The sequence below is a fragment of the Buteo buteo genome, chromosome 27, assembly GCF_964188355.1.
Source record: "Buteo buteo chromosome 27, bButBut1.hap1.1, whole genome shotgun sequence".
In the NCBI taxonomy this organism is placed as follows: domain Eukaryota; kingdom Metazoa; phylum Chordata; class Aves; order Accipitriformes; family Accipitridae; genus Buteo; species Buteo buteo.
In genome coordinates, this window is record NC_134197.1 from 798,928 (window position 1) to 867,423 (window position 68,496).

Here is a 68,496-nt window from a genome sequence, read left to right on the forward strand (position 1 = left end):
AAGCACACTTAGGCTAGATGAGTTGTTTTACAAAGATCTATATACCAGGCTTTAATAAATTTTACAAGAAAGCAACACTTTCATTAAATTTCTTATAAACTCCATAGTTTTCAGTAGAATACATTAATCACACAAGGAACAACCTACAAAACTGGTTTTATTCTCAGGGTTGAGCTTGATCATGCCTCATCTACTAATTGATGAGACTGTCTTCCTCACTTTGTGAATAATGACAGAGTTGAGCAATGATGATTGCCCCCAGGTAGAAAAGCTTCCAATCAGTCGATCTTTGTTGCACCTACCCCATAATTTTAGATTCAGAATTGATTAAATTTTCTGAAAAAGCCAGTCATCTCACCGCCATGAAGCATGAACTCTCCAGCAACCGGCAGAACATTTCTAGTCAGAAGCCAGCGCTGCTCAGTCTACTCAAGGTCATCCAGACAGTTCTTGGTAAATTAGGCTGTAGGACATCTTTCCTTATTTCTAAGGATGGAAAAATGGAGCAAGCTTTTCCTAGACAAAGACATTTATTAAAAGATATTCAGAAATAAATTGCCCTAATCCCCACAGATATTTTCACTGTTCTTGCAAAGTTTATAGGGAAATAAAATCAACCCAAACAGTTCAGCCCTTGAACAGTGTCCAGCAGCAGGGACATTACAGCTAACACTCCAGGCCTCTCATTGCACCAATGCTGCTGGCCATTCTGCGGGGCACACTTTTTGCAGCTTGCCGGTAGTCCTCTGGTTTTGCCTTCAACAGAGTTACAATATTTTGCAGTGTTCTTGATGGCTGAAGGCCGAGGGCATCCATCACATTTATGAGATAATCTGTAAGATTATGGATAAACATGTATTTGAATGGGTACCAGACAGTGTGCTAATGAAAGTTATCCTTTGTTCTTCACGACAGCTAGAATCCTGTCACTGATAGGTCCAAACCACAGAAAACGGCAGTGTGTTTGGAATCTAACTGTACTGACTGGTGTGTATTTTTGGCTTCCTGTACACTAGTTTAGACAACCATCTGTTTTGTTCAGAGGACTGAGACACATTCCACCATGTTTCAGTATCTGCTCACAACACCCTCGGGGTGGTCAGTCACCAGGGTCACAGATAAAGGATCACAAGCACACTTTAAGAGCTTGCAACAAAGCTGGGAAGTTCTGCAGAAGTGAATGGCTGTCAAGGCAGGAGAGAGTTCCAGCTCACTGATTCAAAGTCATCTGGGGAATTAAGGATGGCAGGGAGAATGCCAAGCAACCAGCCTCTAACCCACTGGTTTGTTTTTAAGCAATGCCAAAAAAAAAAAAAAAAAGTATTCAGGCTGAGTTCACTAGCATTGAAGCCTACTTTCAGGTGAGCTGAGGAGATATTGTCTGCATCCTTATTTTTGAGCTTGGCCATGGGGAAGTCAGCATCCATGATTTACAGCAAAGACAAGACAAACTGGCATTTACAATAGCTGTAGTGGTCTCGAGGTAACACTTTCATCAGCTTTGGATAAGAAAAACCCATCTCCTCCATATGCTGCAGAAACGCTTTCCCCAACACCTTCCATCAGTCCTCCCTCAGTCACCCTGCCTGGCATAGTAGAAGGAAGAAATGAACAACATGTGCCAACTATCTCCCACTTTGATGCTGAAAATTTCTTCATGTTGAAAGTAATTTAGTCATCTAGCACCTTCAGAGCAGCAGGGCAATAAGGTAATCATGGCAGGGGAGCTGATCCTATAGGTTCTGTAAAAAAGAGGATGCTGGTCAAGTGCTCCACAACAACTTTTAGAAGGCCTTTAGCTGACCTTCCCTACTTCAGCTATCAAGCGAATGGAAGAAATCAACCAGCTGTCCCCTTCATAATCCACTGGAGCACTTCCCAAAAGGCTTGACAAATGCTGCGTACTCCCTATATGGCATATACTGGCAGTACACAGCACTCCCATGAGAGGGGAAAGAGCAGTGCCACGCTTGAATAGATTATATACACATTTTTCTTGCTAAGACTGGCTTGTAAGGGACTTCTCACAGTTCAGAAGGACTTTGACTTCCACAGTCAGAAACACAAAGCAGTGAAGAAGCAGGAGTATCTACTGGAACATCATCCTTTCCTCAAAGAGGGATGTGACAGACCACTTTGCAAAAGAGAAGCTGTGAACCACTCCACCATGCCAGGTATCAGATCAACATGCTCATGATTAAAGGAGAAACCCGCACTGCAGTTTCTTCAAATCTAATGTAATGACAGAGCAGCCCATGTGTTATGGCAACAGTTATCAGGACAACGTATGCACTGAGCTTACCAATGTCGGTGGCGAGCTGCTTTGTCGAATGTACTGTGAGCTCTGGTATTTGCAGGATAACTTCGCAGTAAGTTTGCATTGTAGCTCTGGCAATGGAGCCCAGCCAGTAGTCAGCCATGTTGTCCAGCTCAGGTAATTCATCTCCTGGACAGAAAATTCTCGTTAGCTGTCAGCAGTCTCACTCACCTGCATTTGCTGGTTTTGTAAACCAAATGTAATTCATAAATGGTTAACTGTTTCTTCAACAGGACATTAAGATATTCAGAGTTTATCAGCTGTTTTTGGAGTAATCAAAGCAGTTACATATCCTCCCTGATACTATACAACATTGAAAGTTACCTCAAGACCCAAAACACTTTACTTCCCTCTATTACTTCTCCAGGTAAGTCATTTCCGAAGGGCTGACAGGTGATCAGGCTGGGATCAGGGGCACTGCCTGGCATGTTATAGAGGATCATCTTCCAGGAGTAGTTTACAAACTACTGCAATGACAGGGGCTTTTTTCAAGTCCTAAAGGCATCCCGTGTTGATCAGTGTTTTGAAAATTAACAAGCTATTAAATATGTAAATGCTTTAAGATGACAAAAGTAATGCAAAAACCTGAACTAAAGAGCATATTCTCAGAAGGCTACAGGAAGACTATAAATACCAAGCTCTATGCTTCCTTGATTATCAGTGGAAATAAATACTGAGAAGATATTAACCACAGCACACCATGGCGCGCTGCCAATCTGCTGTGAAGCATTACGTAGTTAGTGTTGTTAACTGCAGCAGGATTAATGACACAACAGGTAAGGACAGCCATGTGAAGAACGAATGCGAGCCAAAACTCAGCTTCCTGCAAGAAATTAAGGAATGACAGGCAGAAAGAACTCCTTGGTGCATTCTGGGTATAAAGTTTTGAAGAGGCGCCTGGGCCATAGCTGTCTCAAACAGCAGCCACCCACAGCACCCACTGAACCTCGTTCAGCACGGGGAGTTTAATCATTGTGGCTGGCAACTAATCACTAAAGACTCAGGTGGCACTGGAAGTAGCAGTGGAGCTCCAATGATTTTTCAGCTGGAGTTAATATAGGATGAAAAAGGAATTTAAATGAAGTGGTCAGCATTCCAGAATTGTGTCCTTACTGAGCAAGAACCTGACTATGGGGACTAGAACACATGGTTGGACCCTTAAGAAAAGAAATTCCCAAAGATGCAGAACCTGTCCAAAACAAGACAGACAGCAGACCAGTTTCTGACCATGGGCTCCTAACATTTGTAACAGATGAGCACAGGTTAGCTTGTCACACAGGGTGTAACAGTATTTTTTCCTGGATTTACAGAGAAAAGAGGCAGAGAAAAAAGTTGTTTACAAGTAAACAGCATTACTATCCTGCTTGAGAACAAATATCTATTCCTGAAGAAAGGAGGTCAGGGGCTCCTCTTTTTCTAGCAACAACTTCAGGGGCTGTGGTTCTCAGCAAGGCTATAGAGAACTGCATATTTTATACTACAAGTGACTAGTGTAAAATTAAGCTTACGGGACATTCTCTCCAGATTTCACTAGAGTCTGAAGATGGAAAGCTTCATACCAGGTTAGTTCCTGGCAGCAGTTGTTGCAAGAATCCCAGCTTAGATGCTGTCTGGGGATAAGAATACACTGTATGATCACCAGCGCAGGGTTGTTTTCTTCAGTAGATGGGGACATTTCATGAGAGGGTCAGCCAACCTAACTCACCACTTCTAAACATGGTCACAAGCTTCCTCTTTGCTTATTCCTTGCTGTGCACTCCTGCCAGCTCTGTTGCATAGCAGACCTCTTAGGAAGTTGATTTAAATCACTTTATTGACACATTTTTGAGAGAATCTAGGCCAGAAAAAAGTGAATACCTTTCTGTGGGCTTAATGAATGGAAATGGTGCTATGGTGGAACCAGCACAAAGGAGAGGGCAGGAGTGCAAAGCTGGAGCAAGACTCCCCCCTTCAGCAAGCTGTTATGCAGTCCTAGTGGACAGGCTGATAAGGAGCAGAAGCTACAAAAGCTAACTTGAGAAGTCTTTCAGGCTAGATGGTTCAATGGTTCCCCTCAGAGTTTGGGAACTGACCCCAAGTACCTCCTGTTCACTCCCTGCACCTAGGATATTAAGTACTGCTCCAACTCTGAAACAGTAATACTTCAGACCCTGCACCCAAACCACAGTTTTAATGAACACTAAACTTAAATCGACCAAGCTAAAGCTTCTGGTTTGAACAGAACGGAAAAAGTTTTACTCATTATTTAGAGGCTCCTCCTGCATATTACTAAGAGACTCTTGGAAGAAACAGCATGACTAGACAATAGGAAATGGGTCTCAAATAGCTGTGTTACCATAACACATCACACCCATGTAACATCAAAAAGTGAAAACTTTCCTGCAGACACTTCAAGTCTTTGGTTTCATCCTACCTTGTTCTGGGGGGTAAGGCAGTTTTCCAGCATGTAATGCCAGTTCCAAAGCAGAATCCTCTTGAGTGACAAATGGCTCAAGGTGGAGAGGAAGTGACATAATATATTGCCCAATCTAGAATAAAAGCACAAAGAGCTGAGTCACTGAACAAATGTGAAGCAAGTACTTTGCTAGAGAAAAAAAGTCAACTGCAGTAATCCACACCTGAAAGCAGAAAGCTGAGCATGACAGCAACTCACTAAACTACATTTGCTCAGAAACAAATTGGGTCTTGCTCATCATTACACTTTGTACAAGAAATAATTTTTCACAAGGTCAGAGAACCAGCCATTGAAACGATGTTAAGAAAAACCTGTACAGAGAACTGTTACTCCAAGCAAATCTTTGATCTCTGGAGTGTTCCTGGCAATTTGTTTTCTAGAGCAGAATCCAAGAGACTGAACCAAACAAAACCACTGAAGAAGAAACACATATTCAAGTGACAACATAATAATGAATTACAGAAATGTATCGCTCCCAAAAAGGGACCATGCTCACAAATTCGCACACATGAGCTACATAACTTCAGGCATACAACAAATACTGCACTGTTTATAAATTATTATCTGCTGCTTCAGAGAATTTTCCTAGGTGCAGATGCAATTCAGAGTACTCTGCCTCCCCATTATGGAGCATGCTCATTAATAGCTTTTTCCTGAGCTCACAACACCTGCCTTTTCTTATCTCTTCACATCTCTTCTTATCTCTTATCTTCACATCTTCTTATCTCTTCACAGCACATATGCCACATCAATTTGTTTCTAAACTCTACGCTAGTTTTTCCAGTTGTCAATTTTACTGCACAGTGCAGTAGTGTTATTTCAAGACTACCCAAGAGAGAGAATCTGGCTCGGTCTTGGCCCACCTATTACTATTACTCAGCAGCAGGATAAAGGGTAGATCTGAATAGATGTCAGAAAACGAATGCTTTGTATCTGAAATTTTCTGAAGTTCCTCTGTGCCTTGGACAGGCAGAAATGTCTTTTGATTCCTCACAGAATTGAGTAACGATCATACACATCTCAGTTTAACTTTCAGTTACTGTGGCAGGTGAGCAGATTCAGCCTCTTACCACCCATGCACGTCTCTCTCTGTGACCTGTTAATTAGAAAGCTACTTAGAATTCAGTAGCAACCTTCCCTTGAAGTTTCACCTTATACACTGCCCATGAGCTTTCTAAACCACATAAAAGTCTCTCAGATAGCTAAATTCAAACTACCCATGATAAAATTCTGCCACAAATTGACTGACTACCCATTTCTATACATTCCTCTCTTTTTTTTTTTTTTGTTAAAGCTTTAAAAGCAGAATGTAAGTTTGTAGGCCATAAGCCAGAGGAAACCAAAATATTAAAAGCTTTTGGCTGCAGCCTGTCCTTGAAAAATCCATTCCCTGTGTGATGCACAGAATGGTAGTAACATAAAAAAACTTGTTTATCAAATTATACTTTGTATTGAAATAGTAATAGCAGCTAATATTAATATCTGAACTGCAAATGTGGCAGCAACTTGAAACACCAACCAAGAGAATGGGAGAGCAATCTGAATGCTATTCCAAACTGAGGAGTGCCTAGTCAGAAAGAATGAACAGCTCACTCTCCTTTTCCACTCAGACACCTCACTGCCAGAAAGGTTTCATTGTTATTCCATCAGAAAGAGAAACCAGGGAGTCACATGGGGATTAGAAGGGTAAGAGCTCAAGACTTGTTTTAACTTCACAGTGTGATTAAATCACTCCAATACACATTGCAGGAACTTCTCTGCTACATGAGCTGCATTATGAAGATACACTCAGTATTCACCACTAGAAACAAAAGTTGGCATTTTCCATCCCATTACAAGAGTTAACACTGTAAACAGCCCAGTTCACTAGGGAGGAACCTCTCCTTGTGCTCCTGACATTCTTTTGCTATTCCAGAACTTGACAGGGATTTCATAAAAGCTACAACGAATGGCACAACCCAACTGATGAGGGCTGGACCACTGAGAGAATCTATCACCATCATATAACAATTTTAACAAATACTAAGATTTTACAAAGAATTGGGGAAACAGAAGAGCACTGGGCTTCCAGTAACTACCCTTGCATGCTCTTACATTGCTGATATATTCCAGAGGAGTCAGGCTGAAGTTTGGCAGGTCATCTGTCAGGGTCTCACCAATGCCACCAGAATTCCAACCCTGTAGGGCAAAAAGTACAGAATGAATCTATGACTTCCTGGAGCATGAAGTCTATCAGTGTTCTAGGAAGCGGTTGCCCAGTGACATGAACTGTGACTACCCAAGGACTTCTAGAGAGCAGAACATAGATGGCGAGAAAACTGTTTCCCTTGTCCTCCCTCAGGCCCAAAACATACACAACCTTTCCACACAGCTCCCTGTGGGAAATACATGCTCACACAGGTTAGAAAAGCATCTCAAACAAACATCAGAGCTTGCAAACATAGCTGTCTGTCACAAATGCTGTGGATGCAAGGAGATAAACTTTTCCACTGACTGTAGCTCATGGAAGAAATGTGATACCAGAGGGAAACATTCTGAAAAGGAGGAAGGTAAGCAACAATCAGCTGTACTCCACTATAAGGTATCCCACGGGTAAACCTTGCCAGTTCAGATCAGATCAATGTACCCATTACTCACCTCCATCTTTGAAATGAGTAAGAGTTGTTGTTTGATGCGAAGAAAAACAGAATCAAAAGCCAAGTGGTGTGCCAGCTGGTTGAGGCGGCTTAGGGCAGATCGCGATGAAGACAACAGGTTGTGGTTACTCGTACCTTTTTCCTAACACACACACACACAGGCACAGAAAAATGTTTACTTATGGAAGTCATTACGCTGACCACAGAGGAGCTATGTTAACATTCTTAAAGCAGTATTTATTGGGCCATCCTAATACAAAAGAGCCTTCCTCTGCAATGGCACAGTTTATTTTCTTTGGGATGCCCTATGCCAACCAGTTATTAAAGACAGAAACTGTGCACTGTTCCCTGAAATGTAAAACAAATAATCAGCATCACATTCCAGCCATGTCAGGCACCAGTATAGGCTAGATACTGGGAAACTTGCAGAGAAGATGGCAAAACTGCCTTTTGCTCAGAGGGCACAACTAACTGATTCCCTGCACGGAATTAAGCAAAAATTTTACGTGAAGGGTACCTATGGAATTTGACTATTTAGCAAAGGTTTAAAGTCAAACATTTAACACTGAAGGCAGAGCTGTGCAAGTTGCAGGTAAATTAAGTGCAAAAGAAATCAAAACATTCCAAGGAAATAAGAGACAGAACTCATAACCTTGACTTCACTACTACATGTGACTGACTATGGCAAACATAACTTAGATCCACAAGAAGATAACTAGAGTCGTTCTACCCTGTTCACAGATGCATGCATGAATGATCTTGCATAATTATATTTCAGAATGGATATGGCAGCAGAGCATAAGTGGCAAAGAAAGTCTTGCGAAGCCAGTATGTAGGCTCCAGAATTTGAGATAGCTCCAACACAATCTTCCCAATGCATTCTGTGACAAAATCTCCCTCACCTGAACTGATAAGAGCATGTTCACAAAACACAGCCAGGATCTGGGGAGAGATGGAATGAGCCCAGACTTCCTGGGTTTGAACATTTCAATCTCTCCACGGATCGGTGTGTCTGTGGAAGACTTGGAACATAGCCCATCAAAAGGCTGCAGCTCAGGATGAAACGTAATCAGGCTGTAGGGGGAATCCAGGTCTCATCTATCAAATGTGGGCCCAACAGCATCCTGTGATAGAGGCAGGCTCTCCCAGGCACCAAAGCTACCTTTAGAGTGTAAAGTGTTTCCATAAGGTTGGCATACTCGGATGGATTCTCCTTCAAAAGATAATTGTACTCCTGCCAGGGATTCTTTACGGAGCTCTTCTTTTCTGCAGAACTGGTATCCTGAAAGCCAGAAAAACTACAAGGGCTGTAGGAGTCCGAGAGATACTTCCCAGCAGTTGATAAAATCCTGAAAACAAATACACAAAAGTCACCAGCAAAATCCTCAAAAATCAGCACTGTTGCTCTCATGTTGGTCCAAGGACCAACACTACCTTTATGTTACTTCAAGGGAGCAAGTATTCACTGGTGGCAGACGTTAATTACAGCCAACTCTCACATCTACTGTGCAACTCAAAAACTGCAAAAATACTGAGATGAAAAAGAGAGGATTGTGCTCTCAGAACACCTAGCAAATATGAAACAAACCCAGCCTCCTGTGCACTGCAGGCCACTGTGTCCTATACAAAGCACAGGCACTCAAGTCAGACTAAAGCATTTCAATGTACAAGAGGCTGAACAGTGCACTGCTGACAAGCAACAAAAGATCTACGTGTTGCCTGTGCTTGACACTCCTCAAGTTACAAGGAATTGATCAGTTAAGGCACACCTAGATTCATTTCAGCAAATGATTCATGCCCCATGTCACAAGGGGAGTGAGAATCTTGCCAATTTGATCTGGTGGAAAATTCCTTCCTGACCCCACTCTGGCAGTCCATTTGATGGCTAACCAGGTATCCAAGAAAAAGGATTCTTGTGACTGTCTCAGGGTACACAACTAAGTGGAACAGTCTGCAACCCATCTCTGACATTTCAAAAGATGGAGAGGGGCAGCGGGGGGAAATCACAGTGGCTGCTTTCCCTCCGTGGTCTATGCAACAGAAGCACCTTGGGGTTTGTTTTCTTTCAACTTGGTACCTATGTTGACAGCTCATGAATTAAGTTCAGCAACGCTTACCTGTTGGCCAGTTGCTGCTCAAAGTCTCCACACTGACGAAGGAGCTCACCACAAGTAGTAATTATCCTAGGAAAGAACAAGACAAAAACACATGTGAGATTTGAGGCAGATAATGCCAGACCCCTCCCCAGACAACCCATCTCAGACACGTGTCAATCAGTAATATAATGCAACAACCAAACTACAGCCCACAGGGGACATGTGTCAAGAATTAATTTGGCTAATAACTCTGCATCCATTTGATAACATACTGAGGTTGTTTGCCCAACAGCCTCATCCACATGCTACTTCTTGTCATCATGGCTAAGGCCAGCTCAGTGTCACCAGGAAAATGCTAAGAGCTGCTGACATTTCAAGTGATATGACATGCAGCCTTGCTCCAGACAGGGTGGGGAGCCTCATAGCACTTACTGTGCCAGCAGCAACCTGAAACCCAGTCACTAACACTAATGTTCCCAGCAGCACTGCAGCTAAGTGGGCATAGTCCTGCATTCTGCACTAAGAACTTGTGTAAACTGACCCCGAGTAATTCCATTTCATCTTTGATACAAAAATCAGTTCTGAGCTGGGCAAACAAAATCCCCTTTACCGGACAGAGTTTTGGAATGCAGTCCAGTCCTCCTGGAAAAGGGAATCTGATAGGACATCATCCAGCTTACATTTCTTTCGTATAGACTGCAATGTATTCGTAAAGTCAGATGTATACCTGTAATGAGAAATGGAGAAGAGATAAGCACCAGCATAAGAGAATAGGCTGGAGAGCAGCATAACTGCATGTCCTGCAATTTGCTCATTCAGTCCTCTACAAGGGTCAAATAAGGACAAGAAATATTAAAGGAAGAGGAGTTCAGAAGAGACACTGTTGTTCCAGTCCAAACACATGGATGTGAAGAACTGACCAGCCACAGCCCACTCAAGCCTCCACTGGAAGACAGGGAGAAACTCAAGAGTAACAGATACTGTGTGGCTACTTCAATTTGCTGCACATGGGTTACTAGGATCTCTCCACTCCCAAGAGAACGTATGACTAAGATCAGAAAAAGTTTATAAGGCTACTGCTACTGCAACATCATTTGGCCCTTAGCCCAGGACAACAATCTCTTTTTTTTTTTTTCTCAGCTACTCCCCAGATAAGAACATGGATAAAAAGGAGAACATTTTGTTTTCCACACTGCCCCCCCCCTTTTGTTTTAAATAAGGCCCACAAGCTGGAGGCATGCACGCTGCTATGTAAATTGCCTATAAAGAAAGTGAGATCAGAGAAGTGTGTTTTCCTCTTCCTTCTTCTCCACAGGGCAGCAAGATAACAGTTTGATTTATACCTTGTGAACAGCTCTTTTGGTATCAGGAAAGAATAAGGAGGTAATCAGCACCGGAATACTATCTAAGTGGGCTGTCAGTGACCCTTTAAAACAAGAACTTAGAGTGAACCTTACTCACTAGGGCTTCTTGCACTTACAGGTAGATTCTGAATGTGAGGTCACTTGTCCCAGTAAGTACGTATTTCCCCACTGAGACCCACTTTCATCAGCCTAATTTGTCTTTGTTCATTTTGGGAAACACTTTCCCCTCCAAAAGTATTTATTAAAAATGAAAATTCAGCCCAACCAAAACAGAAAACAGCCAAGAAAAGTCTTTGATTTAGCCATAAAAAGCTTCCGTTTTTCCCCTAAGAAATAGTCACTGCCTGACCAAAATGGTAGGAAGGGATATCAGATGATTCATATTACAGTTCCAGATACTTTCCGCTCTCAGTCGTTTTTGATAAACTACAAAGTCCTTGGCCACAAACTGAATACTTGCTACTCCCCTAGGATAAATGCAGCAGTGTAACTAAAAGCACCTTACTTTGTGAACAGAGCTTTCAGGGCCTTAAGGAGCCCACACACTCCCAGTCCATCAGTGAGTTTAATGCAGTTGTCGATGGCTCCAGAGGCCAGAATGAAGAGTTTGCTGACTGAATGGTTCAGTTCCTGGACACAGTCAATTACTTCCCAATGCTCCTAAATAACAACAACAACAAAGTTGAGCCTGACTCTTCTTTCAGTGAGTGTCCAGGCATTAAAGACAGACACCTTGTGTAACACATCATTCTCTCAGTATCCTCCAATCTTGTGAAACACTTAAGGGAGAACAATGCTGGTTGCTTCCAACCTCCTGCACAGTGACAGTTAATAAAAGTCAGGCTGCCAAATCCTGTGTTTACCACGTCTTCAAGGAAAAACAGTTCTGCCAACAACAGAATCTTCTACTAAAAGGACTTTCCTACCCCAGATCCTGTCCTTCATAAATTCTATCGAACCTGAAGCAGGCTCTTGGTTGATAGTAATATTTTTGTAAAGTCTTTCTCCAGCAGATCCACACAGTGCTGGTTACTGGGTGAAGGAGAAGAAGAAAAGAGTTACCTCTGACCTGACAGGGCTGCTGAAATTAACTTCATTTCCTAAACAAAATTTACTTAACAGTAAAAAATATACTGCAAACAGAAAAAAAAGAGAGGAGGAAAGAGAGCAATAACTATGACAAAGACCCCTGTAGACCCTTAGTAGAAGCTTCAAGCCTCTCCCTGTGCAGTTGAACAAAGACTGCTACATTACCAACGGCACTGCACTGATCTGAATAAGGAGATTTTCTTCTTCCAGGTCTCCATACTCAAGTTGATAGGGCTTGTACGGACCATACACCGCTTCCACCAGTTCCATCACTTTTACCAGGTTCTGCTCCTCTACAAAGAATCAGATGTTTAGTCTACAAATAGATGAACATGCTACTAAAAACCTTGTTTCAAGCAATATGCAGTAGTTCTTCAATTAGAGCATGCTGCCTACACAGGCTTGGACTGTTGCCCAACAGCTTTAAGTCTCAACTACACAGATTTTTTTAAAATTTTTTTTTAAACACAAGGTTATTATCTCTACCTGTTTCCTAAAACCAAGATGTTCTACCTCAACAAGTGCCTCAAGAAAATTATCACTCACTACTCCAAAACAGCCTGGGTGACAAAAAACTATTAAACATTCCAACCTACAGTAGAAGGAAAGTACTGAAACCATTTGAGAAGTGAAACATATTACTCCCACAACTTAAAACAGGGGCAATCCTCATTTGTCAGAAAGCCTGGTTCATACTTAAAATAATTGATACTAACTCAATTCACTTAGTACTACTACTTTACGGTGTTCATCAACCAAAGCTGAACGTGAACCATGAACTTAGCATTTCAGTGCCACTCTGTTCAGCAGGGAGCTGCAAACCCAAACAAAAACCAGGTCTGAATGATTATTTCTCAAATCAGAACTGGACACCAGCTGTTACTGTGAAGCTTTGCCAAACTCAAACTAGCAGCAAACCATAATTGCTTTGAATCCTGGGTATAAGAAAAAACTTCTACACCCTAAGGACAGACAAGCAATGGAGCAGGTTGTCCAAAGCCTGTGCTATCTCCATGCTTGGACGTTTTCAAGATCAGACTGGACAATACCCTGAGTAACATGGTCTGACCTCATAGCGGACCTTGGACTACATCAAGTCCCAAGGTCCCTTCCAACCTGAATTATCCTGTGAATCATAACTGAACCTTGTACTCCCAGACATGTAGGTACAGGTTTGATCCCGTTCTACTGAGTCACCTGGCCTTTCCATTCTCGAGATATTTCTCTTCCCAAACATCTTACCGCACAGCAAAAGAGATGGAAATAAAGTTTTGGGGTTTTTTGGTTGTTTTTTTTGTTTGTTTGTTTTTTTAAACACACCCAGATAACAGTTCAGCAGCTGTCTTCCTATTCTATCATCTTCTAGAGCTTGACATAATTCTTCCAAGTTCTTTTTAATAATTTCTATCACAAACCACAAATTAAGCTAAGCCAAGGATAGAAAATGACTGACAAGAATATGCAATCACAAAGACAACAAAAACAGACACAACCACAGTCATAGTACCTGAAATTGCCCAGTAATCATAATTTACTTGATCAAGTAAGAATCTGGGTTTAAATAGCTCAAGACAATGTTATGAGGAACCAAACACAGGAAACACAGCATTAGGAATGTTCCATTAGCTTTAATTTAGGAATTTCCCATACCCAATCTTTGAAGGGGCCCTACCAGATTAATAAAGGACTATAAATAGCCAACAGCTCAAGTCAGACATAAACCTATGTAAGCACAGCACCTCACTACTTTGTGGTTTGTGGGAATTATTCATCGAGTCATGAACAAAATGAAACGACAAACATAATAGGGTAAGGTAAGGAAAGAACAGGTCAGATTTTGAATCAAACACCAAGTATGCTGCTAGAGAACAAACTACCAATGGTTCAGAAATAGTATTTGGCCCTGCATTTTTACTTGATTAAAACTTAAGCCAATAGCAACAGAAAAACTACAAAATAAAATTTAAGCATCCAATGGATGCAGCTTTCAAGCAGGTTTTCTCTTGTTTAGTAAGGTGTGACTTAATTCCAGGAAACTCTTCAACTTCTATGCTTTGTGATCTTTCACAATGGGTTTCACAGATAGCTTCCCTAGAGACATTTCCTCATCCATTAGACAGAAGAAATAGCAATGCTTGTAAAAGGAAAAATGCTAAATATTATTTACCCTAGACACCAAGCATGCTCAGAACAGGTCTGTTTCAGTAAACTCATTCAGTATTGTGTCAGTATCTTTAGTGCAAGATAAACACATACACACACACACACAAAAGCGCAAATGCCACGTAACTGGTCAATACTGTAGAAGAGAGAATCCCTCTCTCCATGTAAAACTAAACAAAATCCCACAATGGAACTTGACAAAGGAGTTGACAGAATGGAATGACAAAATTCAGTGCAAGAGCCTTACTCAAGTTTGGCAGCATTGCTACTTCCAGCCCTTTTGCGAAGTGGATGGTGGCATCATAGAGCTCCAGCAGCTTATTCAGCTTGGTGTCTTGGCCCGTTCTTTCCACGGCAGTGCTGAGGCAGACAGGGATGGAAGGCACCAACGCTCCCAGAGTTTGAATCAACAATACAGTCACAATTTCATGGGGGTTCTTGAAAACCTGTGGTAGCAGAAAAGCTACTAGCAAAAGCACATTATCTCAGAGGAACACGACAGGCAGCAGAGAGCAGCAGATAGCTTCCAGAGAGAGCCCCACAATGTACAAACCACATGTCACTGCCTCAGCAAAGACAATGACAGATTGTCCCACTCCAAACTGACCAGGTCCTGTCTGACCAGGGGCTGATATCTTCTTCAGCCCTCCTGAGCACGTGCTGCTGCCCTGCTGGCAGAAGCAGCCTTCACACAAGCAGCTCCACTTCCCAGGGGCAATCATGCCCAATGTAGTCTCCCTTACGCCCTCGCCACAGAGGCCTGGGCTCCTGAAACAGAGGGATGGAAGAGGCAGAACAGATGGGTTTGCAAATGCTGTCAGTGGAGAGGCAGGCTGCCATAACCAGGGAGCAAAGAGTTGGGAAAGAAAGCAGCAGCAGCCCAATCTGGACTTTTTCACGCCCAGCACAGAAAACTGTGCTGGGTGTGTGCTTCTTTCTATTAAAGAATTAATACAAAATTACCTACTAGTGAGAGACAGTGATATACAGATCAAGAAGATGACATTTTGTGCACTAACAGATCGCAGAGTCCTCAGATGAAAGGTGCTCCCAACCAAAAGGGAACAAAAACACATTTGAAAAACCTCACAAGGGGTAACAAAACCAAAAGAGGTCTGCTAAGACTGCAAGAACTTCGCTGACCTAGCATGCAGGACAGCCTGATTACGTAAGTCTAGATCAATACATATTTACTGCTGAAACTGTGCTTTGAATACAGCAACCAAGAAACTAGAGAATAGGTATAGGTCAAAAATTGAATTCAGCGGAACACAGGCACTATAGTAATTCGAAAAACCACCTGGCAGAAAAGAGCATTTGAAAACAGAGCACTCAGTTTCCACAGGTGTGTTGAGAATAAACACATATATCAGTAAAATATGAAGAAATAGTACTATATCACAAGGCAAATTACTGGTCAGATAGGCAGAAGTCACTACTGGAAAGGCTAGAAAGACCATAATCAGCTGAGAACTTCTATTGACATGCACCACCTTCAATTCTACTAGCATAAAATGTGTTACAGCCTGTCATTGTGACTTTCTTGTCAGCTATTCTCACTCATTTGCTTTGAAAGCTTGGATCACCACGAAAAAGGTCCAAGAATTCTTCAGAAAGCAGAAGCAACACAGGACATTGAGTGACACGAGCTTTGCCCCATGTGCCATTTCTCTCTCACAATCCCCAGTTCAAAGAATATCTGCTAAAATGTAATCTGACATCTGACCTGTAATTCACATCAAATCATTAGGCAGAAAAAATACATTTCAAGGAAGCACAGAGCTTCTCTGCAGTACAGGCCTAGCATTTGCACCAGGCTTTGTAACATGAAGATAAGAATCTCTTACCCTTCATGGATGAAAAACCTCTTACAGGCTCAACAATATGAACTTATTTCTTCATTTCACTAAAGGACAATAACTTTTTTGGATCCTACATTATTATTGGCAGGAAAAACAAGTACACACACTCCAAGGGGTGATAGCAGAAGCCCTTAGATATCTTACACAGAGTGACATGAATCAGTCCAACATGACCTTGAGGGCTTCCTCCAAGCCAAGTGATAAAGCAATTCAGGCATTTCAAATGTCTTGCAACAGAACACATTTGCAACACCAACAAATTAGATTTAACTTAAGATACAGATGAAAGTGATAGAGCAGCTTTAATGTCAGTAACACAGCAACCTTGCTGTTGGTAGAACACCAGAAATCAAATCTTGTCTGCAAGAGCTGGACAAGAAACAGAAAGTAGGTTGCAAGCCCTGTTTTGCATAGATAAGGCACAGAATATAACTCAAAGAGTGAGCACCAATGAACTATTCTGAGCTTTATGAGAATTAAGAGAGTGTGCTCAATCTCATCCTCTCCCATACACCGCACCAAAATTAAACAGTCACTGCACCTGTGTTGCCCACTGAAGCTGTGAGTGCCAGGTCCCAAGGAGCGTGTCATACAGTTCAGTCAACTGGCGATTTAAGCTTAAGTCACTTTGGCAAAGATCCTGCCACACGGCCACCAGCTGCACCTGCAGGGGTAATAAGATTCTAAGAGAACTGACAGTCCACAGATCTGGCTTTTGTTATTTCAAACCAAGAACTTACCAGGCAAAGCACTTTTGCTAAAGCACAATGCCTACCCTTGGTCCTCTCTCCCAATTTCAGAATAACATTTTGCTATAATTCAGCACCACAGAAGGAAAAGACTTTCAGCATGAAGCTAGAGGCTTCTTAGTTGATTCAAAGATTTAATTAACATTGGTATTTTACTCATAAAATGAGACTGTAACTGATATCCCCACATAATAGTTCAAATACTTGGCAAGCCCTAGCCTTGAACTTAATCCTCAAAAGTCAGAGTCATGAGAGAAATTTGAGGATCAGGTTATGGCTACAGAACTGTCTGGAATTCCAACTTTTAATCTTACCTGAAAAGAGTTTACAGAAGTCAGCAGCTGCCAAGTTGCAGCAATAAAGTTATTGCTGACATAGTCACATCCAAGAAAAGCAAAGCAAAACTATAAGGCACAGAGAAATCAAGTAGAACGCACATATCCTGTGTCTGTTGCAGGAATGAACACAAAGTCCTGAATGGAGAATTACTCTTGAAACATGGGGAGTAACCAGAGCTGTTAAGAGCCAGAAAGTGAAGTCAGAGAATGAAATATGGAAAAGAACAGGATCCATCCTCCTCCGAACAGGAAAGGTGAAATACATGATGTAGCAGCTCCCCCTACAGTCCAAGCCAAGCAAGAATTCAAATTTTTATTCCTCCATATTAAAATATTATCAAAATACTTACCTTGTGGCATTTATAATAATAAGCAAGAAGCTGGGGCATCCGATCAATTTCAGTGAAGACTTTAACAAATGTTTTTGCCTGATCTAAACAAAACAAAATAATAGGTAGTTAGCAGTCAGTCTCAAAGCCTAGGGTGAGACATTAGTCTAACAGTAAGAGAATTCTTCTTTTAAGAGAGTGTGCACAATGACCTATATAGAAAGACACACTCTTTCACCTTTTGTTTGCTTATCTTCTCAAATAGGAGCAGAACTGCCTAAAACCCACATTCAAACAAGAACAGGTAGCAGACATGAGGAATTAATGCAACTTCTTAAATTTAACTTCTTAACCAGCAAATGTATCTAGTATTAAAGACAGATAAAACCAGAGCATTTCCTAGAAGGGAACCATTATTTTCCAGAAGCAAGCCACTATCTACAAAACTAGAACATACCTCACAAAGCCTCCAGCTTTGCTTTCAGAACTCCTCAAACTGATACCTAAGCTAGCTGCCTCGAGACTGTGTAAGAGCTAACAGTGCCATTAGTCAAAGCTTTGAAATCCAAGTTCATCAAAAGCTCGTTTTGTACTGTAAGGGGGATGACTATAGTTCTGTCCACAAAATACATCTGGGGTTAGAGAAATTAGTAATGAGACCTTGTTTTTTAAAAAGGACCCAGAAGGCAGATAAACTAGAACACTAAGTAACTTGAAGTGCTCTTCAGCTGTGGAAGTCACCGAATACAGACTCTCTGGGGATATGGTTACGGACTTGTATTACAGTTATAGGAGCTGGACTTCAGGAAAGAACATGACTTCACAGTAAACGGAGAAACTCTCTTCAATGGGAAAAAAGCCCATGTCTCCACATGGCCAGAACAGATTTTGAAAGAGAATGCAAACAATGCTTAAAGTGAATTATTCTGAACTGTATGCCCAAGCAAAGGACCTTGTACCAGCAGACCTGCTGCCAGCAGCTTCCTTGCACCTATATGTTTTCTTTAGTGGAGAACTCACAGAGCAGATGAATATTCAATTTACTTTCATCCTAAGCAGAGAAAATATTCCAAAATGTCATCCTTTTCTTGATTTTGTCTGTAAAGGTCAATGCACTGTAAAAGCAGAAAAAAGGCATGGGACCTACTGTGAAGGTGATGAGCACAGTCCAAGAAAAAAGGAAGCTGTGCAAAGAAGAAAAGCCAGAAGAGGAATGGGAGGGAGAAGAGAGAGATCTATGCAAAAGATTAAGCACACTTGTTAGAAGCACAGCACATAGAGCTTCTTCCCTCCTCCGCTCCCTCCAGCCGTCTGTAGTCACACACTGCTGCGCCTTGCCTTTACATAGACAAGAACTCCAGAGCGCTGTGCAGCAAAAGCACAGCAGCCCCAGATTCTCACTGGGACCTCACGGTGCACACAGATGAGAGGCAACAACCAGAACAAGTATTTTCCAGAAGTGCTGTGACAGTAGGAGAGGAAAGGAGGAACACAAAGAGCAGTACAAGAAGTCAAATTTTCTAAAGGAGAATTTATAAAATAGCTTTTACATGGTAGTAAGGAGTCGGAATGTTTCCAAGCAAATTTCCTTCTTGATTACAACACCAAGGTGTAACAGAAATGCCCAGTGGCACTACAATAACACAAAACCAGAGGCCTTCTGCTTACTTGAGCAGCACTTCCAACGTGGAGAGCATTCATGGCATAACTAAACTCTGACAGCAGAGCAGCCCTGCCTCAGCACCTCCATTTCATACATCTACATGGCCTATAAAACTAGCTCATATTTTCCTTATTTCCCATAGTGGCCACAGGTACACCAAACTGTAGGAAAATCAAAGATGCACTGGAGAACACATCTGCAGCTGCAGAGCACATAACATTTCACAGCACCTGGCTCCACCAGAAAAAGCACACAACCCAGCGCCAGGAGCCTTCAGCACATCAACTCCCCACCAAGAAAACATCTTACTTTTAAAGACAATAAACTCTGCACCAAGTGACACCAAGACTTACTGACCTACAGACTGGGAATTAAAAGCAGCAACAATCTGAGGGCTGGCCATAGCTTCTAGTCGGTTCTTCAGAGCCTCAAGATGCACACACTTCTCAGAGTAATCTGGCGTATCCACAAGCATAGCCAGGCTGCTCTGCATACTTGTTAGTTTGGCCGAAATCACAGACACATCCTGCCACCAGGGAAAGGCAACTCAGTTACCAAACATGACTTCAGAAAGCATTAATGCCAGCTTCATGTGACATTTTACAAAAAGGTACGTGTTTTAGAGTCACTTCAAAAACCTACTATTACACTCAGTTTCCCTGGAAAGCTGAAGGCACAAAGGCCAAAAAGAATAATGGGGCCTCTACCTGTGTTTTAAGAGTCTCTTCAATGTCTGCACTTAACGTGCTCCATTTATCTGCTTCCTGAAGTGACTCGGCAGCCAACTGCATTCTAGATTTCACTTGGTCAATCTCTACCAGGACCTGAAGAAAAAAAAATATAACGTTGCCCATTGAAACAAAAGATGACTGTCATAGATACTTGTATTATGGGAGTTATTTTTGGCTTGGCTTTTAAAAATTGCATGAAAAGATCATGCCGTTACAAGGAGGAAGGAGTTGGCTGAAAGAGCTAGAGATATTAAATCAACTTCCAAAGTCAAACAACAAAAGGTTAGTTTGCATTCTGAATTTGTACTTTTAGTATCCGCTTTGCCTGAAAAATGGACCACAGCTAACATTAGGCAGAAATCTGGGCAGAAATCAGTGTCCCCAGTCAGGTAACAGCAACTCTGTCTGAACTGAAGCATGATCAGCTGTTCCTCAGGAAATGCAGATTGCAGTAGTCTGTGCCACACACAGTTTTTCTACTATTAACATTAATAGAAGTGGTTTTGTCTATCTTGAGTTCAGAAGATTGCTCAATATGAACAAGCCTGGAAACCAGAATTTCACTAGTTGCAAATAAATACTGAGTAAGACAAGAACCTACCTGCATTGACTGAGCTGTGTCTTCTTCAAATTTCTTGATATCTTCTTTAACAAGGATCATTTGCTCCTTCAGGAACGTTGCTTCCTGTTTCAAGACCTCCACTTCCCGGAGGACTCTGGGCATGTTCTGGAGAGCCTGGTGGCTTGTTTCTACAGAAACACCAAGCAGTGCAGTGAGGAAGGAGGGCCTGAGAACCCTTGCAGGAAAGAGGGAGTTTTTCAATAATCTTATGTAACCTTCCATACTTGGAAAAGACCAAACAACAAAGCAAAACACAAACAACAAAACTTTAGTTTTAACTTTAGAGTACTTAAGCTTCACAGTACGTTTAAATACGTACTTTATCGTAGAATCATAGAATCGTTTAGGCTGGAAAAGACCTTTAAGATCACTGAGTCCACCGTGAACCAAACGCTGCCAAGCCCACTCCTAAACCGTGTCCCTAAACACGTAACACGTCTTTCAAATCCCTCCAGGGACGGTGAGCCGACCCCTTCCCCGAGCAGCCTGTGCTCCACAACCCTCTCCCCGAAGCCATCTTCCCTAATACCCAACCTCAGCCCCCCCTGGCAGGGGCAGCCGTTTCGCGGCGTTGAGAGCGGATCTGTCAGGACACGCAGCCTGCAGCAGCACCCCAGTCCGCCCCGCAGCGGGAGGAAAGCTTCAGCGGAGCAACAAAACCCACACACGCCGGCTCCGGCCCGACACGTTGACGACCCCCGCCGCCCACCTCACCTTCCACGGCGTTGTTGACCTCCTGGATGAAGAGCTGCAACTTCATCACCAGGGTAGCGGCGTGGGCGTCCACCTTCCCGGGGGCCTCCTGCTGCACGGCCCGGAAGGCCGCGTTCACCCAGCTCTTCACCTCAAAGTCATCCGACAGGAACCTGGAGAAATCCATCGCCGCCGCCTTCACCTCACCTCGCCTCCTCTCGTCTCCGGGCCCGCGGCGGGGACAGGCCGGCGGCGGCGGCCCCGCAGCGCACCAGGAAACGCGCCGCCAGGCCCCTGCCGGCCACCGTACCCGCCGGGCGGCCACCGTCGGTGGAGGGGGGCGTTCCCCGGCGCGGGTGGGCGGGGCCGGGCCCGCGGAACGGGGGCCGCGCGTTCCGGCTCGGACACCGGCTTAAAGGCGGGGAGCCGCCACCCTCAGCGGGGTCTGTGGAGAAAAAACAGCGGGGGAGTGTCCCAGAGCGGGACAAACTCGCACCCAAAATACCGCCGGGGCGGCCAGGACCCGGGAAGGTCCTCCGGGACCCCGCCGCACCGGGGGTGCGGACCCCCCGCACCCCCCGTCCTCATGGCTCAGCGTACCTGGGCAATAAAATACGCCCGTTCTCCTCCCGCACAGCTGGAAGCGCAGGGGCTTTTAACCGAAGGCCTTGGCCTCGGCCCCGCTGTGGGCCAGCGTCCCTGCAGCGCAGCGGGCAGGCAGGAGGCGCCTGTGGGGAGGATGAGGAGGAGAAAGCCCCAAACGTGCCTGGAGCTCTGCAGAGCCCAAAGGAAGGAGCCAGAGCAAAACAAGATGCGGGGCCTGGGGATGGATGAGTGTCTCAGAGGTTTTTTCTCACAGGCTGGCCCCAAAGCCCTCCCCCTGCTTGCTCTCTTCCCTCCGTTTTGTACCTTTCTCTATAAACCGCCTCTGCCAGAGTCCAGATAGCCCAACTCTCACCATTCCTCATGTTCTTGCCTGCACATCAGCACACGGGCCCCAGTGAAAACAGGGTGGGTAAGCCCCTGCAACAGATCCTGCCCTGGCTCCAAGCAGTCTGCTACGAGGGCTGATTGTTGGTATAGGTTTGCTTTTTTTTTTTTAATTCAGAAAGAAAAAGTAATGGGGGTGAGGGAACACTGGCCCAGAAAGCAGCAGGAAACACTTGTATGAAAGAAGCATTAGGGCTCCTGGGCTGCAGGGCTCTACAGCAGTCTCTTGTAAAGCACGGTCAGCTACAGAGAAAGGCCATGGCAGAAGCAGCCAGTTTATACTCCTCCTGCCAGATGCTGGCACAGAAACCAAAAGGAAGAAGGAGATGGCAGATCCTGAGGAAAGGAGCCATTACTGAGTCCAGGCCGGCACTGCGGGCACACAGTCCCTCCCCACCCGTGGCTAAGGCAATACGGCAACATCCAAGCCTGCTGAACTTCAGCTCCTGCCCCAGAGCTCTGCTTCTGGGAAGCCAGTCACCTCTCCCACCTCACTGAAGGGCTGCACGCCTTGAGTGAACGCTAGTTTGTATCTCAGTCGGATGGGATCCTATGAGAGAAAGGAACAGAGAGAGGGGCATGTCATGGTTGCAGATTCCTGGGCCCCCTTCAGCCTCACCCCTCGAAGCGTTGCTGCAATGAATCACCCTCTGGAAGGGAAGAGTAACACTTCAGCCACGTGGAACCTCTGCACAGAACGAGACCTGGATCTTCATAAGATATTTAGGGAGCAACTGGGAGACCTATGCAAGGCACCCAGGGGCATGCTTGGCAATCCAGGCCTGGCCAGCCTTCACAGTGACAGAGGATTCCTTACACCAATCTTCAGTCTCATAATTATTCACCAATGCAACAGAACTGCCACCCATCGCTTGGTCCTTGGGTGGCCTCGTGTTCCATCAGCTGCAAACATCCACAGTGTCTACCAGGAGCCATCTCTGCAGGTAGACTGAGGCAGAGCTGTGCAGGCCCCTGCAGCAACTGCCCATTCAATCCTTCAGATTATAGCTCTGGAAAGCTGTTTCAGTGGGAAAAATGTCTTCCCAGCACAGCCCAGACTGCTCTGTCTCTCCCCTGCATCTTCCTGCTAATAATATTCTCCCCATCTTTCATACAAATACCCCACCCGCTACAGTGACATTCCGAGTGCTCCACCAGCAGACTCCATCACCACACATACCTTGCGTGGATTGGCGAGCAGCAGGACCTGGGATACCACTGCAGGGGGGAGGAGAGGACTGAAGGCGGGCAGCTCAGTACCGGATGCTGGTTGTAACTTTATTTTCATGGTCTGAAAGAGAAAAGAAAAGGAATGCTTTTTGGTCCATGCTGGGACCACCTGGAAGATGAGGGTGACCTTCCCAGTCTTCGGACACTTCTCGCAGTCACCACAATCGATCAAAGATTATCAAGAGTGGCTTCGCAACAACATCAGCCAGCTCCCTCAGCACTCCCAGGGAGGGACCCAGGCCTTTTTCAGCATCCCAGAAGAGCAAGAAGGAGGACCCAGGGAACTACAGGCCACACATTTTGGCATTTAATGAAAAGCATGCCTTTTCACAGCCTGCATCTAAAGGCAGATATTCCTAAATAGATAATTCCATGCTGTACATACACAGGCAGAACGAGTGCCTTCCCCAGGAGGCTAAACCAGCATGTCTGGAGCCTCGTCTAGTTGTCACAAGGCCAGGGATATACACTGTGAAACAAACACTGGTGCCACAGGCACCACCATACAGCAGGTTCACCATTCAGAGAAAGTGAGGCGTGCAATTTCTGATGAGCAAAGAAAATCCTAAGCAAGTAATGGTGAACCTTCTCCTCAGGACATTTCTGAGTCGTCCCTCTTCTCTGCCACTCACCACAGGCTTCTCACCTTCGGGACTGCAGCCTGGAATGCTATGTCCTTAATTGGTTGAGCTGATGTGCTCAGCATGGAAAGAACCATCACCAGCACATGTGGTCGGCCAGGAGCCCGGTCTCTGGAGAAGTGGAGCATAGCCTTGAAACCATTCCTGTCGTACACAGTAAGTGGACAGATACTGCCTGCCAGAGACAAAAGGAGAGTCAGAAACAAAGCGTGGATTCCCCTTCCTTCTGAGGGCAGAACAGCAAAGACGGGATAAGGAACAGCAAAGAGGAAACATGCATACAAACTTTTACTTCCTCCAGCAAACTCACAGACCAAGCAGCTGCCTCTGATTTACATTTCGCCTCTAAGGCAGAGAAGGGAATCTGAATGTCTAAATTGGAGATTTAGCAGCTCAGATTTCAACAGTCAAGCGTGGATCCAATAGAGATACGATGGGAAAAGCAAAATGTAATTCTTCGGCACACACAAGACTTAGCCCTTATCACCATTGCCTGGTAAATCCACACCTAACTATCACCATTAAGCCCTTCCAAAATCTGGTAAATCCTTCACTTGAGAGACTGAAGGCAGAAGACATTCAGGTCAGAATGTCTCTGCACCTGTCCTCTTCCAAAAGTAGCGACGGCCCTGCAGTCCTCGTAACAGGATGTGCCCTGCTCTGAGACACTGGGGTGCCATGTACCCAGGCTGACGCTCCATCAGGTGGTTGCAGGGCTGGGCCAAAGAGTGTTGAATTGAAAAGCAGAGGTGGAAAGAACAGCTCTGCTTTGGGAAGCAGAGCAACTCCCACCCATAGATACCTTTTTAGCCTCTGGAGAAGAACTGCTTGAAACTTGATTAAAGGTGCTAAGGGCAAACAGTTTAGAAGCACATCACAGAGGTTAGCCAGGGCAGGAAACTCCTGACTACTGAGTAGGGAGGACAAGGACATTTCCATGGTACGATCCCTAGCACTTGCTCAACTTCTCAGATACATTAAGTCCTTCACAGAACAGTCATTACTTTACTCCAGCCAACCCGCACAGCATGAAGCTACTTTGGCTTGCTCACCTGCAAAAATCACAGAAGAGCTCTAGTAAGCCACTAGTAAGCAGAGCTGGGGCACAGAAATCATTGCACTTACTCGGTGTAATTGAAATTAAAGGGACAAAAAGGTTTTCTAGAGAAGCATCATAGGAAGCTGGATGCAAAGAGGCAGCAGGCTTCAGCTCGTAGCCTAGGCTGGAGAATGAAGTATCTGCCATTGAGCTATTTGGAAGATCTGGAAAGGGCAATTTCATGGGTGATAAATCCCTGGAAAGAAAAGCATGTAGAAAGCTTATATTAACTGAGGAGACTACATGGTATATACCATCTTCTGCTGTGTGCATTTGTATTCCCAATCCCTCATCCCTTTTAGGTATACAGAAAGTACAAGTTTATACTCTCTGAATTCTTGAGAAATTAAAAAACTGTCTCTATTTCATATGGGAAGAAGTTGCTGTTTCAGCATTCAGTAAGGCAGACTTTGATTTCTGTTACTATCGTGAAACTTTGTTTCAGGGCTTTGGAAGCCTACTCTCCCCATTCACAGGCTCTCCGGAACTCTAGTCAGCGAGATTAAAGGAAATTCTAGCTCAAAGAAGTTGGGAATCTCTAGTAAAATTTCCTGGCTTGTATTATGGCAGACTGGATAAGCGTATTGTAACGGTCACCTGCTGTGAAGACATGTGGATGATTAATTTGGTTCATGAACTGTTAGGCTTCCATTGAATGCGTGGAAACTAGTTTGTCACAGCCTGAAGAAAGCTGGGGAAAGTATTTTTTGAGTCACAGGTTATTATAAAAAGACCTGACTGCAATGGTTTTGTTCCTTTACCTCAGGATCACCTTGTTACTAGGCCATGGGGTTTGTCTCTCCAAGTTTCTGACCCTTGGAAGGTCCTAGTGTGCAATTGCACACAGTGCAATTAACAGGATCATAACTGCTGCTTAAGAGCCAATGCACAGATGGATAGCTTGCCATCACTAACCAGTTGTAGTTGAAAGGTTTTCCTAAAACTCACTGCTCTAAAAGAGTATTCCTCATCTCCAAAGGCAGTCTGTATTATGCACTTTGCTTACAAGGATAATGTCTTGGTCCTGGATGGTGGAGAGAGCTGATCAGCCAGGTCCCGAAATACATTCTTCTCCGAACAGCTGTCTTCCCAGCTCTCCTGCAGTCCCAGTGTTTGAACAGCACTTACAATTTCACCATATCCATTGTGTACATCAGTCTGAAAAGTAAGGCACTTCTGGTTCATGCTATAGAACATCACATCAGCAAAAATCAGACCTGTTCCACTGAGAACCACCTCATTTTCAATAACACTACTTAAAGTAGAAATAAATATGAATAATCTGGTTGCAAACTGCAACTGAGAAATTCATTGCAGAGGACAAGGATTCCGGTTTCCCTTCAGAATAGAGCAGTGTAACAAAAGGCTGCCAGAGAAAGCTAGATCAAGAATCACATCTGATTTTTGTTCTTTGTACCTTATGGACTATAGTATCTGAAGATCACTCACCTCTGCTAATCCAAAATCAGGTGGTGGTTTCTGTGCAACAGGAGAGTTGCTGAGACCTAAGAAAGATGCCAAAATGCTACAGATCAATTACAAAAAAAAAGGGTTTTCTACAGGTTCTTGTTGTCTAACAGCAGTTTGACTACAGTCTAACACCATTAAAGAAACTACATTCTTGAAAATTTACGACACTGGCTGAAAGGGTCTACTTTCTCTTAGGACTGACATTAAAGTCAAAGTTCTCCTATCTTCATTAAACACCACGAACGCTAGTAACAAGGGTAACACTGTACTGAGTTGCACATACAAACCTAATGACTTTAACTCCTCATCGAGCAGACAGGTAGAGGTTGTGCTGCTGTGCCGGGAGGCGGTGGTTGTGTTTGCAAATTGGTCTGTAGGAGACTGGGATGTCGCCTCCAGTTCAGAGAAGTCAATCAGTGTATAGCTCTTCATGCGTCTTGGAGTTGGCCGGCATGCTTTGGAAAGAGCAGAAAGAGTTAAAGAGAAACCTCCTGAAAGGAACAGTGTATTTATGGGTGCAGGCATGCCCGAAAGGACTCACAGATGAAGAACTTCAGGAATATTTCCTATCAACTATACATAAAAGCAAATGATGGTTACATCATAGTTTTCCTGTGTTAAAGGATTTTCTCCACATTTATTCTCTGAGAACCATTTCCCTTCCAAACTCCACTCATACATGATGTGCAGGAGCAGAGATGTCATGGAACGCTGCTGGATGCTCTTTACCTGCTGCATCAGCAGAACTGGTGGCTGAACCTCCTCCATCACCATTTTCATGCCTGGCTACAACCTGCCTGTACTGCCCGAGCACCTGTGTGAGTTTGTCATTGGCCTGCAGTATCTCAGCTGGAAAACAAGAGAAGAAACAAAACATTAATGTTCTAACGAGAGGGTCAGTTCCACAGCACTCTCCAAACTGCTCATGAGGGAGGTACAGTGCATCTAAGGACTTGCCTGGAGCAAAGTCTAGTGGGGCAATCTGCCTTAAACTTCTGACTAGTTTTTCATTCCATTTCCTGAAGTGCAGCATTTTGCACATACATCTGCTGATTTCAGGCCTCTCTCAAATTCATCAAGATCACTTTGAAATCTGATCCTATCTCTAAAGCACTTACAGTTCCTGCCATTTCTTATGCACTTTATTGTTCTCTGCAAGTTTGCCAAGTGTACTTGAGTATATAATCCAGCACTCCCCAGCTGAGGATCCCTGGCATTCATGGGTATGAATGAAATGTTTGAGGCACAGCTGAGCTCTTATGTTTGCTGTTTAAGATCTCTATTCAGCAAGGCATCCCTTCAGTCAGGTTTTCAAGGCATATGGACAAGACTGTGAAACGCAGTCCTCTGTGAAGGGCTAAATTTCACAACAATGGAATTCAAAGATTCCACTCATATGGCCCTCCTCAATATATTACTTAAGAAATTAAAAAAATATTCTCCCTTCTGTGTTGATAGACAGGGAGAACTTCAATCTCTGTAGAGATAAGACTGCAAAAGCCTCCAGTTCTCTGAACACCAGAACTCCACAAACTCTGAAAACCACCTTGGCTAGAAGAAACTGGATTGACTGTTTAACTTTGGGCTCCAAGTGAAAATTTATACCTTCCTTGGAAAGGGGTGGGAGGAGCTTCCCATGGGCATGGTTTAAAGGTGAATGTGGAAAGCTTTGGCAGCAGGGTAGCAAGTGCCTAAGCGTTCCCCCTCTCAGAGGAAGGGCGTATCCCACTTGTCAAAGCAAAGGTAGATGAACTTAACTGCAAAGAAATCCAAGGACAGAGTTGGCTCTTACCTAGAGCCTCATCATCATCAACTGTCTCACTGGCAAGGCGAAAGAGCAGTGGCCTGAGCTTCTCACAGCGTTGAAACAGAGTCTATGGAAGGAAATGGTTCACATCATTGCTCAGGAGATCCCAGACACTCTCACACTTCTGTGTCCCTGTTATCACCTGTAAGAGATGCTACCCCTCTAGAAGAGGAAGATGCGCTTTCTGCCCAGGTCCAGACAAAGGGTATCAATGCTGCATGTTGCTGTACTCTTAAAAATCCACAGTGGCCTGGAAGTACAGACACTGGAACAAGGAGGGTTTGCTGGTATCTCCTCAGCAATCGCATCCTCTCTATGCATACAGATGTAAGATAGATCAGTGTAAAATTACTCAATTTAAAAGAAAAAGTATCCAGGTGTGAATAGATCGATCACGGTACTCAGAGGGAAGTATTACAACTGCCAGTTGCAACTACCGTCAGACAATGCAAGGCCACTTGGTTTTTAGGAAATGAGGAGGCACAGAGGCAGCCACTTCTTCAGTCTGAAAGTAGGCTCTCTTCCATCTACAGCAGCAGCCCTCCCAACAGCAGCTAACTCCAAACTCTGCTGTCACACATAGCCACAGAAATTCTTACCTACAAAAATTCAGTTTTTTTAATTTGAGAGTCTGGTAGGCATCCTAGTGGAGTTTCAGATATTTGGAGGCCATAAAGCTCTTCTGACAGCCCTATTAGTGACATCAAACATTTCCACAATTCATTGATAATTATGAGCAGCAGCAGACCAGTGAACTCTGGGCAGAAAAAGGGGAATCACAGAAACCATAGCACAAGCTGAAGAACCCACAGCTTTGAGCTTCTCTGGTCGGATCTTGTCACACCCACCTAAGCATGCCCAGGCTCAAGGGGATTCCTGTGTGTTACACCACTGTTGGAGGAAGAACCATTTCCCCATAAGATACCACAAGAAGAGCAGCTAACCTGGACAGAAAGTCAGATTGGCACAGCAGGAGCCGGTTCCATTCCAACTTCCATTACACTGACGGAAGGGACTGTTATTCATCAAATATGCTGGAAACTATTTGCTGTGGTAATGCTGTTTCCCTGGCAGAAGCTGCCCTTTGAATCCTGTTGCCCTGGGCCCTCCCAGCCATAGCCAGTCAAAAGAACTTCTTATGCAGGAAAAAGACCATTTACCTGTAGGGACTCCTGGTCAGATTTGGATAATTCTTGTCTCTTGTAATTTTCCAGTAATTCGTCCATACGTTTCACATTCTCAGAAACCTCACTGATGGTATTCACTCTTCTGGACACCTTAGCTGACTTTTCTTGTTCCTTTGATGAAAAATGAAATAAAAGTATATGATGATTTGGCTAGTACAGCCAATGCATGTTGCTTTCTACTAGTATCTTATTGCAGGTAGAGGAGGCACAAAGCAGTGTGTGTAAGGACTCACCCCCCCAGCAGCTCCAGTATCAGTGCTACACCACACTTCCCTGTCAAGGGTGAAGATGGAAACCTCCTGCCCCTCTCAGGGTACCCTGGCCAGTGTGCTGGTGCATAAGAATTCATTTCACCACAGTCACAAGTAAGACTTCAAAATTAGAGTTGGGAGCTGGTGGCTTCTGCCATGTAGAACAACACTCTCAAAACGACAGCAGGGATTTCATTAAACCAAACCAAATCTCCTATTTCTGCAGAGAATTGGTGTGCCCTTTCAGATGGAAGATGAAAACAGACACACCAGATGTGCATGCACACATTGCTGTACAAAAGAGGCAGTTCTGTACAGATATGGCTTTTTTCCACTTGGGAACTGAGTCTATTTTTGGAAACTTGCTATCACTAATGCAGTACTACTGTCGGGATCCCACTAAAGTGGAAGTGTCCTGTCATACAGGCTCCTGGGTATAAATATTTGCTCTTCCTGGCAATGGCATATTTTAGGCAAACAAAACAAAATAATCCCGCATTGTAACTTTGGAATAACAAATACTGAAAATCGTCCCTCCTCTGGGGCAGCTTAAATAGTTCACCTGAGACTGATAACACAGCAAGGTTCCCACTACCACCTCTTGGTGTTCCCTTTAATACCAATGAGGTGGCAGGCACTACGGAGGTCAGGTACAGAGGGACCACTGTCAAAAACTGAACTACCAAGTCCCCTCCCACCCTCCCCAGCTGCAAACACAGCTTCTGACCCAAGGAGCTCCCTACCTCTTTAATCATGCTCTTGATCAGACGGTTGGCAGCCTGCAGGTCTTCAGAGTGGTTGCTCTTTAAAAGCCTTGCTAAGAGCTGTTGAGGGGATAGCATTGGACAACAGTGAGCAGCAGTCTCTAGGCACCATACTACAGGCACACATCACATAAGAGCAGATACTGAGAGACACCCACTGTCATAATATTTTCTATAATTCTGGAAATAAGTGGACTCATGTCCCATAATCTAATCCAGATTACATTGCTGCCTCCTACAGCTGCCTGCACACACTGGCTGTTTGGGTATAGGAACTCTCTGGCTCTGCAGAACTTTTCCCTCCCTTGGGAAAGTTTCTATTAAACTGATGTTTTTCTCTAGAAAAGTTTCACTTTTTACTAAGCAAAAATTTCTGACAAAGCATCAAAGAATTCTCTAGCTGTTGTACAGCATGAAGTATTAGCATCATTCTGAAGATACTCTGTCTGAAACAGCAAAAGCTCTCAAAATATGACTGAGCCTGTTTTCTCATCAGTACAAATCGGGGGGGGGTAGGCATGAAAACCCTAAGGTTTACCTTGGATTTCTCTTCATCTGTGTCAAAAATAGAATTCTGAGGTCTCGGAGAAGGGGGAGGTAAAATTTTGTCTTCTGGCAGTTTGGGGTCTTCTTTTACAATCCCTGGAATGGGTAACAGTATTTGTTCATTGATGCCTGAGCTGTTAAAACACCAATGCTCAATGATGCATTGGATTTTGCACCTATTTCTTTCACCCCACCCCAGAACTTTACAGAATGAGATGAAGCAGCAAGGAGTTGCCTTAGCACACATACAGACAAAAGACTTCCCTTTCTCCCTTGAATTAAGCACAGGCCAAATGAGATTTTCAGGGTAGAAAATAAAATTCAGATGTGCTGAACTCCCTCTGGGCGAATTGCTAAAATTCCCCCATAGCAAGAGCACTGGGAGCACACCAGTATTGACCTCTGAGCAGCAGGATCGCCACAATCAGTACAGCCGTAAAATGTAGGGCACCAAACACACACAACCGAGTACCAAAGGAACCCCTAACACCAACAGTGATTCCATGGACTTCTCCCATCCTGCCTCTCCGGCCAGCACTTGCAGCAGCAGCAGCCTCTGACTGTGCAGGCGTTGGATGGGCAGCGGTCCCCGAGAGCTGCCCCGCAGGAGGGCACCCAGCACCCCTGCTCAGCACCCCACCGGTGTCACAGCAACAGCCCAGCCTACAGCAGTCGCTGCACAAAGGAAAGGCAGTGACAGCGAGGAAGCTTTCCACAGCAGTACTTGGGGGAAGGCTTGCAAAGCCATTTGAGGCTCAAAGATGCACAAAGCAAACCTGGTGGGAAGCATCTAAACAAATTCCCTAATTCCCCTGAACTTCCACAGAAAGTATTATGGTACTTTCTTAGTTAAGCTGTGAAATTTATTACCTGGGATATCACGAGGGAATGGACAAATTTCTGGATTACAATACCATTAAGAACTATTAAATATGATGGAATGGATGAAAAATCCAGCTCAAGATCTCTCCGAACCCATCCCTCATAATCCTGGGAGAGTATTCCAGGGCAAAGATCACTCTGAGTTTGTCCTGTACCTTTTCCCTGCACAACAGTGGTGAGCACTGTGTGAACAGAGGCCACAAGGCTAGCCTGATCTTTAACTCAATAAGGCTGTTCTTCGGTAAATCTCTTTAAACAGTTGCATGCATCCTTAAGTACCCAAACAGCCTTGTAAGCGTGGCCTTTGTCCTTTTCTCCTTACAACATTTTATGAAAAAAGCTGAGTCACAAATTAAAGAGGGCAGATATCTGTGGTCTGAAACCATGTGACTTAGAAGGCTAAAAAGGAAACTGAAATAACAGAACTAAACCTTGTTTCTTTAGCATCTGATAAGCATCCCGGATTTTAACTTCCTGAGGAAACCAGACTGTCCAACTGAATATTACTTCTGTGACTCTTGACTTTACTTTTTCTGAAGACCAGGTTCCATAGTACTGAAAAAAACCCAAAACAAAACAAAAAAGTAAGACAAAAAAGATTAAAACCAAAGAATTAGTGCCAGATATGGCATATGGGTCTAGCCCCAAGTTGTCTGTGTGCAGAAACCAAGTAGCAAATGGATTCCCAACACTTTATTTACAGTGTTGTCAACTGTGTATCTTGCGGTATAGGAAATGGTGTATATAGCTGTGGCTGTAAATACAAGGAATGCTATTAAGTGTATGATAATTACATAAATATTCTATGACAATCAAAATGAAACCATTTCAAAACTTCTCTGATTGGTTATTGAATCCGAAACCAAAAGTAGGTTGTTTTATTTTAGTGTAAACAGTTCTGTGCTTGACTTTAAATACTTCCCTGAACTGCCTGCAACGCAAATAGCACCACTGGCCACAGCCAGACCCAGACAAATGAAAACTGAACAACACAAGAAATGAAAGTTACTGCCTTTTCTCAGCATCTGGATGTTTTCTCTGATTTCTCTCATTGCCTACAAGCACTCACTTTAACGTATTATAAAAACATCAGGAAGAATGACAAATGCCACATGCAAGCCTCCAAAGCACTAGGCATTTTAAACTCATTAAATGATACCTGTTCTGCCAAAACAGCAAACAAAGCACTCTGTAGTGACATATTCTTTAAACTTTCTTGTTTCACTGAAATACCTTTACCAAACCTGGGACTGAGAGAAAAGGTTTTGCTGTTCAGTTAAAGATTTCCCTGAAATCAGCTTTTTGCACCTCTGCCATCGAGATGATGTAATGGAAGATGAAGCTTGTACAAGTGGTAAATGTGTGCAGGACCCACTAAAAGGGGGAATCGATTGCTGAGTTGCTGAGAAGGGTATTTAAGAAAGTCCCAGGTCTGCTATTTGATGCAGAGAGGAGCAAGGCACGAAGATTACACAGTCTCTGATAAAACAGCTCTCCATTTTTCATCATGAGAGGCACTGCCAGGGGACCCAGTGCATCCATTCCAAACTCACAGCTCACTTAGCTTCTCAAACTAAACTTCTCATTTCTGTTGGCTGCTTCTCTTCTCAGGAGGCAGCAACTGCACTCAGAAGCAAAGTGCTCCACAGCAGGGAGCAAGAATGACTATGTTGAATATATTGAATGAATATATTGCGAGCCAGGGAAGCGGAGCAGCAGGAAGGGACTTGGCAGCTTCCACGTTAGTACAGCTGATCCCTTCCAGCCCGCTCCTGACTCAGGGCTGTCGCTGCCTGGGGGCTGGGAGCCCTCTGCCTGGCTTTCAGGACACCCTCAGCAGGACCCCAAAGGGGCTGCAAGAATGCACAACTGTCAGGCGATGGTGGAGCAAGAGCTGCACAAGGGCTGCATGAGGGCTGCTGAAATCCAGTCCCCCCTGCCGCTACCCAAGCTGATCCTGCCCCATGAACAGGACCCAAACCCAGGCTAACCTCTGACAGGACAAAGCAAGAAGGAGAGCAGCCTGAGCACAAGAGTTTGAGGACAGAGCATAAGAAAACAGGGGAGAGGCTCTGGGCAGCTCCTGGCATCTCTGTCCTCTGGCACTTCCCCGACCAAAGTTCTGTAAATCACCAAGAGGCAAAAGGGGTCACAGGAACAATTTCAAGCTCCTCTAGAGTCCCTGACTCTCTCTGCAGAGGTGGGAGAAACCACAATGAAAAATCTTTTCACAGAAAGACTCTGGCTTGCATCTTTTACAGGGGGATTCACATCCAGTCCTTGTGCTTGGAGGCACAGAATATAAATTCTGCTCTACTTCTATGTGAGATTAATTCTAAGTTTTCATATCCAGCATGAAATAAACAGTGTGCCCCATGTGTTTTGTCCAGTGTAACAATGACCACCTACCTTTGGGGAAAGCACTTTAATCAGCTCATTCAGAAACCTGAATTTTGCTATTTCATTATGAAATCTTTCACCGCAGTTATTCACACAGGTCTCTAGCACCTGCAGAAAACAAAACAGTACCAAACAGAAACTGTAGACACAAGTCTTGGGGAATTTTTTTAAATAACTTTTCCATTAAAATACTAAATCTAAGAACTTTCTGCCCCTGCATTCACAAATACAAGATACTAAGGAAGCTGTGCAGCAAGAACATGTATTTCTCCTTCATCCAATCTTCTTAAGCAGCATTATTAAGACCATCTGCTCTGTTCTACCCATCACTAATAACTTTTGGGCCACTGACCCTGTGGTGGAACCGCAGGTCAAACAGCAAGAACTGCAGACCACTGAAACACCTCAGCAGAGTGACAAGGAAAGGAACAACAGCGGTTACTCCCTCCGTTATACCCTGGTTTCTGTATTCCTTATGCAATGGAAAGTTAAAAGGGAGAGACATCTAAGAGAAAAAGAGAGGGAGAGACATCTAAGAGAAAGAGACAGCTATACTGTCTCTACCCCCCCAAACTCTGCTTCCAGGTTACTGCTGCCTCTCCTTGCACACGGATGAAAGCACTTACTGTGAGAGCATGGAGAGCTTCCATCTCCTGAGGTGACTGTATTTTATGCGCCAGCAGCCTCAGTGCAAGCGATGGGCTGGGGAGTAGCAAAAGCAAGTCAGACAACGGACAAGTTCCCAAGAAAAACAAATGCTGCTGATTTTGCCCTGCAGAGAAGAGCAACTGCCGGATTCACAACCTGCTACCTGACAGACACCCTTCTTCTGGTGGGGCGCTGGCCTGGGGGACACACGCACAAGGGGCGAGAGATGAATTGAAGCAGCTTGTGCGACCCCAGTGCTGTCCTCCAGCTGTGGCCAGAGGCTGTCCTCCGGGAGGGAGCCAGCTGGGAGAGGCTAGGGGCTCTCCCTGGGCAAGTGCCATGCAAGCTGGCTCCCTGCAGTCGCAGGAGCCTTGATGCAGAGCCCGAGACAGTTTGCTGACTGCCCCTGTGCACACATGCTGCTGGGGCAGACGGGTGCCAGACTACGGGCTCTGAATGCACAGGCGTCTGCTCTGAAGAAAGAGATGATCACTAAGCTTTGACAGGTTATTTGCTTAATTAGTTCCTGCTCCTTCCCACAGAGCCGAGACTATCAGCTGGAAGGTGTGGGAGTCCCACCAGAGATCTCCCACGTCTTTGAAAGGAAAATCCGAGGCTGAGCCCACCCACGGCTTCCCTACCCACGGCTTCCCTACAGCAGGTATCCTCAGCCAGTCTCCCGAGAGGCTGGTGAGGGCACAGCAGGCAGGACCTGCTACCTCCTGGTTGCAGCAATGGCTGTCGGAGCCCATTCCTAGACATCAACCTCCACCACATTGGCATACTCCTCTTTGCAACTTATTTACACTCTCAGGAGCAGCAGAGCCCAGCGAGCACTCCCAGCTGTCTCTTCCAGCTCCCCACACCACAGCTTACAGATCCCATTCCCCCCGCAGCCATGAGAGAAGCTCAGAGCCAGATACAGCCCAGAGCAAACACAAAGAGCCGTCTGTCCGCCTTACCCTTCTATGTCAGCATTCACCTGGTCACAGAACCGCTGGATGCATTCCCAGTTTTCCTCGGGGATACTTGGGTCAGTGGCCTTATCTTACACAGGAAAAAAAAAGAAAGAAAAAAGGAAAAAACCAGCCTCAGTGCGAGATGTGTACAAGCGAGCGGCACAAGGCAGGAAGCGGCTCAGACCTTGCACTGCTACCAGCTGCATTAGGGCTTTTTGTAAAACAGGCAGAAATGGAAGACACAGGACAAGAACAAAACAGCTGTTACTAAAATATGCCTAAAAATACAGTCCTGAATACACATTCTTAAAGAGTCAAAGTCAGGCATAAACTGAGGTGCTGAAAGCAGCAACAGCATGATGTTGCTTTTAGCACAAAGCACGTGAAACTGTTAAAAAGCATTTACAGCCAGCTCTCCCAGGACCAGACTGCAAACCTTGCCGTGAGGGAACACAGGCATAGTTTACCCTTTTGCAAAAGGGCTGCATGAGTGCCTGTCCCAAAGCTCTGCCTCCACAGCTGAATTGAGGAAAACAAGTCTTTTTCAGCTTTATCCACTCCCCAGTCCAGCGCTTTGGCAGGACTGGGGCTGACAACAGACAGACGAGTCTGGGAGCAGGACAGATGCAGCAGGTTAAGACAGCACCCATGAACATCACCCTAAAGGGGCTCCATGGAGGAGATGGACCCTTCTGCACAGAGCTGAAGCTGCTCCGGTGCCCACCAGTCCCCAGCCCCACTCACTGAGCCACTGCTCCAGTTCCCCAGTGCCAGCCATGGACTCTTGCTCCGCTCCGCCCTGCTGCTCGCAGGAAGCAGATCCACCCGCTGTCGTTCCTTGCGTGCCGCCGCTCGCCCCCGTCAGTTTTCGTGGTGTGGAAGTGTAGACTGTGGGTGTGGGCTGGCTCAGTAAAATATACCCCCCCACTCCCTCCCACTTCCGACTGCTCCTCCCCTTGCTGGCGTGCAAAGCAAGCACACATTGGAGAGAATGGAATCAAAAGTCACCGTATTAATTTAATAATTAAAAGGTCACCATCCAAAAGAGGAAAAAACATCCCAATCTCCTGGTCAGGGATATTTTTAGCAGAACCACATGCATGACACAGTACACAAGGAGGGGAGTCCCTCTCTCTGAGCAGCTAGCTCACTCAGCCTGGCAGGACACCAGGGCAGCTAAGAGGGCAGCAGCTATAATATACATAATATATTATATATATTTATATATATAAAAATACCCTTCCTGTGCTATTTGTTGGGGACCTCTGTAGTTGTAGGTGTAGGTACCCTGATTGTGAGGCCCTCTCCAAAAAGAGATCAATTGCTTGAGAGGAACCACGCTGGTATCAGAAATAGCACTGCTTTCTGTCCACGTGGTCTGAATTGAAACGCTGATAAATGTCTGTTTCTCCCAACCTGGAAACCAGGCCATTTGCACAAAATGAAAGCAGAAGGACGGACCTAAAACTGTATTTGGTTTCTCTCCCAGATGAAGTGGCTTATGCTTAGTGCAGACACATACAGACCTGGAAACATCATGGTGACACCTGCCTGGTCTAAAGCCTAACTCATCTGATAAAAGATACATCATACTGAGATCAAAAAATACAGGACGAGGACAATGACACGTGCTGCCTACACCATCTGAGTCCGTGCGCTGGCTGTCAGTGTCATTTCTGTCTTGTATTAGCTAGATAGTGCTTTGTGTATTCGTCCACACACTTCTTTGGGTCCCAAAGTCACCATCATCTCAGCAACACTCGGTCCATGCTGAAAACACATAAGAAGTCATTGTACAAATGGAAACTTAACACTTTTCAGCACTTGTTTATGCATCATCGTGACGGAAATGACAGAGTGATTAGCTATCAGATTGCTGTTACCCCAAGGGTAGGGGTTTTATTAGCAATCTCAAAACAAGGGTTTGGGATTTTTCTCTCCTGAAGTGAAATGCTAAGAATGGTCAAACTGACCCAGAAAGATTGATGCCAGGGTGCAAGCCAGGATTAGGCTCTGATTTTGTAAACTTTTGTAAAATTTGTTTTTGAACTTTGTAAAAGCAGATTGCACATAAAATCCCAGTTTTGCCCAAAACCTACTACCTTGCCAACACTCCCTACAGCTGGTCCAGAGCTTTTTCTAACTTCAGATTTGGTACCAGCATATTCATGCTTTGACAACTTCTGCCTTTCTGAAACTTTCAACAGCTCTTTCTTCCAGAATTGCTGTATATCAGTACATTCACTCATAACGGAAACTGATGTCAGTTCTCGCAAGATGTCCAAATACCAGTACCTTGTAATCAGAGAGAAGATAGCTGTTCAGAAAAAAAAAAAAAAAAGAAGGTCCCAGTCTCAGAATTTTTATTTTTTACCTGCTGCCCACTGAGAGCCAAGCGAAGAAGCTGCATCACGCTGCTATACTTAGTCTCCTTGGTTTGCTTCTGGAGGCTTCTCAGGTCTTTGTTCAACTCCTCCATGGTCAAAACAGCTGCCTGCCTTGTCATGAGCCTTTAGGAAAGAAGATGTCCTTACAGTCTAGGGACATACAAAACACAGGATCCTTTCCCAAAAATGACTAATGACTTCAATGACTGCCAGCAACCTCAGACTGGTTTTGCAAAAATCTTCTGGCAACAGCAGTGGTTCAAGGTAAACTTCCCTGCCCTTCACCCCTGCTCTGTGCCAGGGCACTCTCTCTGCTCACTGCAGCGTTGGTCACGTACACAGGTACGCTCTTATGCTGGCAGGTGGGACTGCTTTACCTCGATACTGCTGCTGAAGACTCTGCTTTGCAAAACCATACCTTTAATCTACTTCCAACAGCAGAGTTTGTTCAGAAAGGCAAGCATCAAGTTTAAATCACAAAATTATGCCAAGGACATGGAAAACCACAGGAAAAACAGTAATTGTGATTTCTTTTTTAATAATATGATTTTCAGAGATGCAGGAGCCATCGCTGATACTACTCAGCTGTAGGTAGCAGTACTATTATCCCTGCAGGATAGCGAGTATTGACATTTAAATTACCATCACTTGGATTCAGTCACCACTCAGCTGTGACAAATGACTGAGGGCAACCAACTTTACAGACAGCTGGAAATAGTAGCTCAAATTGCAGATACTGCTACCTTAATTACTCCCAAAACTGGTTTTCAGGGCTCATTTAGTCCAGATGCGAGATCTGAACTGGAAAGGCGATGGACATACCACCCCGCCTAGCTACAAGGCGTGGAGTAGCAGAGGGACATGGGGCAGCAGTGAAACATGTTGGCAAAACACCACAAAACTCCCTGGTACAGAAGGACTGTCTACCATCCCAGCAATGTTTCTGAGCAGACAGAACTGCAGACTGCTAGCTAGAAACAAAGAAATGGAAGCAGGAAAAGCCCCCCAGGGGTGAGCTTTTCAGAAGTGACAGTGATTCCAGCTGCACACAAACTGGGTCCAGAGACCCAGAAGTCTCATTACATAATCTGAATACATGTTGACCAAAACCACCTTGCACTTCTCCAGTTTGATGCTACAGCAGACAAAAAGCACAGGAGATCAGGTGGCACAAGAAAACCCTGCTAACACCATGGCTTCATTAGCTCCATGCTGGCACACAAACTCTGCTGTGCTTGGTGCCTTACAAAATCCAGACGTGACAATTCTTGCTTGAGAGCATTGATGCGAGCTTTCCCACTGGCAAGCTGCCTTTCAATTAAAAACAGAATTTCTCATCAGTTATTAACTACAGCACATTCCAAAGTAGAGCAAATTAAATAAGAACTATAAGCATGTCCAACATCAATAGAACAGCCAAGAGTGATGCTCTGGGGCGGGCAGGTGACTGTGTACAGAGCTGGGAAGAGACACTTACCCTAAGACTAGTCTTCCTATGTCATCTACTTCTGCAGAAATAGTTTGGAGCTGCTCTCGGGACACCGAGGGCCTAACCCATAAGTAAGAATAATCAGATGACACCAGGTTCTTCAGGAAGCTTATGTGACCCTGGAAAAAGGAAGCAAAGCTATCAAGGCTGAGGGTTAAACTGGTGGGGAGCAAACACATCCTGTCTGGACTTCACAAACAGTTAAAGAGGGTCCAAACACACCGCCTTGTACTCCGTACTGCTCAGAGGAAATGTTAATTGATGACATTTAGGCGGCTGAGTTTTTAACACCCATAACCACCTGGCGTGAGCAGGGACACAGAAGCAGCCCAAAGGGCCGTGGCTGTACCCATGCTGCAGAGCCGCGTGCGGGCTGACTCAGAGTTAGCCCGGGGAAGTGGCTCGCCACATTCATCTGCTGCCTTTCAACAGACAGTGGGAAGTCACATGAGTCACTGTCCCGCTGCCACAGCGAAGCCTTCACACTGGAACAGTCAGATCTCTTCCTCCCCTTACAAAGAAGGCTTTATTCTTCACAAGGAATCCCCCAGATACTACAGCAGCATCCCAGGGGCAGGCTGGGAAACAGCTGGGCTCACCCTCCTCCTGGCACTGGGAAGAGCCACAATATCTTCTGTCCCCTTTACAGCTGGCACTCTGCCACTTACGTGAGACCAGGGCTCCCAATGCACAAACCCCCCTAGTTTAACCAAGAGCTTCATCTACCTTTGCAAAGAGGTTGCTTTGATTTTGCTTCCAAAGCATGGAGCAGCGGCAAAGCAGAAGCACCTTATGCTGCCCAGTCAGCAAAAGCTAGAAGTGAGCCGTCTCCTGGCACGAGGGGCCCTGGGTGCTGGACCTTCCCACCACAAGCCCACCACATCCTAGGCTCTGGGAGGAGAAGTGCAGCTTGGAGGTTGGCACCTCTCACATAGACAGAGCCACAGCTGACCTGATCCAGCACTACTGACAGTCCTGCTCTGAGCAGGAACCAGAGAGGTCTTCCAAGAAATGTCCTACAATCCTGTGATTCGCTTCCATGGCAGGGAGACATCCATCCTCCCTCTGCTGAGGGAGCTCTCTGCTGGCCCGGCAAAGTATGGATGAGCTTATGACTGTGCAAAGACCGCCAGGATAGTCACCATGCCCATTCCTACAGGTCAGCTAACTATATCATCGGATTTCGGCAGTCAGCATGTACACGACCACTTGAGCTGGCAGTGACAGCCATTTGCCGTTTGCAGGCTATGGAGCTTCAGAGCTCAGATCAAAGCAGTGCCCAGGACTCAGCTGAGTCTTCATCCAGGAATCCCACAAAACCTCAGCTCCCCAGAACAGTGACACAATGCTATCACTGCTCATACTTTTCTCAGCAGGAGGACTCGCTCCACGTACTCCTTTTCTAGAACCTCTTGATCCACTTGTTGATCCCCATAAACATCCTCCACCAGCAACTGCAACTCTCTAATTAGCTTCTGTCGCAGCTCTTCATTCTCAATGTGATGGGTGAGGTGAATCCTGTAACAAAGAAAACTGCTTTTGGACTGCTTTGGGTTAGATTGGATTTCATCAGCCCAGTCTCACAATATTTAACAGTTAAAACTAGAATTGTTAGAAGAGCAACATTAGACTCCAGACAGACATCCTACATCAAAGCCTTAAGCACTAATGCACCACAGTGAACAAAAGATGTGGTAACTCTCTGCAGCACAACATCCCCATAGCATACGAGTGTACTTGTAGAAGTACCTTCTGGAAGTGTTGCCTCTTTTTAGATGTTATTCTGAATCTAAACTTAGGGCCTCGCATCCTCCTAGCTACGCCTACCATCTGCCCAAGTTTTCACAGTGTGCCCAACACCAGTGTCCAAGCACAGGACCGGAGAGGAGGCAGGAACGGCATAAGCAGAAACTCGTACTTTGCTGTAGCGCAGCGAAAGAACTGCTGTGCTGGGACCGTGCTTGAAACAATAAACAAAATCTCCAGGCAAAGCCAAGTGCTAGGAATAAATTCTCACTCACATACAGATTATTAAGTTTTAAAGTTACTACTGATATTTATACCTGTTGAATTCTGGGAGTTTTTCAAGATCCAGGAGGGCAGAATGGGTTGTAATTCTGTCTATTTCAAACTGTGAGATCAGCTCCTCCAAAGTCCTCCCCATCTGTTTCTCTGCAAAATAACCCAACAAGGGAATGATACGCACCCACCTTCCCGCAGAGAACTAGCATCACTGCTTTTCATTGCATGCCTCAGGTGCAGGGCTGGGGCAGCAGCAGTACACCCAAGGAAGAAGTGGCGCAGGAGAGCCACTTTTCGCAGTGCTAACAGGGATGTACCCAGACAAACAGGAGGGAACTTGCAGCAGGCATGGAGGGTAAGCTGCCCTCTCCCTAAGAGCCGGCTCTGCTAACTGCTGGAGAGGAACTGGAAACTGGGATGTTCTGCTTGGCTCTTCAGTGGAACACCCCTTGCATCAGTCAGCCAAAAAGAAGCAACACTCAGCCAGGAGGCTCCACTGCCCAAGAAAGGTTCCATTCGCAAGCAGAATTCCTGAAACACAAGTTAATTTGTGATCCCCACACAGCAAGAGCAACAGGAGACATTGACTCAACTTCTCATGGTCTTTCAGGTTAAACGAGAAGTGTGACAGGTGTAATACATGACACTGCAATTATTAACCATAGAAAACACATTTTCCCAAGAGTTCACAGACAGTTTCTTCACCTTGAGATGAACGTTGTCCCAAGTGGGAACCCATTAAGCATCAGACTCAATTTAAATGGCTGCTGTCCTGGTTTCAGCTGGGATAGAGTTAATTATCTTTCTAGTAGCTGGTATAGTGCTATGTTTTGGGTTCAGTATGAGAAGAATGTTGATAACACACTGATGTTTTCAGTTGTTGCTGAGTAGTGTTTAGACTAAGTCAAGGATTTTTCAGCTTCTCATGCCCAGCCAGCAAGAAGGCTGGAGGGGCACAAGAAGTTGGGAGGGGACACAGCCGGGACAGATGACCCAAACTGGCCAAAGGGATATTCCAGAGCATATGGCATCATGCCCACTATATAAACTGGGGGGAGTGGGGCTGGGGGGGGGCTCACTGCTCGGGAACTAACTGGGCATCTGTCAGCAGGTCGTGAGCAATTGCATTGTGCATCACTTGTTTTGTATACTCCAATCCTTTTATTATTATTATTATTTTCATTTTATTATTGTTATTATTATCATTATTAGTTTCTTCTTCTCCGTTTTATTAAACTGTTCTTATCTCAACCCACGAGTTTTACTTTTTGTTTTTCCCAATTCTTTCCCCCATCCCACTGGGTTGGGGGGGAGTGAGTGAGCAGCTGCGTGGTGCTTAGTTGCTGGCTGGGGTTAAACCATGACAACAGCTGCACAGAGGCAGAAAGATTCCCACCATTCCAGCACACCACCCAGTCCTTCACAGGAGCTCTGCAGAAGCCCTGGTGGCATTTCAGCGACAGACTGGTCGTCTGACACCCGTCGCCTGACGCCTTCAAACACTGTCAACTTTCTTGGCTATTAAAAGAAACCTAACCCGTTCCCCAAACTCAGCATCAGGAAATGTCCTAGCAAGTACCGAGCCTGTTCTCATTACCTGTGAATCCAGAGCCACAGTTGGTAATGATGTCCAGGAGGGCCTCTGGCAAGTAGCCATCCCGAGCAAAGCGCTCCAGAAAGATGTCCCCCTGCCTTTTTGACAGCTTGCCACCATCTTTGTTCAGAAGCAGTGGGAGGTGACCAAACTGAGGGGGATCCCAGCCAAAGGCTTTGTAGAGAAGGAGGTGCTTGGACGTTGAAGTCAGCCACTCAGTTCCACGCAGAACGTGGCTGATGCCCATGTAATGGTCATCCACCACATTTGCCAGGTGGTAAGTGGGGAAGCCGTCCCCCTTGAGAATCACCGGGTCGCCTTCCACATCAGCCACTTCGTGCTTGTTCCAGCCGTAGACCAGGTCCCGAAAGGGTTCCACCCCCTTCTCCAGACGGAAGCGGACTACCCAGTCAAGGCCCTGTGACAGCTTCTCAGCCACTTCTGTGGGTGTCAGGTGCCGACACCGGTTGTCGTATCTTTGAGAAAGGAGAACGAAGGTCTCAGTTCAACACAGGCCAACCCCATCAGCCATTTTTACATTCCCAAAACTCTAAACTGAATTTTAGCTGTAACCTAATTTTAGCTGTAACCTGCCCACTACGTGTCCAGTCAAACGATCTCACCTCTGAAGCTCACTACCCTAAGCCTCCAAGGGCTGCGCCAGCTTCTCTCTCTATGGGCGGTGAGACTACAATCCTATTGCTGCACACGTTGTCCTAAGTTTTTGCAAGTGTGTAGCACAGAGGGAGCCACCCAGGGGACAAGGAATCCCTACCGCGGGGTCTGCTGGCTCCGCAAAGCCTCCTTCTTCAGCAGTTCCAGGCGCTGAGGGGTACAAAAGCAGCGGTACGCTGTGCCTCTCTCCAAAAGCACATCAGTGGCTCTCCTGTAAAGGTCGAGTCTGTGTGACTGCTGGTAGGGTCCAAAGGAACCACCGCGGCGAGGACTCTCATCAGGGGGAATACCTGAAATACCAGTATGACAGGACATAAAAAGCCCGTAAAAAGGCAGGGCAAAACCTACCATTAGAGCACACTGAATGAAGATGAAATAGCAAGGTTCTAGAGAGCATCCAAAGATGGTTTCTGCTCCAGGGCAGCCAACTAATGGCATCTGTCTAGCGCAGGAGTCAGATTCCCCTGGACTCAGAAGATAAACAGCAGCCAACATCTTCAGAATTTAGAGTACTGCGTGTGAAGCAACAAGCAGAAACAAACACCAAAACCTAGTAAATAGTTGATGTCCTGGTTTCAGCTGGGATAGAGTTAATTATCTTCCTAGTAGCTGGTATAGTGCTATGTTTTGGGTTCAGTATGAGAAGAATGTTGATAACACACTGATGTTTTCAGTTGTTGCTGAGTAGTGTTTAGACTAAGTCAAGGATTTTTCAGCTTCTCATGCCCAGCCAGCAAGAAGGCTAGAGGGGCACAAGAAGTTGGGAGGGGACACAGCCGGGACAGATGACCCAAACTGGCCAAAGGGATATTCCAGAGCATATGGCATCATGCCCACTATATAAACTGGGGGGAGTGGGGCTGGGGGGGGCAGGGCTCACTGCTCGGGAACTAACTGGGCATCAGTCAGCAGGTCGTGAGCAATTGCATTGTGCATCACTTGTTTTGTATATTCCAATTCTTTTATTAGTGTTGTCATTTTATTATTGTTGTTATTATCATTATTATTTTCTTCCTTTCTGTTCTATTAAACTGTTCTTATCTCAACCCATGAGTTTTACCTTTCTTTTCCCTGATTCTCTCTCCCATCCCACTGCGGGGGGGTAAGTTGGTGAGCGGCTGCATGGTGCTTAGTTACTGGCTGGGGTTAAACCACATCAGTTGAGCAGCTCTGATACACTACCTAGAGCAAAATGCAGTCAGACACACACATACGAAGTAGCATCCACCCTTTTTATAGTAAAGGACACTCATACCACAGAAATACAGTTGAGATCTTTGCCAATTATTTTACCTATTCCAAATTTATTACTCAACAGCAAAGTCCTAGACCATTCAAGCTTACCTACCCATTAACAGCAGCATCTGTGGGATCTGGCTCTAAGTTTATCACAATTCTGTATTCTAAAATCACTCTCACTACCAGTTCTTAAGCTCAGAAGGATGCAGAGGATTCAAAATGAAAACCGACACCTCCAGATCCCCTTTAGCAAATACTCTTTATACAAACAATCTATAAATTTACGGTGTGGTCTGTGAGCTCCAACTTCTGACCTTTCCATCACATCTCTTGTGCACGGCCTTTGTTACAACTGCACATTGGGCCTCTTCCACAGATTTGGATCTTTCTGTGTGTCAGACAACACAGCCAAAAGAAACCAAGCCTAACTAGTTATTTCTGCTATGAAACATACTTCCAGTAGGACTTCCCTGATGCCCAGCTGTAGAAATAACTACATTTCAGCTAATTCATCACCTGAAACGCTGCACAGCTCGCTATCAGGCAAAATACTCTCAATCTGGGTACCGTTAGTCCCTAAAAAGGAGAGAATCTTTCAGTAAGTAAAGAATGAAAGGTGTCTGTAAATACCTGCCCAATCCAGCATATCTTCTATCCCTTCTGCAGCTCCAGGCACCACTCGACTTTGATCTGTATCCTCCACTCTCAAAATAAAGGTCCCTTGGTGCTTTTTGGCAAAAATGTAATTGTACAAAGCAGTCCGAAGGCCACCCAAATGCAGAAAACCTGTTACCACGGGGAAATCAGAGGAGATGGCAAGAATTAAGGCCCAATAAAGAGACTTTTAAACAAGAGCTGGAAGGTCAATGCCACCTGAAACGGAAAATGGTGTCAAACCCTAACGGGGGGGGGGGGGGGGGGGGGGGGCAGGCAGGCATGCTGCACAGAGACACTCTGGGGGCCCTTGCTGTGGAACCCAGTTACTGGTGACGGCCTTCCAAGAACGGATTCCCTGAAGTCACCTGGAAATCATTGGCACACGCTCGGAAGGAAACACCGCTACCGGGGCCTTTCCCCGAGCCCCTCCCCCCCGCCTTCCCGCGCCCGTTTCGGGCTCTCCTTTATTTCCACAGCGACGGGGCGAACCCCACCGAGCCAGCAGGTACCGCGGAGCGCCCGGCCCTGCCCCCCAGCACACGCTCCTCAAGTGTCTGAATTCACATTTTCCAACCCAAAGCGCCGCAGCCACCCCGGGGGCGGGTGGGGGGGGGGGGGGTGGTGGTGGTGGTGGGGCGAGGGGCGGGCCTGGCGAGGGGCCGGGGGTTACCTGTGGGGCTGGGCCCGAACCGCACCCGCGGCCCCGGGCCCTGCTCCGGCCCCGCCGCGCCCCTCAGCGCCCGCAGCGTTCGCGCCATCCCTCCGCGCCGCCCACGTGGCCGCGGGCGCTGCTTCCGCCCGGGAGCGCCCGGCCAATCCCCTGGCCCGCAGCGGCGCGAGGGGAGGGGCGGGGCGGGGCGCCCCGTAAAGGCGCCGCCACCCTCCTCCTACTGTCCTGAGGGCGCCGGCAGCGGCGGGTGAGGGACAGGGCAGGGCCGCCGCCGCCGCGGCCCCCGGGGGCGGCTGGGCGGAGAGACGGGACGCCCCCGCCCGCCCCTGCCCGCGGCCCCGGGGGGCGCGGCAGTGGGCGCGGGGGCGCGGCCTGCGGGTCGCGCCCCGCCCACCGGGGCGGGCTACGGGAGCCGGCGCGGCCCAGCAGCAGGCGGCGGCGGGCGTTTCCCGGCGTGCCCCGCGGCAGATTGTACACAATCATCATGGCCGCCGCCGCCTCCGCCGCTGCCGATGGTAGGAGCCCGCGGTCCCGGCGGCGGGGCGAGGCGAGGCGAGGCGAGGCGGCGGGCGGTGGGGCGGAGCGAGGCGAGGGGAGGCGCCGGTGTGGGGAGCGGGGAGCCGGCCGCGGGCAGTCTGCGGGCGGCGCGGCGCCGGGCGGCGCTCCGGGGCTGGAGAGCCGGGCCGGGGCGGGCCGGGGCAGGTTCCCCCGCTGGCCGGGCTCTTACTGTCCGCTCGCCTCCAGGTGCCGAGGAGCCGGGCATGGAGGCGGAGGCGCAGGAGCTGCCGCTGGGCTGCGGCGGAGAGGCCGGCTCGCCGGCAGCGGGGAGGTCTCCGGAGGGAGAGGAGCGCCGGGATTCCCCGCAGGCGTCGGTCAGCAACGGCGGCGACGCGGAGAGCGGGAAGGAGCTGGTGGAGCTGAAGGTTATCTGGAACAAGAACAAGTACGACGTGAAGTTTTGCCTGGACAGCACGGGGGCCGAGCTGAAGCAGAAGATCCACTCGCTCACAGGTCTGTCGGGGCCGCCGCTGCCTCCCCCGCCTCAGCCCGCGCCTCCTCTCGCCGCTGTCGGGTGGTCTGGTAATCGTTATTCTTGCCTCTTAGGCCTTCCACCTGCTATGCAGAAAGTTATGTTCAAGGGACTGCTACCGGAGGAGAAAACGTTGCGGGAAATCAAAGTAACAAATGGAGCGAAAATAATGGTTGTTGGCTCTACTATCAATGATGTTTTAGCAGTAAATACACCCAAAGAAGCTGCTCAGCAGGAGGTCAAAGCTGAAGAAAATAAAAAGGAGCCGCTTTGCAGACAAAAGGTTATTGATGTTTTGATAATTTCTTGTGTGGGGGAGCTGTAGGATTTACGCGGTTCTTGTGTAATGCTCTGCAGTCACTTTTGGGTCCTGTTCCTCCTCAAAGTAGGCTGGGGTTTCTTTTCTCACAGCTAAGCGATAGAAGAAGGGCTCTGTGCAGAGGAGTTCTAGCAGCAGAAAAACGTTTAACCTAGCGGAGGCTGGGGCTTTGCAAGACGCCGCTTGTGCTGGTGTTAGGTATGGCATAGCATTTCAGACAAGAAATGGTAAATAATAGAAATATTTTGTGGTTGTTAGCTGAAACGCAGTCTAAATTAATTATATCTAAAAACTAAGTAATTTTTTTTGGCATAAAAGAATTTGATCTCCAAAAACTGCCTTTAAAACAAACACCAAGAGAGCAATTCCTTCAGCTGTCCCAGCATAGAAGGGAGCATGGATGTTGAATACTCCTCTCACATCTTGAAGTGCTGCCTCTGAACAGAGAGTGAAGTACAGTGCAGTGAGGATTGGTTTGGTGGCGGTGCTGCAGTGTTGTGGGGCAGATAAAGGATTTTCAGCTCAAGGTATTACCAGCCCCATACCTTCCTCAAAATAAATTTGATTAAAAATTAAATAGTGCATCATTGAACTGCAACCTTTATGAAACATGCTTTTGTTTTTCTATAATTTATCATAGTTCACGTTCACTGTAAGTTCCATCATTGTTTAAAGGTACTCAGCGACTTACAAGCTGTGAGCATGGTTTTCTTAGTTACTACTGCTCTAATCTCTTCTGGTTTGTTGCTGTGTTGCGGTATGTTGCACTGTCAGATGTGGAGGGTTTTCTACCATTCACTGGATATAACACTTGACTGTTAAAACTGTCTTGCCAAATGCCAACTATGTGATTCAGCATGTACGATATTAAAGTGGGACTCGGGACTTTTTAATTTTTTATAGATATATATTTATCTATATTCTAGAAGGGATGTTACCCTTTGCATTATATTGGGGTTTTATTCATTTATATAATTTCTTTAAACTGTCATACAAAGTGCTCGGTTAACTTTGAAAATTAACTGTTTCCTGTGTGATAAATGACTGTGAATAGTCCTTAACTGTCTCTTAGTGCTATCGGGATATCAAGGGTGCAGTTGGAAGTAAATTGAAAAGCTCTGTTGTGTTTCTGTAAATTCTAATTTCTGGTTTTATATTGTAGCAACACAGAAAAGTATTGGATAAAGGAAAACCTGATGATGTGATGCCTTCTGTTAAAGGTGTTCAGGTAAGTAAATAAGAACCTGAGACATTGTCATAATCGGAAGAGAGGGACTTTTTTGTGGTTTGAGACCTTTCTTTGCTGCCTCAGTTGTTCTTTGCCATCTTAGCGGAAAACTGGAGAGATGGATCATCCTTACACTTAAAAAGTTAAGAGGATATAGCTTTTCCTGATAAAGTCCTTCACCGTGACTCACTATGTTGCCTCTTTGTAGGAGCGCCTGCCAACAGTGCCATTGTCTGGCATGTACAACAAGTCAGGGGGGAAAGTAAGATTGACCTTTAAACTTGAGCAAGACCAGCTATGGATTGGTACAAAAGGTGAGCAACTCTAAAACTTTGAGATGAATAATTGATATTTGGGCTGTAAGGGAATTGTGTGACCTAGAAATAGCTTCCGGTCTGACTCAATTGTGTTTAGGTTGGTACATGTTTAATGTTGGTATTGTAAAACTTCAAAACAAAATTTTACTTCCTCTTCTCAAATGCCATTCTCCCAGATCATTGAATATTACTTGATATTTTACTTATGTTCTTGAGTTTAACCCCAGTCAGCAACTAAGCAACACACAGCCGCTCACTCACTCCCCCACCCAGTGGGATGGAGGAGAAAATCGGGAAAAGTAGTGAAACTTGTAGGTTGAGATAAGAACGGTTTAATGGAACAGAAAACAAGAAACTAATAATGATGACGCTAGTAAAATTACAGCAGTAATGATAAAAGGATTGGAATATACAAATGATGCACAGTGCAATTGCTCACCAACTGCTGATCGACACCCCGTTAGTCCCTGAGTGGCGATTTCCCTGCCCCCACTCCCCCCAGTTTATATACTAGATGTGATATCACATGGTGTGGAATACCCCGTTGGCCAGTTTGGGTCAGCTGCCCTGGCTGTGTCCTGTGCCAACTTCTTGTGCCCTTCCAGCTTTCTTGCTGGCTGGGCATGAGAAGCTGAAAAATCCTTGACTTTAGACTAAACATTACTTAGCAACAACTGAAAACGTCAGTGTGTTATCAACATTCTTCTTATACTGAACTCAAAACATAGCACTGTACCAGCTACTAGGAAGACAATTAACTCTATCCCAGCTGAAACCAGGACACTTGAGTTCAGTGGTGTCAGTAGACTAATGTTCCAGTGTGCTATTCATAGTTCCAAATGTAAATTACAATATTTGACATTTCTAGCATATCTCAAAAGCACTTCATAAACATTGGTTTGATGCCAGCATCATATTGAGACTCAATGATTTGGCTCAGACTCAGAAGGGAATCTTAGGACCAGCATTAAAACTAGCAGTGCTGGCATCTCTGTCATTATCTGTCCTTCCAACCAAATTTAGTTGGGTGTCTTGTTTCAGTGATGTACAACTGCAGAAACTATGGCATGTGTTGCTGTGCAGGGGAATCAGTTTACCATCTTGAGTGGTGCCAGGAGGAGCTGAAAGTGCTGTGGTGATAACGTGCATTGCTGAGGACATCTCAGATAACCCTCTGCCTCCAAAGGAAGCTGTGCTCCTTTAGTTTGACCAGGATGGGGCAATATTATAGTGATGAGCAAGAGGAATAGAAGTGCTTGCTCACTATCCCAGTAAAGTAACCTAATTGGATGGTAATATTAGCTTCGGAAGGCACCTCCAGCTGCTACATTATTTCCAAAGTAAGCAGAAATCTCGGAAGTTTTTGACCTTTCCTCTGTAGGACAGACTTGACTGTGAAGTTTTATTTGGCTTTGAAACCTCCCTTGGTACCAGTTGCAGTGATTTTTCTCCTGGGCTAAGTGATGGAGCGAGACATTGGGATTTTTTTTCATCTATAGGTTGGGCAGGCAGAACTTTTTGTTACTGATAATGTGTTGTAAATACTTGCTTAGTATTTAGGTAATTAATCTTCTTCCTTCACCTTCTAGATGAGTTCCAAGTTTAGTATTTCTGAAGTGCTGTTCTTAGTGTGACACTTGATTCTTCTTGTAGTCATCGTGTCTTTCATGTAACCTGTTTCCCTACTTCCCAAAATTAGCAGCAGCTTGCTTCCTCTAGGGAATGGTTGTAATTGCTTGCTGTTGTTGGGAAGAACTCCTTCATGCTCTGAGAAGTTCATGGTAGATGCCAGCACGTAAGGGCCAGAATAAAACCAACTGGGTGTTAACACAGTTTTTCACTTGCTAGTCCTGGAAAGTTGGAACTGATTCTTCCCCCACACAGCCTTCCTGTGCTTCATAGATTACTTTTGATCACTATGTTTTTGTAGTCTAAGGTTTGGTATAGGTAGATGTTGCTCAGTTGCTCTGTGTCATTTTCATGGAGGCACTGATAATACGGATTTGTCTGTTGCTGAGATAATGTGAAGAGTAATTGATTTGTGGGATGCTAAATGAGTGCAAAGTAAGATTTTACTCAATGAATGAATGTTGCGAGTCTGGGGTGTTTCGGAGTCAGCTTAGTTACAGCATTGAGGTAGAGATTATTTGACTTTACATCACTAAGTTTATCTCCCTGTGTGCCTTTTTTAGGTAGGTGCTTTTTTTTTTTTTTTTGGATCACACAAATTAGTTAGATATATCTAAGGAACTCATAGTTCAGTTTCTCCTTTGTAGAGGGTTTATGGCTTTCTCTGTCTGATATCCAGGAAGATAATTTTAGGCTGCCACTGAAACCTGGAACTGAAAGGAAGGATCTTGGAGTTAAGTCTTCAGAAAGAAGTGAGGACAGAACTGAGACAGATAAAGTCTGCCATGAGCTATATACTTTGTCATTCTTGTTGGTTGCCTCTGGCTGGCTGACATTACTCTCATGTAATTGTAGTCAACTTTTTGGTTTTTTTCCCAGTTTCTCTTTCTGTTTCTTTCCCTATTTACTCATTAATATTTCCTTCCCTGTGCTTTTATAATAACAGTTGAACACTGCCTCAGGGTAAAACCAGGACTAGGCTTTCAAAGAGTTAGCCTATCTTCATTCAGCTTTTTCAGCCTTGTCATTTCTGTAGAGCTTAGTATAATCCGTAGTAGTCAGTCCTGAATATTCTTACACCTGGACCAGCTTTCACTATGGCAAGTAATCCTGCTGGTCTGAGTTGAGTTCCTTATGGGGAAACATTAAATAAAGCCAGGTTTTCCCATCACTCAATTCAGGCCTGAATCAGGTACACTGAAGTACTTAATGTGATGCAGAGACATAAAATGCGAGGAACTGTGTGATACGGTTTTGGACTCCTTTAAATTATTAGCATGCCAGCTGTGGGGTATGTGGTAATGTGGAAGACTGGCTTCTCAGCAGCAGGTATCCAAAGTTCACCCAAGAGGAGACTGCTGACATGAGGAGCTTTTTTGGAAGTAATGGAGGTGGTATTTGAAATTAATATGAATTACTACTTCCTCATATATCACAAATAATACTTTGATCAATTTTAATGTAGAGAGAACAGAAAAGTTACCCATGGGGTCCATTAAAAATGTGGTGAGTGAACCTATTGAAGGACATGAGGATTATCACATGATGGTAAGTAATGTCTCTATATTTTAATAATATCCAGTCTAATTACTTCATGCAAATACACGGAAGTAAGGCTTTTAAAATGGAGCAAGCTGGAGATGGATAGTAATACCAGCCTCATGTGTTGTGGAAGGTGGGAATGTGGACATTCTGTAAATATTTTGGGTGGCATATTGAGTATCTGCCACTTTGTGGAAATCTGGGCTGGTTTCACACAAATGTTAAGTACTTAATCATTATTTCATATCTTCTGTCTTGTAACAATGTTAAAACAATGAAAATACTCCATATAGCTCATGATTTCTTAATGTTAGTGATATTTTCCTATATCTAGGTTGATTTCTGGTTTCTGTTGTATTTTATAGACAACAGGCCTTGCTGGAGGTAAAAAAAAAAAAAGTGATTTGGTGCTGTAATATTTTTTTTCCCATGTGTAATTTTCTGAAAAACTGGTATCGGGTCTAGAAAGGTAACACACTGAAGAAGAGAGCTCTACTAATTCTACTGAATTTTGGGCTGTTTCTTTTAATCTATGGGGTTTTTTGAGGTCTTGCTTTCCAAAGTACAGTAACTAACTTTTAATGTTGAAGTAAGCTCCTTAGGTAAGTCTGTTTCCTTCTTTAGGGGAAGAAAGGGGAAATGTTATACCTTAAAATTATTGTCTGCAGGAGGGCGCTGATCTAGTCTTTGTCCAAATACTTGATTTTTGATCACCCATGTAAGAAAATGTCCTCTTCGGAATATGCTACAATAAACTTTTATCCTAAAGCAAGGATAGAGGTTATTGGCATGCCATGGTGCTCCTCTTCCTATGTATACTGACGTAAGTTGAGAATAGGACATTATGTCTAAATATAAAATACTGTGAAATTTTACAACTATGAAAACATGGTCATTGTTTTCCTTAGTTCCTGTTTGGCTTCTCAACTCTGTCCATTCTGGTCATTTCTTTAGAGACTTTGAGTTATGTTTCAGATTCTGTCTTCCGGAGTAATTTCTCATGTTCTTGAAACTGGCCAAGAGTTTTTGTTGCTGCTATGATATCGTAAAAGGAAAGAGCTCATCATTTTAATGAGTACTTTGCAGTTCTTGTTTCTCTGAGGAATGCTTACCAAATAACTGTAGTGTGCACCAGGTGTTTGAAGGAGGCAGTAGATATAACAGACTTGTCTGATTTTGTAGTGCGTAAGCTGTGTCTGTCCACTGGTATAAGCTGTTCTGTTTCCCATTTGTAAATGTTGTCATTTTTAACTTTGCAGGCATTTCAGCTGGGCCCAACAGAAGCATCTTACTACTGGGTCTATTGGGTACCAACTCAATATGTTGATGCAATCAAAGACACGGTGCTGGGAAAGTGGCAGTATTTTTGAAAGCACGCTCACCTCTGGCACAGGAAAATGACACAAAACTAAGGACACTGCTGGGAGAGGCCTCCAACATCCCTGGATGTGATAGTCCTGGAACTTATTAATAAAATATGATAAACGAGGCATTGATGGAAGCCAGAGGTGATGTTCTTTCACCATTAGTTTACTTTTAACTTAAAAATTTCACCATCCCTTTTCTGCAGTCAGCTTCAACCATATTTAAAGCAAATACAATGGAAATCAATAAATCTTAATTTGCAAAATATTGTGTGTAATACACTTAAATCTGCTGAGAGTTGATCTTCCAATTTAGTTTAAAAAATATTACAATGTATTATTGAGGCTTTTTTACATGGTTTGAACAAAAACAAATATTTTCATAATCTTTCAGTTACAAGCGTTAGACTTAATTTAGTTACTTGGTTGTGACTGAGAATTTCAGAAACAGTTTTTAAAAATAAACTTTAAACAGTATGCAAAATCGATGTTTAGTAAGCCATATTCTGCTGGCCTTTTTATTTCAGGTTTGACTCTTTGATAGCAAAACTTTTTTTTTTTTTTAACCCAAAGATGCCCTGGTTTGTATTTTTTTTCCCCCTCTCACCTTTTTTTTTCAGTACTAGAAGCTCTGGGTTGGTACTCTGTGTAGCAAGTTTGGAGCAAATGAATACCACTGTGGATGTTTTGTAATAGTGACTGACCCAGGGCTGTATACTGTCCCCTTTCACGCCATGTCAGTTGTTCCCCTCCCACCTGCATACCTCTCTGCTCCTGTTCTGCCTCCTGCCCCAGGGGTGCTACATTTTAGGAGCATTTTCTTGATCATGCATGTTGCAGTCCAGAATCATTTTGCAGCTGTTGCGATGACACCTGTTTGACTGAAAAAAGCTCTAGAGTGCACTGCATAATGCTGTCAGGCATGAGCGGGGTGAAGCAGTGAAACAGATCTCGCAAAGGGAGTGAACCAAAGAGACCTTCCTGCCTTGTTTGGGGGTTGGGGGAGAGGAGAAGAGAGAAGCTTGGATGCTGTTTTGGTTCCTAAATAACTGCAGTAGTCTTTTGTGACCTGGATTTGAAAATTTATAGTGATCTTATTCAGTGAATCTTACCAAATTTAGAATATCTATCCAGCAACTGATCTTTTGAAATTTAAATCGCCTTTCAGCTTTTCTCTTGCTCAAGTTTACAGGCAGTTCTTGCATCTCGTCCTGTCTGAAATAATGCTCCTCGCCTTTGGTTTGTGACATTCTGTGTGTCATCTCAGCAATTCACGTGCCATTTATCTCAGGTTTTCTGAATGGACCTTTCAGTCCTGAAAAGGTGCACAACCTTAACAGATTGTATTGTGCAGTCAGACTGAATCAGTCTTGCTCTGTGTTAAACCTGCATCTAACAGATCGCTGTTCTTTTTTTAACACTACAGGCTTGATATTGCTCAATGCAAGTAGCTCAACATTTTGTGAAACTCCTGGAGAAGCAGTCTTTTAGGAATAGCTGATCTTAATATATTCCATGTCCATTTTTCACTCTCCTTGAAACAGCCCAGTTGAAACTCAGCAGGTGCAAATTCCTAAATGAGTATTTATTTTATTTTTATTTTATTTTATTTGAGAGACTGGGAAAAGCGTTCACTTTATGGTATGTGTTAAGATTACGTATTTACCTGTAGACTCTTGATAGCAACATAAGCAGCTTTTGGTTTGTATTTTCATTTAGAACATTCATGCAATATGGATTTTAAAGGTGTTTCATATCTTACATATAAACTAGTGATGTGCTTGTTACTCTTGTAGCTTGAGATATTTCCTTTCTGTATACAAGCCACCAGCAGTGTGTCTTGATATAAATGCATTGAGACAGGAGCTCTTCCTGCAGCAGTGCTGTTGTCAGCTCCCTGGAACAGCCCCCTTCCGACACTCGGAGCAAGCAAGTACAGGTAGTGGAGTTGACATGAGTTATTTGGAGATAACATTACAAATTAAATGCAGCTATCACACTTCTTATTTTCTAATTGCCAGTCCTGGTGTTAAGGCTTAAATTTAAAATTCAGTACCTGGTGGAAGGTGTACACACTACAGTATAAAGAAAATTGGTGACATTAGCTTTTTCTGTCACTTAGGGTTACCTTTGTGCTTGTTATCTTGTTGGTTCTGTGATTATCAGCTCCCTCTTGCTACTTGACTTGCTTGGACCTGTCTGTGCATTCGTTTGTATTCCGTTTTCCTTTCCTACTCTTCTGTTTGCTTGCTCCTTGAGAGGGCATGTATCTTAGTTCCAGCTCCTCCCCAGAGTTCCTGCGGCTTCTGTGCTTGATGCAGTGACCCGGGTGAGTATGTTCTGCTGCTAGCGCTGAGGGAGGGCAGATACCTGATCTGCTGCTGCCGAGGCAAGAAGGGCACCTTGGGCATGGGGTACAGGGCCGTATTTAACATTCCTGTCTGCTCCTTTCCCAAGGGCACGATTACTCTGCATCCTGTGCCAGGTACAATCAATCATCTCAAAAGAAACTGAATATAAAAACTCTTGGTTACAAAGCAGTTTTAAAGATGGAGAAGAAAATACTATAAACTAAGAAAATGTGATTCTATTTAGGTGCTTCTTTTCAAGTTGGATTTGATTTGAAAAAGGAAATTGCTTTACTTTTTTGTTCTGTGTGCAAAGTTTGAATTAAAATACAGGAAAGTGGTACTTATGTAAAATGCTTTAATTGGTGTTTGTTGGCTTAATATAGTAGGTTTCTGGGGGTCTGTTGCTAAGTTCAATTGGAATATTAATTTCAACACTGCTGTTAAGGTTATTCCTCTTTCAGAATCATGTGGAGCTTTTTCTTCTGGTATATACTGTTTTTTCCAAGGCAATTACTGACACTAGCTAATGATCATTAACATCTAAAAGAACACCATCTCTTTAGTTGGATAGTGTTACAGCTTGCCTAACTGGGGAGCCATTAAGCCTCTCTGTTGACTTTGGATTTTACTCTGTGATATCTGTCATCATCGCCCGGGCAGATTCAGCGTAACAAATGGTCCTGTGGAGGAATTTGGCAATTAGTCCTCAGTAAGACACAAGCATTGTGAGTAAAGTGCAAATATAATCAGTATTTTGTGTTGGCTCATAAAGATTGTTTTGAGATCCAACCTCTAGTCTTCTGTAGGAAGTTTATGGTAACATCTGGTGATTCTTGCGCAAAAGTTTATTTCAGTTAAATTGCAATTTAACAATGTCCGTTCAATGGAGATTGCTTCCCTTTTCTCTATATGTGTAATTCCCTATGAGCTTTTTGGGGTGCGATTCCTTATGAAGTTGTATTGAGTGCTTTGCTGGGTTTACTAATTGGGGATTAAAGCATCCGTAATGCAAACGTGGGTTTCCACAGAGCAAAGCCGGTGTTTCCTATGCTGCGCTGGCAGCTGCTCCCAGCGCCCAGGCAGCGTGCATCTCCTCACTGCCATCCTGCTAGGGAGTAGTCCTGCTGCAGCCCCTGAGCTCTCCATACACTGTTTGATGGCACTGCGTCTGGCAGCTCACCTGCGTGCCATCCCTTTCCCTTCTCCATGCCCAGTGCTGTGGGTTTCTTCTCTCCTTGTCCTGAGTTTAGTATTCCTTCCTTTTCTGTGCATCCCAAGCGTACAGTTCCTGGATTAGTATTGCATTAGGAATCCAAAAGTACATCACTAAACTTTGGGTTTGAATGGAGACAGTATCTTGCATGAAAATCTTATATTACTTGCAAGTTTTTCATATCAAATTTAAGATTTAAGTAAATCATCAATTTCCATTAATGACACTGTTTGATGAGAAATGTGTAACTAAAATAAGGATGTTATGATGATGGAAGAGAAAAAGTGATCTGAATTCAAAGAACTATGTAAGAAGCTGTTAACACGCAATATGTTATAACTGGTAGCACGCACACAACCTGCTAGATTTTATACTTGATGCAGTTAGTATCTGTTGCTTCTTCATACTTTAAGGGCCAAAGAGAAACAATTCACTTGCAGTGACACTGTTGAGGTGCCATACTGTGGTGGTCTGTTCCGTGCTCTCCCCTTCCTGGTCGCGGTGTTCCTGTACAACCGCTGGTGACGCAGCTGTGCAGGCACAGGCGCAGCACATGCTCCCTGCTCCAGTTGCTCCCTGTGCCAACCCAGTGGAGCGAGGTTTGTTTCCAAACTTTCCTTCTCCTGTTTACTTTTTCTTCCTCTGTAACTTGGTTTTTCCAATGGAACTGTTTTAAGTTTTGTACTCCAGCCTTTTGCCACCTGTTAGGATTAGGTCATTAGCATCTTGTTTTGTTAATTAATGTCCTCATCATTGGGGGAGGGGGGAGGGAGGGGGACCAGGAGAGCTGTAGCAAGTCTTGTATGAAACATATGGCCGTCTTACCTTATAGCCAAGGATTCGCTTTCTGCGGCTCATGGAAGTTCACTATGTCTTATCCATATTCTAAGCAATTCATTCTTTGGTTTTATATTAAAAAAAAGTCTTAGATATTTGTGTCCACTGCAGATTTATTTTAAATGGAATATGTAAGTACCATGTATTATGGTATTTTTAAATAATCTATTGCCTCTTTCAGGGGAGGGGGAGATGACAAATATTTAGTCTTAGATTTGCACTGCTGGATTTTTTAAGTGTAACCTTGACTGGTTATCCTATTGTTTTATTCTGTAAGATTAGTCTTATGAATTAAAGTTTGATAATTAAGTATTTCTGTGTTTGAGTGTTTCAACATTCTGTACATACTAAGCTACTTCCTACTGCCTGAAGGACTGTTGGCAAACAGTTTGTAGTTAGTTTCTTTATAGAAAGATGGATGCAGGCAGAAATCCATGGGAACCTGTGCTCGTTGCCACCTCTGACACCATCAGCGCCTTTCTCCCAGGGTGGGGATTTGGGAGTACTGCTGCCGTATCCCACTTCGTACAAAAAGGCTGTGAATTACAGGACAATTCTTCTCTAGCTCCCTGTCCAAAACCAGGGCTTAATTTTGTTTGTACTGGGTTTGCATGGCAAGGTTTTGGTACTGGGGGGGCTACAGGGGTGGCTCCTGTGAGAAGCTGCTAGAAGCTTCCCCTATGTCTGACAGAGCCAGGGCCAGGTGGCTCCAAGACGGACCTGCTGCTGGTCAAGGCCGAGCCCATCAGCAATGGTGGTAGTGCCTCTGGGATAATGTTTTTAAGAAGGGGAAAAAAGTTGCTGCGGCACAGAAACTGCAGCTGGAGAGAGGAGTGAGAACATGTAAGAGAAACAACTCTGCAGACCCCCATGTCAGTGAAGAAGGAGGGGGAGGCAGTGCTCCAGGCGCCGGAGCAGAGATTCCCTGCAGCCTGTGGGGAAGACCACGGTGAGGCAGGCTCTCCCCTTGCAGCCCAGGGAGGACCCCACGCCAGAGCAGGTGGATTCCCAAAGGAGGCTGTGACCCCGTGGGAAGCCTGCACTGGAGCAGGCTCCTGGCAGGACCTGCAGATCTGTGGAGAGAGGAGCCCATGCTGGAGCAGGTTTGCTGGCAGGACTTGTGATCCTGAGGGGGACCCACGCTGGAGCAGTCTGTGCCTGAAGGACTGCAGCCTGTGGAAGGGACCCAGGCTGGAGCAGTTAGTGACGAACTGCAGCCCGTGGGAAGGACCCACGTTGGAGAAGTTTGTGGAGGACTATCTCCTGTGGGAGGGACCCTACGCTGGAGCAGGGGAAGAGTGTGAGGAGTCCTGCCCCTGAGGAGGAAGGAGCGGCAGAGGCAATGTGCGATGAACTGATCATAACCCCCTTTCCCCATCCCCCTGCACCGCTGGAGGGGAGGAGGTAGAGAATTTGGGAGTGAAGCTGTGCCCGGGAAGAAGGGAGGGGTGGGGGGAAGGTGTTTTAAGATTTGGACTTATTTCTCATTACCCTACTCTGGTTTGATTGCAATAAATTAATTTTCCCCAAGTTGAGTCTGTTTTCCCCGTGGTGGTAACTGGCGAGTGATCTTTCCCTGTCCAAGCCTTTCATTATATTTTCTTTCCCCTGTCCAGCTGAGGAGGGGGGTGATAGAGTGGCTTTGGTGGGCACCTGGGGCATCCAGCCAGGGTCACCCCCCCCATTGTTTGAAGCTGTAGATGTCCTTGTCCTGCTGAGCATGCTCAGCTCCAAGTTACACGTGTAGGCAGCTTGTTGCGATGTCATAAGTCCCACTTGAGTTTACCAGCCCCAAAGAGCTGGTGCTCGGGGAAGGCTGCTGTGTTGGGATGTCCAGCAGACTCGGCTTTTTAACGCTTAACCCGTGCTGCTCCTGTTCGCTACTGGCTTTAGAAACGTTCTCTCCCTCACCCATTTAAAAAAAAAAAAAAGTCTGAGGTGGTTCGCTAGTGTTATCATCAAAATAAAGTTCAAAATCTCCCACGTATAGTCCACCTAACGTGTGCAAATGGGCAAGTTCTCGTTCAGTTTAATGTCCAGGTGCGCCCTGACTGCAAGGGCCAACATCATAAATCGGGGGGGGGGGAGCTGAGTCCCCCTGAAAATCCCTTTCAAGTCCCGTTTGTCTTTCTGGGAAGAGCTCTTTCAGCAGCAGCAGTGCCCTGCTCTTTCTTGACATGAAGGTGAGGATTATTTAAGTGGGCTGGAGCTCCGCTTCCCCGCGGGAGCGGGGCGGGGGGGATGCTAAAGCACGAGGTGACGGGTCCGTGGGCTCACGCAAAGGGAGCGGGAAACCGGCGGGGGGGCACCGGGCTGTCCGGGGCTGCGGGGGGGGCGGCGGGTCGCGCCCGGGGCCGGGCCGGCGTTGGGGTTGGGGGGGGGAGCAGGAAGCCGCATCCTGGATCCGCCCCGGCCCCGCTGACTCACGGCGCGGCGATAAGCCCGGCCCGGCCCGGCCTTGCGCGCCGCGGCCCCGGCATGTCCGGGACATGGGCGGCCCCGCCGCGCCGCTGCCCCCGGGGCTGCTCCGGGGGCTGCTCGGGGGGCGGCGGCTGCCGCTGCTGCTGCTCCCGCTGCTGCCGCCGCTGCTGCTGCCGCTGCTGCTGCCGCCCCCCGCACAGGTACGGCCGCGCCGCAGCCCGCGGGTGGGAGGGTGCGGGTGCCCGTGCCCGCCCGTGCCCTGCGCGTGAGCGCGGGTGGGCGCGTGTCCCGCGGGTGGGGGGGTGGGGGTGCCGGCACGAGAGGGTGCGCGTCCCCTGCGTGCGTGACCGCGCGGGCACGGGCGTCCGTGAGCGCGCAGGCGCCGCCCCCGCGCTCCGCTCCACGCGGGGCCGTGCGTGGGAGCGGGGGCCGGCCCCCCGGCGAGCGCGGTTTGGGGGGCGAAGGGGCTGCGATGGCTGCGAGGCCCCGCGGCCGCACGTCGGTGGTGCCGGTGGCGGGCGGGCGATGGAGATCCACGCCGGGTGAGGGGCCACGGGCGGTGCCCCACGCGGGTGGGTGTTCTCCGCTCGGAAAAGCATCTCCATCCCTGGGCCCGGCCGGGGCTGAGAGCGGAGCCCCCTGCCCTGGGAGCCCCTGGCCCCTTCGCTCCCGCCCGCAGAGCTGCTGCCTGGCAGGATGGTGCCCTCGGGAGCCCGACGGCAGCCTCCGCAGCCGGCGCCGTTTCAAGCGGGGAGGGCAGCGTGCCGGGGGGGTTGGCGGAGGTCGGTAGCGCGGCTCCGGCAAAGGAAGCAGCGGGCGCTGGCACCGAGTTTCTGTCGGTGCCCGGCCGTCCCCCTCCGTCGCTGGGGGAGCGAGCGTGCCCCGGGCCCGCAGCTGAGCTCCAGCCCCAGCGGCATCGCTGCAGACTCCCGGGTGGCGCGGTGGGAGCCTCGGGAAAGCAGGGGTCCTGCGGACATCCCATGGGAACAGCGGCCGCGCTTCTGGGCTGGGGCTGGCCAGAACGGCTGCTGGGGCAGCCGGGGCTGGGGGCCAAGGGGAAGGTGGCAGCTCCCGGGCAGCCAGCGCTCCCAGTTCTGCCCATGGTGGTGTGCGGGGAGCAGGCTTGGCAGCCTGGCCTTTGTTCGAGTGCCCCGTCACCGAAAAAACAGTAGTTGCAGAAGAGATGGAAGAAACTGCAAAGCATCGGGGGGGAGGGAAAAGCAGAGCCTGCGAGCGCAGAGCCTGCTGTAGCTCTGACAGCTGGGAGGGCTCGGCGGTCTCGGTTCTGTTTCCCTCGTGCAGGTGGCCACACCACAAGAGCTCCGTGTCTGCTGGCCTGGCTTGTCATCTCAGCCGGTCCCTTGCAGCCGGCAGCGAGCCTGCCTGCATGGCCGCACGGTGCTGGAGGAGCAGCGGTGGGGAGCAGTCGCTGTTCTCTGCCTGCCCCACCGCGTCCTCTGGCCAAAGTGAGAGCTAAGAAACTCTCTCTGACCTCACTTAAAAATTAAGCAAGAAGAAGGGCAAATAAAAGAATTGGGCTTAGAGCAGAGGGGCTGATGTGAGGTGCGCTAGGAGGGAGCTGGTGTGTGCTCGTGGCAGGAGGTACAGCCAGAGAACAGGTGACCTGGCACCCGTCGGGGCTGCTGTCTGTGTTGTTGGAGCTGGAGGAATTTCAGTAACTCAAGGGAGAACGTGTCTCCTGGCCCCACAGTGCCGTGGCTGCTCTGTTACTGCCATCAGGTTCTGCTCTGTGGATGGGCACGTGCTTACACTTAGGGCACCGTCTTGGCACCAGCTGTGAGCCGGTCCCCGCTCTTCGGTCTGGCCGGGTCCCCAGGCCGGGCTCTCTGCCCGGCTCAGGCTCCAGGAGCTGGTACAGAGCGGGTGAGAGGCAGCGAGGGGGCTGCCGGGGGGACGGCGTGCCAGGCCCAAGGGATGTCTTTTGGCTGCACCTGCACGAGTCACCGGGGCAGCAGCTTGTTCAACCGGCTGCTGCATCGCAGCCAGCGGTGAGCCCGGGCGCTGCTCTGCTCCTTGGCATCGGGGATGGCCATGCTGGCCATACCGGCCCTGCCTTTGCCTGAAGCTGTTTGGGTCCCCGTGCTGTTTGCTGATCCCTGTTTGCTGACAGGGTGAGGCTGGCGTGTGTGCCGGACTGCGGCGGCTGAGCTGGCGCTTGCTGTACAGGTGCCGTACACGGAAGCAGCAGCTCCTCTTCCCAGCGTGAATTTGCAGTTACTTCCTCAACATCAAGATAGCTGAAATCTGTAGCTTTGAAGGCCTGGGTGAGCATTAATTGCATTTCTGGCATGAAAAGTCACCCAGCTCGTTTGTTTCTGGAAGGAGCCAGTAGTCAGGCTGTTTGTGTCACCTTTAGAAAGGGAGCTGTGGCTGGGAACAGCGGTGCAGCAGCTCATCCCCGCTGGCAGGAACGCTGGCTCTGGGGGAGAGGGGAAAGGCTGCACCGGCCCCGGGACTGTGCCGGTGGGATGTGACCGGTGCTGCAGGAGCCGGGGACCACGGATGCCACATGCTGCCAGTAGTGCTGCTCACTGGGAGTGCAGCAACCTTAGTGCCGAGGCTTAATGCCATGGATTGATAAAACACAACACCTCCAAAGAGCCATTAGCAGATGCAATTCTGCGGGTGTCCTGTGCAGGTGGAGCTGGAGGAACAAGCAGATTTAATATGCTGGTGCAAGGAAATAAATTCTTTTCCCTCCCAGTCTTGCCTCACTGGGGACGAGAAGGGACCTTGGGGCTCTTCCCCACAGTCTGCTGCTGCGGCGTGCTCGGGGCGGGGGGCTGCTGAGCTGCCTGAGATGGCCCGGGCCACGGGGGCTCATCCCCAACTCTGGCCCTGCTCTCTAAGGATGGCAATTATGTCCATAGTGCCTGAAAGCCAGTGCTGTGACTGTCCCAGAAACACTGCTCTTCATATCCACTCTGGATGGAAACCTTCACGCAGTGAGTAAGAGCACAGGTGACATCAAGTGGACCCTGAAGGATGGTGAGTAATGACACGGGGGGTGCTCCCTGGGCTGGTCACTAGCCAGGGTTTGGGGATACACACTGCCAGCCTGGCTCTTGCTGGTTGGGCTCTGGGCCAGCAGTTCCTCCAGCCCCAGGGGACACTGCCAGCTCCAGCCCCAGGCACGGCCATGTGCAGGGAAGAGCATGGGGGGGGGGGTGGTCAGACCCCGACGGCCAGCAGTGCCTATTCTGGGTCTGAAATGCAAATAGACTGTGGACCTGGGCATGGCAGCGCATGGCTGCGCTTGGTAAACACTGCCACGTTGTCCCCGCTCGTAGGGAGAGGCTGCTGACGTCTGTGTTTCACTCTCTTTTTCAGATCCTATTCTGCAGGTGCCGGTTTATGTGGCAGAGTGAGTGTCATCCCCCGCGGGCAGTGCCGTTTCCAGTTGGGCAGCCTGCGAGCCGTGCAGGAGCCTTTCGGAAGTGCACGGCTGCCCTGATGAACCAACAGATTCACAGCAAGAAAGAGGAACCTCAGAGAAATGAACCTCCCAGCCCATGCCGTAGTGTTGCCTTAAACCTACCCTTTGTGCTAGCACTTCGTGCATGATGATGGGGAATAGCTGCTCCCTGCTGCTGAACATGTAGCCTTTCTACAGACAGGCGAGAAGCTCTCACCACCACCATGCACAAAAGCGTAGGAGGGAAATTGAGGAAAATCCACCTGGAAGCGCTGGGGGAAGGCAGGACAGCAGGGAGCTCCCCTGGGGCAGGCAGGGCACGGAGCCAGCAGAGCTGGTTGGCACAGGGTGGCCGTATGGAGTTACAGTGCTGACCCAGAGCGGGAGTTCATCTCCTACCAAAGCCAGTGCTGGAGGTTTCCCAGAAAGGTCAAGCCCTGTAGCGGATCACCCTGGAGCAAACTGCTGAAGGGGTTTCTTTAGTGCAGCTCCTCTTTAGCCCTTGGTGGGTGCCTGGGGCAGGGGACAGCTCACGTTTCATCCTCCTCTCTCCTCCTTTCCAGACCAGCATTCCTTCCAGACCCCAATGATGGCAGCCTGTATATCCTAGGAGGAAAAAACAAAGAAGGCTTGATGGTCAGTGGGGTTGCGTGCATCCCGCCCACCCACACCCCTCGGGGTTCACTGGGCTGGGGGACCGGGCGGACCTGCTGGACAGGGCGAGCCTGGAGCCATCGATTGCTCCAGCTTGGTGCTTGGAAGATGTCAGCTGAGTGGGTGTGGGGCAAATACAGCCGGCAGCCTTTCCTTCCCCACCACCCCGTCCTGCGCTGGGGTTGAGCAGTGAAGGCAGGCGAGGAGGAGGAGGCTGTGCGGGGGGACCTCTCCTTCCCACCCTGCTCCTGAAGGCAGGAAGGCTGCTGCTCGGGGAGGTGTTTCTCTGACCTCACATCCACGCTGCCGTCTGTGTTGCAGAAGCTCCCGTTCACCATCCCGGAGCTGGTCCAGTCCTCGCCGTGCCGCAGTTCGGACGGCGTGCTCTACACCGGTACGCAGAGCCCGGCCGCTCCGCCGGACCCGGGGCGGGGGGAGGAGGAGAGGCTGCACGGGGACCTCCGGGAACGTGTGTCCGTGGAGGGCAGGGACAGGAGGAAGCCTGGCGGGCGGCTCTTGGGGACGGACGGCAGGGCTGCAAGACAGAGAAAATGTATTTTCGTTCTCAGGAAAGAAGCAGGACACCTGGTTCATTGTGGACCCCAAGTCAGGAGAGAAGCAGACCACTCTCTCGACAGAGGCCTGGGATGGTCTGTGCCCGTCAAGTCCCCTGCTCTACATCGGCCGTACCCGTAAGCCAGTCCTGCTCCCCGTTCGTCCGTCTAGTCCCAGGAATGGGGTGCTGGACGGTGACCTCGTCCCCTGTTCTCATCCCCAGAGTACGTCATCACCATGTACGACACCAAGTCGCGGGAGCTGCGCTGGAATGCCACCTTCTCCGACTACTCGGCACCGCTCTGCGAGGAGTCCTACCACTACAGTGAGTGGCCGCTGTGCATGCAGGAGCCACAGGATCCAGCTCCCCTGGCAGCCTGCTCGCAGCGGGACCCTGGCTCTGCGGGGACCCTGCGGTGATGCTGCCATGGCCAGTGGGTCTTGGCTGTGCCGATTGCTGGGGAAAAACGGCTGCTGCGCCGGCCACAGCTCTCGTGGGAGCAGAGCAGCAGGCAACAGCCCACGGCCAGTGGCAGGACTGAGGGGGAGCGGAGGGGGGACAAAGCCCCACGGCCAGCACCGCTGCATCACCCCCTCCCTCTGGCTCTGCCTAGAAATGGCACACTTCGCCTCGAGTGGGGACGGGCTGGTGGTGACGCTGGACAAGGAGAATGGGGAGGTCCTGTGGGCGCAGAACTATGGCTCGCCCGTGGTCGGCATCTACGTGTGGCACCAGGACAGCCTCCGCCGTGTCCCCCACCTCAATCTGGCGATGGAGACCCTGCGCTACCTGACATTCCACTCACAGGACATCCACCTCTTCAAGTGGAGCTACCAGTCCGTGAAGGACTTTGCCACCACCAAGACGCAGCTGCTGTACGTGGTTCCTGTGCCGTGGCAGCCGGTGGCATTTGTGTTGCCTGTGCTTGGCCACTCTGATCCATGACGGATGGAAGCCTGATGCTTGTCCCTGCCTTGCAGGCCAGCGCTTTACGTGGGGAAGTACGCGGCCAGCTTCTACGCCTTGACCTCCCTGGTCCACGGCGGCGTGGCTCTGGTGGTGAGTCTCCCTGCTGGCCCCTTCTGGGGTGAGCTGCGGCGGGTGCAGGTCCTGGCTGCACGGTGCTCCACGAGCTGTCGGATCCCCAGCCGCAGGGCATCACGCTGGCCAGGATCGACGGCCCCACCACGGATGATGTGACCATGAGAGAGTCGGGGGAGTGTGAGATCACGCCCAGCACCGACGTCAAGTACCCGCAGGGCAGCATCACCTCGCTCCACAACCAGTGGCTCCTAATAGGTGCGGACCCACAATGGGCACCGGCTTTCCCTGCATCCTCGCTCCCGGAGGGTGCTCCGGAGAGGGGCAGCCCGAGCTGCTGGTGTGTTTTGGGGTGGCAGCCCAACCTGCTTTGCTCAGTGGGGTAAACGGGACCGAGGCTGTGACTCAGCCTCAGGGACTTCGGTGACTTTGGCTTGGGGCTGGTGGCAGCCCATCCTTGCCCCTCCCCAGGACAGGGACCCTTTGAAGCGGGGCTCACAATTACCTGTGCTGCTGGGTGTGCTATTGCACACTGAGCCCTGCACGCGGATGCTGGGTTAATTAGCCTGCTCTGTGATTGCTGTCACAGGTCTGATGGCTGCATTGGCAGGTTTGGAAATCAGGGTGGTGTCTTGGGGTCGTGGCAGGGGAGGCACAGAGAAGCAGGGTCAGGCCCCCCACTGCGTGCTGAGAGCAGGGGACCTTGCCCTCTGCCTTCCTCCGCTGGCTGCTGCTGCTCCAGGTCCCCCTCTCTGGGCTGTAGCTGTGACGTTTTTTGCGTGTCCCATGAGAAGCGACACCCCTTCTCCTGAAGAGCCAAGGCTGTCTGGCCAGCCCGTGTCGGTGCTGGGGAGATGAGGGACTGATGCTGTGACCAGAGACCAGCTGATGGTTGTCTCTGTTCCCCTCCCACCGCAGGGCACCACGAGCTGCCTCCCGTGGTCCACACTACGATGCTGCGAGCCTTCCCAGAGAACCTGAGGAAGACCACAGAAACCATCATCCCCAGGGCTCCTCCTGACAGGACCGTGTTCGATGACGTGAGTGGCGGAGCTCTGCTGGGTCCCACCTCTGCGCTGGGGGGAACTTCGCGCCGTGCTGGGTCGCTGAAGGGGCTGGGCCCTCTGGGGCTGGGCAGTGGGTCCCCAGCATGGGGTAGCACGGGGAGGGGGTCCCTGCGTGCAGGGCTGTAGTGAGGAGGGGGTCCCAAACCGGAGCGCCCAGAGGTCCGTCCCTCTGGTGTCACCCAGCCCCCGGCGTGTGTTGCAGTTTCTGGCCCCGAGCAGCCCGGAGGAGCCGGCTCTCCGCAGCGAGGGGCAGTTCCAGCCGGACCCCGCGCCGAGGGAGCAGGTGGAGGTCTACCCCGAGGCCGACGCCTGGGACCTGGTGATGGCTGGCATCGGCACGGCGCTGCTGGGCGGGGGAATCCTCTTCCTCCTGCTCACGGTGAGTGGTGGCCGGTGGAAGAGCCCACCGCCTGCCGCACGAACACCACTTCTGAAGGGCTGGGGACCTTGTCCTTGTGCTGGAAGCAGTGGTGCCGTGGCTGCAATGAGCCCCGCAGCGCCCACGGTGTCTTGTACGCTCTCGTGGTAATGAGCCGAGGCGGTGCGCGGCTTGCTGCCGGCTGGGCAAGGGACAGAGGGTGCACACGCTGCCGGGGCCGAGCCCTGCCGATGCCCCGGCGCTGGTCTGGGTGCAGAAGCTGAGCGCTCCCGTGGTTTGTGTTCCAGAAACTGCAGAAGCAGCACGCGGTGCAGCAGCAGCAGCTGGAGAAGCAGATTCAGCTCCTGCAGCAGCAGCAGGAGATGCTGCTCCCGGGCCGGGTCTCCGGGGAGGGTGTC

The 68,496-nt window shown here is 47.3% G+C and overlaps 5 protein-coding genes across 8 annotated transcripts in view; 2 read left to right on the top strand and 3 right to left on the bottom strand.

Moving 5' to 3' along the window:
• Positions 1-511: 511 nt before the first annotated feature.
• Positions 512-21,426, bottom strand: COG7 (component of oligomeric golgi complex 7). Of its 2 annotated transcripts, none has more exons than XM_075058743.1 (17): positions 21,129-21,426; positions 20,394-20,542; positions 19,769-19,885; positions 19,419-19,587; positions 17,420-17,502; positions 16,524-16,646; positions 14,368-14,566; positions 12,123-12,250; positions 11,374-11,528; positions 10,115-10,231; positions 9,526-9,591; positions 8,571-8,757; positions 7,410-7,550; positions 6,867-6,950; positions 4,731-4,845; positions 2,303-2,446; positions 512-833 (listed from the first exon to the last, which is right to left on the bottom strand). In XM_075058743.1, exons 1-17 carry the CDS (start codon positions 21,292-21,294, stop codon positions 667-669), a joined length of 2,310 nt encoding a protein of 769 aa, XP_074914844.1. In that variant the 5' UTR covers positions 21,295-21,426; the 3' UTR covers positions 512-666. The 2 variants fall into 2 exon arrangements, with proteins under 2 accessions (XP_074914844.1, XP_074914845.1); XM_075058744.1 differs by having other exon boundaries at positions 20,394-20,589; positions 21,129-21,311.
• Positions 21,427-21,550: 124 nt separating this feature from the next.
• Positions 21,551-36,851, bottom strand: GGA2 (golgi associated, gamma adaptin ear containing, ARF binding protein 2). The gene is made up of 17 exons (XM_075058746.1): positions 36,726-36,851; positions 35,985-36,069; positions 35,001-35,076; positions 34,384-34,482; positions 32,406-32,529; positions 31,085-31,188; positions 30,526-30,606; positions 29,505-29,642; positions 28,330-28,411; positions 27,267-27,386; positions 26,825-26,992; positions 26,517-26,572; positions 26,074-26,225; positions 25,094-25,263; positions 23,974-24,143; positions 23,278-23,388; positions 21,551-22,647 (listed from the first exon to the last, which is right to left on the bottom strand). Exons 1-17 carry the CDS (start codon positions 36,757-36,759, stop codon positions 22,537-22,539), a joined length of 1,881 nt encoding a protein of 626 aa, XP_074914847.1. The 5' UTR covers positions 36,760-36,851; the 3' UTR covers positions 21,551-22,536.
• Positions 36,852-36,992: 141 nt separating this feature from the next.
• EARS2 (glutamyl-tRNA synthetase 2, mitochondrial) lies at positions 36,993-46,827 on the bottom strand. Its single transcript, XM_075058894.1, has 9 exons — positions 46,715-46,827; positions 46,018-46,173; positions 44,249-44,438; positions 43,477-43,949; positions 41,921-42,029; positions 41,222-41,375; positions 39,846-39,976; positions 38,356-38,491; positions 36,993-37,751 (listed from the first exon to the last, which is right to left on the bottom strand). Exons 1-9 carry the CDS (start codon positions 46,800-46,802, stop codon positions 37,668-37,670), a joined length of 1,521 nt encoding a protein of 506 aa, XP_074914995.1. The 5' UTR covers positions 46,803-46,827; the 3' UTR covers positions 36,993-37,667.
• A 280-nt stretch (positions 46,828-47,107) lies between these two features.
• UBFD1 (ubiquitin family domain containing 1) lies at positions 47,108-54,410 on the top strand. The gene is made up of 7 exons (XM_075058896.1): positions 47,108-47,229; positions 47,459-47,725; positions 47,819-48,027; positions 49,226-49,291; positions 49,500-49,605; positions 52,703-52,785; positions 54,039-54,410. Exons 1-7 carry the CDS (start codon positions 47,199-47,201, stop codon positions 54,147-54,149), a joined length of 873 nt encoding a protein of 290 aa, XP_074914997.1. The 5' UTR covers positions 47,108-47,198; the 3' UTR covers positions 54,150-54,410.
• Positions 54,411-60,953: 6,543 nt separating this feature from the next.
• ERN2 (endoplasmic reticulum to nucleus signaling 2) overlaps positions 60,954-68,496 on the top strand; it is a 13,512-nt gene continuing 5,969 nt past the window's right edge. Inside the window, exons 1-13 of one of the 3 annotated variants that reach the window (XM_075058684.1) lie at positions 60,954-61,165; positions 63,857-63,974; positions 64,317-64,350; positions 64,965-65,037; positions 65,377-65,449; positions 65,625-65,747; positions 65,834-65,935; positions 66,225-66,486; positions 66,592-66,670; positions 66,760-66,910; positions 67,571-67,692; positions 67,922-68,098; positions 68,386-68,496. The exon at positions 68,386-68,496 is cut by the window's right edge and continues 139 nt beyond it. In XM_075058684.1, coding sequence (XP_074914785.1) covers positions 61,034-61,165; positions 63,857-63,974; positions 64,317-64,350; positions 64,965-65,037; positions 65,377-65,449; positions 65,625-65,747; positions 65,834-65,935; positions 66,225-66,486; positions 66,592-66,670; positions 66,760-66,910; positions 67,571-67,692; positions 67,922-68,098; positions 68,386-68,496 — 1,557 coding nt within the window. In that variant the 5' untranslated portion in view covers positions 60,954-61,033. Of the gene's footprint in view, positions 61,166-63,856; positions 64,504-64,964; positions 65,038-65,376; positions 65,450-65,624; positions 65,748-65,833; positions 65,936-66,224; positions 66,487-66,591; positions 66,671-66,759; positions 66,911-67,570; positions 67,693-67,921; positions 68,099-68,385 lie in introns of those variants that run through there. The other 2 variants (XM_075058685.1, XM_075058686.1) reach the window with 2 other exon arrangements.

Coding starts and splice junctions, on each gene's coding strand:
- COG7 (XM_075058743.1), bottom strand. CDS start 21,294: ATGGATTTCTCCAGGTTCCTGTCGGATGACTTTGAGGTGAAGAGCTGG. Junction 16,647..17,419: donor ATTATTATAAATGCCACAAG/GTAAGTATTTTG, acceptor TTACCCCTGCAG/GTGCAGCTGGTGGCCGTGTG. Junction 14,567..16,523: donor AGCTTCAGTGGGCAACACAG/GTGCAGTGACTG, acceptor CTGCTACCACAG/GTTTTCAAGAACCCCCATGA.
- GGA2 (XM_075058746.1), bottom strand. CDS start 36,759: ATGGCTGGCACTGGGGAACTGGAGCAGTGGCTCA. Junction 30,607..31,084: donor CAGATGAAGAGAAATCCAAG/GTAAACCTTAGG, acceptor TCCCCTCAACAG/CTCTTAGCAAGGCTTTTAAA. Junction 22,648..23,277: donor TGCTCGCCAATCCACGCAAG/GTATGTGTGGTG, acceptor TTTCTCTCATAG/GATCCCATCCGACTGAGATA.
- EARS2 (XM_075058894.1), bottom strand. CDS start 46,802: ATGGCGCGAACGCTGCGGGCGCTGAGGGGCGCGGCGGGGCCGGAGCAG. Junction 46,174..46,714: donor GTTCGGGCCCAGCCCCACAG/GTAACCCCCGGC, acceptor CCGTGGTAACAG/GTTTTCTGCATTTGGGTGGC. Junction 39,977..41,221: donor GAGTCCTCCTGCTGAGAAAA/GTATGAGCAGTG, acceptor TCCTTTTTCCAG/GGTCACATAAGCTTCCTGAA.
- UBFD1 (XM_075058896.1), top strand. CDS start 47,199: ATGGCCGCCGCCGCCTCCGCCGCTGCCGATG. Junction 49,606..52,702: donor GCTATGGATTGGTACAAAAG/GTGAGCAACTCT, acceptor ATTTTAATGTAG/AGAGAACAGAAAAGTTACCC. Junction 52,786..54,038: donor ATGAGGATTATCACATGATG/GTAAGTAATGTC, acceptor TTAACTTTGCAG/GCATTTCAGCTGGGCCCAAC.